This window comes from Canis lupus, chromosome 24 (assembly GCF_011100685.1).
Source record: "Canis lupus familiaris isolate Mischka breed German Shepherd chromosome 24, alternate assembly UU_Cfam_GSD_1.0, whole genome shotgun sequence".
In the NCBI taxonomy this organism is placed as follows: Eukaryota; Metazoa; Chordata; class Mammalia; order Carnivora; family Canidae; genus Canis; species Canis lupus.
The window spans coordinates 1,793,530-1,865,618 of record NC_049245.1 but is presented as its reverse complement, the minus strand read 5'-3'; the positions used below and the strand labels follow the sequence as shown (position 1 = coordinate 1,865,618).

Genomic DNA, 72,089 nt, shown 5'->3' with positions numbered 1-72,089 from the left:
GAATAAACACTAGGGTGATATGGTGGTCTATGCTTCTTTAGGTTTTGTTGAATGCAGAAATCTTTCAGTGTTGGTATGGGAATCCATTATTGTCTACTTTGAGTGGTTAGAGCCTACTAATAATGTGTCCACTGTGGTGACTGATTTCTATTTTCATGGAGAAAAGGTTTCGCAAACTTTTTAAAAAGTACTGTTCATTTCTCATTTTGTTTAAAAATGAGCAAAAGATATAGCAACAGCTACTAGTAGAGACACTGCAGTTGAAGTGCAATCTTTGGGTTGGCTTGGTCTTTCTGCCTCTTTTCCTACCTGCTCCTATGTCCTCCCTCAAGCACAGTTCTAGAATTTATCATCTAAACTAGGTCATTTTAGAGAATAAAAGAAGACACCCATAATAAATTTATTCTGATGAGAAAGGCTTACAAAGAGACAACTCCAGGCAAAACTGGGACAATGATCACTCTGGTTCTATATGGTAGGAATTGAAAGGAGAACAAAGTATAGTGAAGTCAGAACACACAGGTTCCAGCACCATTTCTAACACCCGCCAGCTGTGGGATCCTCCACAAGTGTCTTAACCTCGACCTGAGCCTCAGATTTCTCCATTAGTGAATTGGAAAGGGCAGCAAGTGCTACCTCACTGGAGACTGTGGTAGGATCATAGTTATGAAAGTCTTTGCCAACCATGAGGCTCAATGTAATGGTGGTTTTTATTATATGAACTAACTGATATAATTAGGTTGACTCAAACAATGTGCTTGCACTTAATTGCACACAATGGATGAGTTCTCAGAAAAAAAGCCCAGTATGAATAAGAGCTTTGTAAACTGCCTCTTATTCAGAAAGCTCACTGTTAAACAATATTCTCTGAGAAATTCTTCTGTAAACTTCAGAACTTTCTGAGGAATGAACAATCACCCACGCTTACATATTCTAGGTGGGGATGTGCTTTACTCAGAAGCACATCCGCAATGCTCTCAATGTCTATCTCTCCAGCTAGACCTGGAGAGCGAGGGTTTTCACAAATGCTAGGTTATCTGGCCAAGATGCAGCCTGGAGGGAAGACTCCAATGAAAACTTCTTGGGGGCCCAATATGACCATGAAGAAAAAAACACAACATACATCCTTGAAAAACAGGGCCCCATCATTAATTTATTTCACATTGTGCCTCCATGGTACCAGGCTCCAGTGAGCTAATGTATATAAGACACAGCTGTAGACAAGAAGCAACCTGCACATACTGGTTGCATGACCAGTGCTCAAATAGCCGCACTCAGTTGTTCATTGTCAGGTTTCTAGTACCTTCTATGCGTCCGTAGTCCTGGTAAATCTAGGCCTGCCCAGCCTCCTGGAGGGACAGTCAGAAAATGCTTCCTATTCACATTAGCACAGTGCCAAACTGGTTGCTCCTTCCCCATGTGTGTGCCGCCATCTGGGACAACTTAGCTATTGTCTGTTGGGGCCTTTGAAGCTTGATTATAGGAGAAGGGAAAACATCAGCTACAATAGAGTTGTCTGCCCTGTTTGGGGACACCAGTGCAATCTTTTCTCTCTCTCTCTCTCTTTTAAAATTCACATATTTTTGATCATCTGCACATAAGGCCAAATATTTGGTAGTAGAACGTCATCTTGAATCCTTTCTCTTGAATGGAATGAGCCCCACATGCGGCTGTTTTCCAGCCCCCATAAAACCAGTTTTGTGAACATGATCATGTTGATAAAAGATTTATTCCAATCCTCTCATTCTATTTTTACTCACTGAATGCCAAAAGGATCTGAAATTTCAAAGCATAAATCAAAGTATAAATGCTGATAACATAGTTTTCCCGCTTCCTTAGCTTCATGTCCCCACTCTGCCTCCTTTCTCCTTAGGAAACAGTCATGGTTGTAAATAACATTTGTTGTTTTCAGTGGTAAAACTTTCATGTTCTGTAATAGGAAATTAAGTCAAAAAAGTCCTTAAAATGATATCTTATATTGCATATTAGCATATTCCTGCATAAATGTTGTTGTATTAAAATAGGACCAAATCTGTGCTATACTGTGAAGTGAGGGTGGGCATGGCTAAATCACAAAGTCATATCTACTTTGGTAAAATAATAACAAATGTGTGCATGATTCCAATGATATATCCCAAGTAATTAACAGCCATCATTTTCATGAGATGGAGTTGGAGAACACCTTTATTTCCAAGTTCTTTGTCTCCTTCTATCTACTTAATTGGATTTTTGAATTATTTTACAATGAATTTGTGTTACATTTGTAATAAAACATGCTGATAAGTTTTAAAAAATTAATGAAAGCCTAACATTACACAAACTTAATTTATACCCAGAAATTGAGTGTCAGGGTAGGGCACAATGAGGGTAACCATGGCAATGTCACAAAACACCAAATAACCCATACACACTTAACGCCTTTTTAGGGCCAGAATTTTGTACATATATTCAAATATCTTTCATATTCAGGTATTGTTAAGTTATGAAATCAGTGTAGCCACTGTAGTGGAGGTTATCGAATGTCCCTCCTCTTCCTTTTCTCTTAGTAATATTTTCTTTCCATTAAGCAGAGTGTGTCCCTTCATCTGTAGGTCTAGGTGTCCAGACACTCTTGAGGAGGGGCATAGCCATCTGAGGGAATTCTGGTCAGGTATGTGAATGGTGGTGGTGAGAGCCATTTCTGAATATGCCCTTCTCCTTCCTCCATCTCTTGGTTCTATGTATGGTCTTGGGAGCTGAAGCAATCTCTTACACCCTGAGATATAATCCATGTCACAAGAACTAAGGCAGTTGGGACCTTGACGCTGCTGAGCCACCATATTAGCCCTGAGTTGCCTATGCATAAACACTGAAGCAAGAGAGAAACAATAGCAGCTGAACCAGTGTCCTAATTAATAATAGCATAGTATACTAGTATAATTTTATAATGCATAATAATACATAGTGGGTAGACCCCCTTCTGCTGCTCATTCTTCCTTCCTTCCTTCCTTCCTTCCTTCCTTCCTTCCTTCCTTCCTTCCTTCCTTCCTTCCTTCCTTCCTCCATCCCCTTGCAGGAAATAGCACACCTCACTTCCCAGTCTGAGCAGGTGCAGGGCACTGCTGGGCCTTGGCACACCTGTAGATTCTCAGTTTCCCTGAAACACAGATATAAGTTTCTAACCTAGAAGATACTTGAAGAAAGAGTCTCTTAAAGTCACTGTACAGAGACATTTCCTTTGTTTTAGCAATTTAATTTGATAAAATTTGGGAAATGAAATGTTAGTAACTGGGTATGACTCTAATAGGGTCAAAGTTGAATACCTGGTGGTCCATGAGGCTCACTCAACTTGCAAGTGCAAGTGAACAGCACAGATAAGAATACTACGAACACCATACAAAGGAAAAATCAGGGACAAGGAGACAGGACATTGAAGATATAGGAGAGTTCAGGGGAACAAGCAACCCAAGAGGGAAGAAAAGAAAAGGAATCTATCCCAGGGAGTATTATAGGCAAAGGTACAACAATAGGAAAGAGTGTCATACAGTGGAGACCATGACAGTGGGGACAATTGGCCTGGCTGAGCCAAGAGATCATGTGAAGGCAAAGGCTCTGGAAAGGTGAAGACAGGTATTGGGCTATCTTAGACAGAAGATTTTATTTCTTTGACACAAAATGCAGCTCTGTCAAACAGATTTGAGTTGTGATAGAATGTTAGACTATAAAATTCCAGGTATGTCTAAGATCCCCAAGACCATATACAGGATAAATTTCACCTACATGGCATCAAAATAGGTAGGTCATACACCTCCCCAACCAGGAAACAAAAGTCGTTAATAAACTGGTTTTCCACAACTTCTCCTTCACAAGACTGTGGCTGGAGTTTCAACTCTTATCTAAGTCCTCCCACATAAATGATGGAATCCAAGTAATTGGGCCAGTATTATCTATTACCATTGTCTCTGCCCTTGTGTTGTGCCAGGTTGCTAAAGGGGTGCCTCACCATTCCAAAAATGGGAGTCCCAGAACTGCTATCCAGAGTCTCCACAGCCGTGTGCTATTTGGCCTCACACCAACCCACTAAAGTGGCTCTCTTTTCCCCTATAACAGACTGTGTCCCTTTCTCTTTCCTTATTAGTCCATAGGAAAAGCCTCTTTCTTTTTAAATATTCTTTTTATTTGAGAAAGAGAGAGAGCACAAGCACTGGGGAGAGACAGAAGGAGAGGGAGAAGCAGGCTCCCAGCTGAGCAGAGAGCAGGGTGTGGAGCTCAATCCCAGGATCCCAGGATCATGACCTGAGCTAAAGGCAGACACTTAACTGACTGAACCACCCAGGTGCCCCAAGAGAAGCCTCTTTCTGATCTTTAAATTTCTCTACTAAAATCATAGGCCAAGTTATATCTTTTGGACAGTTTTGGTTTTACCAGGCAAGGGAACATTGTTAGTCCTTTCTTGATCTCTCTCCATCTGGTGGAGAAGACAGTTCTTTACCATCCTGCCATAGAGTTTCTACTGCCATTTTAACTCTCAGCTCATTTTCCCCTGGTTTTAGTGACCTTTGTGATTTATGTTATGTTGAGTTCCACTGTGTGGATAATTTATTACCCCTGCTTACTCAAAACCACGTTTTGATGTGTGTAATTTTTGCTTTGTTGTCTCCAGTGGTAATGTTTCAAATGGGTATCCTTGTTAATGCACAGACCACTGGGTCTCTCCCCCAGGGTTTCTGCAGGTCTGGGATGGAGCCCAAGAATGTGCATTTTTAACAAGTTCCTGAGTGGACTGCGGGATCCCATTTTGAAAACTGTTCTAGAGTACACTTGCCCTAATAAAGCCTTTATGCCTTTGTTGTGCTATAGGGACTTCTGTGGTACATTCAGGTATCTTGTGGTTCTTCTTTTGCTGTGTTGATTTTTGGATAGCATGTGGAGGGAAGCTGTTGTCACCAAAGTATGGAGAGGAGCGAGATATAGTTGGCATAAGAGGCTCAGGAAGGCCTGACAGGACAGCAATGCCCTTCTCCTCAGAGCACCCCTGTGAGCCCAGGCAGCTGAGTCATTAAATAAAAATCCTTAGGAAACATTGACATTGGATCCCCACTCAATGTTTGTTCTACAAACTTGGAATGCTTGCTCCATCCAGAAACCTCAAAATTACTTTGCCATTAACACCTGTGATGAGTGGCAGGGCTTGCGTCATTAAGATTACCAGAGGAAAACGGCGGCCTCATCTTGAAGTTAGGAAGTATTAAGAATTAATGAGGTATCAGTACTCATAGTTTGATAAACTGCAAAGTGCCTTTCCCATACCTCTACTCCCTTTGCTGCCTCTGTCCTCTGGCCCCTTGACATAAGACATTTTAGAAGACCAAATGGCAAGTGTAGGGCTTTAGATGTCACTAGGAGAATGGGAAAGAGTAAAGATTTTGCAATTTTGGCAGAGGGTCATGAAAACATTATGACTTAGTTCATATATTTTGAGGGATCAGACCGCACAGCACTTGCACTTGCTGGTTACACCAAGTGAGTCAGATTGGATAGAAAGGATAATTTGTTGGAATGGATACATGTCAGTGACCCCATGAAAGAAGCTGTTGGTGATCCCTGACAGTGGGGGTTACAGGCAACCTGAGGGCTGGTCTCAGGAAAACAGCTGTATTGTAACATTGAGAGCCTGCCTCTAGAATGCTGTGACCTGCCACTGGGAAGCTTTGTGGGTCTGGAAATAGTCACGATATTTGTACATTGCCCGTTAAAGAGCATGTGGCCATTCTCTTGTTCATTATGGATTGCATGTGAAACCCTTCAGAGGTCTTTGTTCCACTCTGTTATTGGGATGGGGTAGTTTTGATGAATCATGCAATCCATGTTCAGCAGTGTTTCCTTGTATTGTATTTTCTTCAAGTCTTTGGAAGATACATTTCCCATCGTGATTCACTGTAGCTCAAAGCTCTTTATAGGTGCTCCCCATGGGTATCTTTTCAAAGTTCTTTTAAAGAAGTTGGTAAGTGTTATAATAATATCCCTTTTGGATATGTATTATTATGATATGATATATGACATGAATATATTATTTATTACATGTGGATGTTATGAAGATGAATGCTAATAATTATTTAAAGATCTTTTCAAATATTATTTTTTTTCTTTTCAAATATTAATTCATTAATTCAAACCAATCTAATGAAGTCATTGCCATTTCTATCTCCATTTTACAGATGAGGGAACTGAGACACAGTCTGTAATTTGCCCCAGGTCACATGGTAAGTGGTAGCCAGGGCTTAAAGTCCACATCAGATCCCATTCCACATCAGATCCCATGCTCTTAACTACTACATGAAACTACTGATTATTTTGCTGATGAGATTTGATTGGCAGAAGCTGCTTGCAAGCTTGTTACTGAACTCACTGGAATCGAAAGCACATGTGTGTTTCTGGACAGAGGTGAAGGGAGGGAGCCCTACACTTCTTTCCATTGTTTTAGAATCAAATACAAATTCTTTATTGTGGCCTTCCTGGGTTACCTACCCAGCCTCCCTTCCCAGCCACATAGGACAGTCTGAAGCCTGCCAGGGGCATCAATACTCTTTACCTTTGCTAATAACATCTCCTCATCCTAGAATGGCTTTCAGTCCTTTGTTTGTGTACCTTTAACTAGGGCAAATTCCCTGCGGAGTTTCCCAGTTTGAGTGCCACACATGGTTGCTAATATGATGAGGTAATGAACACTCAGAACAATTGGGCATAGTCAACAGCTGCTGGAGCCTTATTATGGTTCTTTCCAGACCTACCTGTTTATTTAATGTGCTGTATAAAGATTACCTTTCTCTTTGCCTTTATTTGAGTTACTCTGTGCCCAAGGAGCTGATCTATATGGACTTTCAAACTATGGTCCCTTGAAAAAGATCAGAGAGCAGCAGTGAGAGGTAGAGGTATTCTTCCACTCCCTTCCAGACTTGGTGCCACAGTTCTGGCAGCAGCTGTGTCCTTTCCTTCTCTAAGCTGGCTTCACCTGGAAGCCCCTCCTCTGGCTCCAGGTCTTCAGTGGGAGTAGTAGCTTCCCACTGTGCTTGTCTCTGGCGTGGGGCGGCGGGGGCGGGGCGTGGTTTCCAGCCTTGCTGGATCACGCTGCTTACAACTCTGTCTGCTGCTCTTTCATCAAAATCTCTATGCTTGAACCATTAGGGTACATTCTCTCTCCTGTTGGGACTCTGAACCCTGCAACTCCTTCCTCCCAAACTATTTCTGGCCTTGTTTTCTAACTCCCAAAGGGTCACTACCCACATAGCTCAGGTCACACTTAAAGGAACACAAGGCATCCTTAAAACAATCAGAATTACAATGTAGACTTAAGCATTCACAAATTCTTAGAAAGGTATGGTGTTAGATTTCTTCTACTTCTCTTCCTATCACACTCTTTGAGGTAGGTAGGTCTTAAGTTCATGTTAGAGTATAATGCATATTCTTCCATTATCCAAAACACAACTCAGCAGTCATTAGGTTACTCCTCTTCCCTTAATGTCAGTGTGCTGCTTGTTGACGTGCTTGTCTTCTCAGTAAACCTATTAGCTCCACTGGGGAAGGATAATTATTTTTAGGATTTGTTAAAAAAAATATTTCTTGAATGTGTGCATGTATGCAATACAGTTGGTAAGAGTTGGGGTCCATCTTGCAGCTGCAAGACAAAGATAATGGGTCCCTACCCTGATCCTCTAAACTTCAAAATGGAGCAGCTCTCCTTCCTGTGGTCCCAGTGGTGTACTACAGCAGATTCAGAGGTCTGATTCTCCCTTTAGTTAGTTTCCCTCTGTGCCATGTTAGGAGGACAATGGAGCATTGAACACTTCACCTCAGCTGGGCAAGCTGCTGAGCAAAGAAGTCAGGGTTCCCGACATCCAGCCCAATGCTCTCTTGACTAAACCACATCGGCTGTTTTCCTCTGCCCTGCCTTGGACCACTCAGCTCTTCTCGACTCAGACACCACTGATCCCTATCCTGGGATACACTCCCACCTGCTCCCTGGAGCCAAGTTTTATTAGTCGTGTGGCTTTTCTTGGAATGCTCAGTCACTTTGGAGCTCTGGCTCCTCATCCCAAGGCAGAAGGATTTGCGTAGATGAATTCCCACCACGAGGGACCAGTGTGAATCTCCAAGCCCTCAATGCCAGCCAGGGACTGTGAGTTTTCTGCAACTGCTTTACTCTGTGCACAGATGACAGGAAGTAGAAATCCAAGTTTGTAGAATATAACCCTTCTTCATAGTAAACTATTTTAGAGCTAAAGTTATTCGCTGGTACATAAAAAAAGTAAACAGAAAATTCATAAACTGTGGAATTTGGAGGAGAATTTTTTAAGCTAGAAATCTGAAGGGGGGAAAAAGGTCACAAAAACAGGGTAAATCGTTATGGCAAACACTTTAGACCAAAATAGCCAGTATATTGCACCTGGGATATGGACTTCGCTGCTGGTGAGGAGGCTATAATAAACTAAATTGATCAAAACAGGGTTTGGAGATAGAAAAGTATTTAATTTTTTGTTATTCTTCTGTGAAAAAGGTATGATATAAGGTTAGACTTGTCTGAACAAATATTTGAAATTTTGCTGTCTGATGCTACTGTTTCTGGGCTTTACATTAGATGTCGGTTATGAAATGTGCTTTTCAGTATATATGTATATATACATATATAATATATATTTATACATACAAATATATATACACATAATAATATATATAATATATGTATATCTTTTCTGGTTGATCCATGATAGTAAAAATGATTAGTGGAGTTGAAATCTGCAGCAATGCACAGATCTCTTGCTACAGTGTTTAGGATAGCTGAAATATGCAATAATTGATTTTAACATGTGCTGTAATTGGTTCCATATGCATCGCTGTCAACTGTGATGCATCATAATTAAACTGACATGTTCAAAAACTGGCCACCGAAATGAGCGCTCACTGAATTTTCCAACTGTGCACAGCTGCTGCTTCTTTGCCCCTCGTTTCCCACTCAGGACCCAGATTACTGGGTTTCATTTCACTGCTAGTCTTCTCCATGGAGAGGAGGAGAATTTTAAATAACCTCCTTGAGTGAATTCAGGTTCTTTCCCCAACTTCATTTTTACATGGCCACATATTTTAATAGTGATAGATCGATATGTAATTTCCTAAGTCACCATAAATCAGATCTAAAATTGGTGAATGTGGTAAAGAATTTAGTATAAGACACAGCAACAGATCATAAAAGTTCCATATTTTAGCCCCTTCACCTCCATTCAAACCATGCTTGAATTCTTAAGAGGAAATTCACTTGGAGGAAGAAAGTGTGTGGCACACACCTACTTCTGGTCCTTTTTTTTTTTTTTAAAGATTTTATTTATTTATTCATGAGAGACACAGAGAGAAAGGCAGAGGGAGAAGCAGGCTCCATGCAGGGAGCCCCACGTGGGACTTGATCCCGGGTCTCCAGGATCAGGCCCTGAGCTGAACTCAGGCGCTAAACCATTGAGCCACCCAGGGATCCCCTACTTCTAGTCCGTATCACATAAATGAAATGTTCTTACTTGTGACCATCTGCCTTTCTTATTTCTTTGATCATCAGAATGCTTACATGCACTCAGGATGGCATTACCTTGATAGTCTGATTATCTTTCCTTTCTTCTTTTGTAAAAGCAACATGATATAATTGAAAGGGCATTGAATTAGGATCTGGATATTCTGTGGTCAAGTTCCAGCTCTGTTACCTTTGGTAGTGTTGGTAAGTCCTCTGAGTGTTAGCTTTCTGCCTGGAAAAATGGAAGTGATAATACTTTATTATCTCACGATTTGGAATGATGGATGATATACAAACATGACAAGATACAGTAGCTCTTCAGTTCTTGGAATCTGTATTCTGAATCAGCATGAACAATGTTTGTCTTTGGACTTTGTGTTACCATAAGTTGATGCATTAATTCAATGAAGAACTGCATCTCTCCCAACTCCACCCCGTCCCTGAAGTCACACCTCCTCTAATCCATTAATCACTCAGGTAGGTTCTGTGATGGCAAAATATTTAATAACAAAATTAGTTCACCACCCATACATAGTTGATCAGCGTGTCATTGGCCCACAACACTATTTCTGTGATGAGGAGCGTGGTAGCCCTCTCCCCATTATTTCCTTTGGGAGCACAATCCTACTACTTATTTTAATTATGTGACACTCGTAGGGACCCCTAGTTTTCTTACAGTGAATTAGGCCTGGTCAGTCATGATTTCTTCTCTGTCTGTCAATAGAACACAGTCTAAGCTGTGAACTCAGTAAGAGTTCTTCCATAAGTTTGGTTGCCAATAGTTATGAATCAAGCTTCTCCTATCTCCTAGGAAATGAGCCGTGAGGACATAAACCTGGTGAATATCCATCACAAGAAGGACACCATGCTGTCCACCTCATGAAGGAAGATGAGGTTAAGTTCCACACATGTGGAAGAACAGAATTGATAGGAAATGCTAACTAATGGCTTCTGTGAGTGTTAGGAGGGCAGAAATTATTACAGTTCCTATTGTCTTATTTCTTGGCAAAATCTCATAAGAGCCAAACTGTCTGAAGTCAAGGAAGAACTGGATTGAACAGGGATGGTGGTCCTTTAATTCCGTCTTCTCAAGTATTACCATCTGAAGGGGAAGAGCCTCTATTTTGCATCCAAGATCTGTGTGCAGGGTTGACTGCTACTTAAAAGACATCCTTGACTCCTTTGACTACCAGAATGTTTCTCATTACCTCACTCCCTCATTACTACAGTATTGGGGCCACAGACTTGTCTATTAGTTTGAAGCAACATTTGAATGATGTGTAGTATATCTGTGGTGGTTCTCAATCCCCCAGAGAACTTGTGAAAACTCAAATTGCTGGGTCTGACTCCTAGACAGTCTGATCCAATCCATCTGGTTGGAGTGGATAGTCTGCATTTTTACCAAGTTTCTAGGTTAGAATGAGGTTGCTGTAATGAATGTCAAATTAGACTGAACTTGAGTTGAGTGACTCAGGTCTTGGCACTGAGGCAATTCACCAACCCTCTGTGGGCCTCACTTTAACCATCTATAACACAGTGTGTTTAGATAATCTTTAACTTTCCTTTAAGATACTCTAAATCTACCAATAAGTCATCAAGTTCCATTTGGGAGGATTATGCTGTCACGAGGAAGCTTTTCTCCCTCCCCCCCCCTTAAGACAGCTATTATTTAAAAAGACAATATCATTTCTTCAGAAAGAGTATATTTGGTCAGAGAGCAGCAACAGAATGGGGTACATATTAGATGATATGAATTAAGAGGTCCCCACAAATTGATCTGGCATTATGCAACATTTTTATCTGAAGTTTTACTGTTTATAATAATTTCTTTATTTATCAGATACTAGTTCTAGAATTGAGGCAACCACAGCTCAGTACTTTCTCAACAAGGAAGAGTAGAGAGGGCTGGAGGAATAGTAGTGGGGCAGTAAGAGCTTAGGGGAAGGAAGAGAGAACCTCCCAATGCAAAACATGTTTTCCTACTTCTCCTACTGTTATATTTTGCACTTCCCTAGGAGATCCTCTGTGTGTGCAGGCAAGAGAAGGACTGATAAGCCACATCTAGAACTCAAGAAGAGTTATTATAGAAGAAATGAATTGTGTCAGCATTTAGGAGATCCCACTTAAATTTGAAAAGAGAGAGAGAAAACATATCTGAAGGAATCTTCTGAAGTGGAAAGGAGAGAAAAATTATTGAGTCTGACTTTTCTCTCTCACTCCAAGTGCTGGAACAAGCCACCTATGTCCTACCAGCAACATATAATGGCCATTTTGTAAGTGTAAATGGGAAACTGGCTATAACAAGTCTTCTTTTCCTCTCCCTTTACTTTGGAGGAAGAATAAGTGATGGATGTAAAGAAAAATATCTAATAGTAATTTAGAAAATAATTTCTTTTCACACAAGAGCCACTTAATGATGGCCTAAAGGCATTTAAGCGTAGTAATTGATGAATATCACAGTATAGAAACTAATTCATTCAATATATATGTGTGGGTGGCCTCGTACATCGCAGCAGTTGTGAGACCCCAGAAAGCCAAACCATAACAAGATCATCTCCATCTTTAAGGGGCTTCCAGTCTAGATGGGAAGATAACAAGTAAACATGCAGTTTTATGAGGTCCAATAGGAATGAGCACAGGGCACACGAGAGAAGTGCAGTCAGTCATGCAGAGTGGGAATGTCAGCAAATACCCCAGTGGAGAGTCATGGCCCCAAGCATGAGTGGAGTTTAAGTCAGACAAAAAATGCTACTCTTTTCAGACTCTGTAGCAGATACATATTCAAAGAGGTAAATTCATAAAACTTTAATAATTTTGTATGACTGATGGCTAGAATTGGCTGGAAGGGAAAACAGAGGCACCTTTTGAATTTATTTTAACACATTGGCTCAGACAGAACAGATTCTGATTCTCAAAAAGCTTTCCTTTTAGTTGGTGGGGAGGAATGGTGGATCATAGAATGAACTGTGTCTACCCACAGCTAAGAAACTGGGTAGGTTCTGGGTTCTTTGTGTCTCCTGTTGAAGATTCTTTCTTCTACATATCTCATGTTCTTTTTTGATGTTTTGCCTCATTTTCTAGGCATGGCTATGTCATTACCTCCACCCCTAACTCCTTCTTTTCTACCTTTACTTTGAAGTGAATACCATATAGTCTCCTTCTCTAGGTGAAAATGTATTTTCCAAATAGATAGCATAAGCATGAAAAAGTCTGTAGGGGAGTATGATTTTTAAAGGAAAAGGAGAAGGGAAAATCAGGAATTTGATACAGGTTACAGAACATTTTTTTTCTAGTTTTAGAGTACCTAGATCCTTTTCTTAAATGCTGGTTGATGGAATTATATTAGGCCAAACAAATTTAGGTTCTTGGGTTCTCTCCTCTTTGAAGGGGAAGAATTTTTGTGCAGTAGGAGAACCATTCCTGAATGATCTAGAAACCTTTTGGTATGATTTCTACCCTTATATTTATCTTTAAACTTAATCCATTCTGAGAAACAGAGTAACTACATGGAAAAATCTATACCTTAGAGGATAGATTTCCAACCAATCTTGGGAAACATAAAACCTACATCATGGTGATCATAGCCACCATTATTTCCAACATAATGATCACTGCTGAATATTGGATACTTCTTGGCACTGGGAAGGCAAATAATTTAAAATCATGGCTTCTGCCCTCAAGAGAGAAGTCATATTGTTGGAAGACTAACATCCACATGCAAAGGTTTAATAATAAAAAGTAGCTCTTGGTAAGTCACTATGGACCTATTAATTGCTTCTGAGTTTGAGGCACATCCATTTTATACTTTTTCAGGCTTCAGAATCCAGCAGGTATTGAATGTATCACTGTCTGGGTATGACTAACCAGAGAAATGAGGTTTCTGTTTTAACTCTCCTTAGCATTTTGCTTTCAGCTCTAGAACTTCCAAAGGAACAACCTGATTTGGGACAAATTTGATATATTGTTGGAAATTATCAAGTTACATATAATGTTCCATACATTATTTAGACTAGTATTTTGTAAAAAGTTCTCTGGAATTAAGCTGACTATAGCCTATAGCATACAATATGAACATCTATTTATCCTGTGGCCTGTGATTAAAGACAGGCCCAAAACAATAAACAGTCCTCTAAAATAATGTCAGAGCAACAGAGATTTGGGAAATGAACAAAACAGACATGCCCATTAACTGATGTTTCCATGGCCGGCTCTGAGGTAGGGAATAGCTTGGTAAGAATGAGGAGAGCTCCCCTGAGCCCCAGTCCAACAGGCTTTCAAGATATGTGATGGTTGTTTATATCAGTGCTTCTCATACTTCTATGTGCACATGAGTCTCCTGGAAATGTTTGAAATTCACATTCATATTCAGTGGGTCTAGGTGGGCCTGGGTTTCTGGGTGGCCAACAAGCTCCAGCCGTGCTGATGCCTCCATCCTCAGGCTACACACTCTGAGTAGCAAGAGTCTAGAATACAGTGAAAGAGATTAGAAGGGCAGTATGAAAACAAGAGTCTATCTGCTCAACAAACTGCACCAGTGATTGGATGTCCAGATGCCCAGTTAAGGTAGCTGGGAGAGAGAACCAGCTCCTGCTGGAAGGAGCAAAGCCAGGCTCATCTCCTGGAGCTGCCAAAGATGTTGAACCTGGCTGCACATCAGGCCCTTGGGACCTGCTAGGCTCTCCCTGCTTGTACATAATCAGGACTTGGGTAGGTTGGATGCTGTAGCAGAGACAGTGATGCTCTGTCATTTTATGGAGGAGCTCTGGTGCTTCTCAAACTTCAGTGGGCCTGGAAATCACCTGGGGAGCCTGTTAGCAGGTAGCTCCTGAGTCAGTGGTCTGAGTGGGATGTAATTCTTCATTCCCAGCTAGCTCTCAGTAGATGCTGAAGCTGCTGATGCCAGGCTCCATTCCAACAGAAAGAGGCAGGGAGTTTGAATGACCATCCTCAGGTACCTTCTGAGTCAGGCAGGAGGTATCTCTCAGGCCCAAGTGAGATGCCCAGATCTACAGGCTCCAGGGAGCTGGGTAGCTGTGTGAAATTTGAAATCTCAGTGCCAAGTGGGATGGGACAGGGCCCAGTTAAAGGCATCATCTCCTTGTAGCAACTGTAGTAGGCCAGACCAGGTTATATACTGGTGGGTTTTCTGGAGTTTGTGGATTTGGGTATTACTGATTTGTTAAAGGTAGAAGAATAGTGTTGAGTATTAAGAAAGTGTTAGAAACAGGGAAGTAAAGTCAATCCAAATCCCCTCTGCCTCTGACTCCTCAGCCCTCAACACCATCCTGCCTTTTGTTGGCGTGTTATGAGCCCTTAGGCTGATTTCCAAGGTTCCCCAAGTTCAAGTGTGAAAAAGCCAACTAATCTCCTGGAAAATCTCCTAATGCATATTTTTCTTAAAAAATATGGGTCAATTTTAAACTTCATACTCTAAACCATGCTCAATGGCATTATCATTGTGGATACACACTCTTATTTTCCAGAAGAGTCTCCCTTTCCCTGGCTGGGTGTTGATTCAGAATGGAAATTGTCAGGACAAGTCAAGTACTACTATACCATTAACTCAGTGCATTAAAAGTAGGAAGGCTGATTCTTCACTTTTCGTTTTGGCTGTCAGGTCTGATTTGAGCTTATTTCTCATTGAGTATTCCATATCAAAGACTGGGATAATAGAATTACAGAACATTAGGGTATGCAATCTGAAAGACACCCTGGAGATCATTTAGCACTGCTTGCTCACTTTACAAATGAGTGAATTGTATTTTTCACCCTAAAGAGCTTGAGCAGATACTCGGTTTTTGAGATGCATGTTTAGTTGCTGTTCCCATGTAGGGAGTTCTGTGTGTAGGTGAAAGAAGCCAAGAATAGATTTCTCCTTTTTAGTCATCCTTGATATTGGCTTTAGCTTCATCAAAGTCTGTCACATATACCCTCTGGACAGCATGCCTTTCGCAATAATATGCAAATGCCTTGGCTTCTGACATTAGTTGGAAAAGAAGTGTGATGTTTTCACTTAAAGGACATTTTATACAGTTTAATAGCAACTGCATCTCTGGCATTTATAACAGATGTTATCCTAGTGCAGGCAACTTCTTCTAAGTAATGTAGCTGGATTTTAGCTGCTGAAATTTTCTGTATCATTTGGGGATCATATTTCATCTCAGACTTTTGAACGTGACAGATTGTCCACCTGGATTTCATTTTGCCACATTTTATTGATGGCCTGACTCAGATCTTTCAAGTTTGTACTAACTGACCCTGAAGGGGTAGCTTGTTGTTTAAATTTTATGACACAGAGACGTAAACTGCCTGCAAATTATGCAACACAATGGCGATGAACAATGAGTGTTAGAACTTTTTATTAATATTGATTGCCTACAGTTAAGGAATTAGTAATAACTGTTACACTGTACCCATTCCTAGGACAAAAATCTCCAATTAACTTTACTACAAGCACATGTGTAACAAGTGAGAACCACATTTTTGTTTGCAAATCCAAGCTCCATGGAGTGATGCTGTGCTGTTCCCCTTATGCCTTCTGGTTGCTACTCTGGTTCCATAAATAATGGCTCATTTCCCCTTCCTTGTCCTGTTATTCTAACTTAATGCAACTATGCAAATCAGTGTAGATTTATCATTCAAGACCTGGATGACAAAAGTTGGAAGCTACAGACAGAAGACAAATGTAAATGTAGGAACATTCCTACAAGTTCCTAGGCAGCACTCCTCAAAGACTGTCAGATCATGAAAATCAAGGACAGTCCAAAAAGTGGTCAATGGTCTGCAGAAGGTAAAGGTGACATGACAGCTAAATGGAATGTGGTGTCTGGATGGAGTTCTGGGATAGAAAAGGGGCATGACAGAGAAAACTAAGGAAACCTGAATCAAGTATGGACTTTAGTCCATAAAGATGTGTTGACGTGTATTCACTAGTTGCGACAACGTGCCATACAAATGTATGATGTTGCCAATAGGGGAAACTGGTTTGAGGTATACATGTACTTTCTATACTATCTTCACCAGTTTTCTGTAAATATAAAACTATCCTGTAGTGGAGTGTCCTAAAAATAATAGTTAGATATCATGTCCATTCAGCCCCTGATGCTCTTTATTATTGAAATAGAATTATAAAAGTGGATGTCAAGAGAGTATATTGTTCTGTTGGTCTTCACCTCCATCATTGTGTTCAATCCTCAGAACAATTCTATGAGATATTTATTATTATCCTCAATTCACAGCTTTAAAAATGGAGAAACCGAGGTTCAGAGAAGGTAATCTCTTCTATATTTACTGAAGTTCTGTGGCTTAAAAGAGGCAGGGCTGCAATTTGTTCATTTCACTCTAAAGTGCCCATTTATTTTAATTCCCCATTTGGTCCCCAGAATCATGATTTCAAGAGATGGAACAGAGGTCAGGGAAAATGGTGAGGGATAGGAGGATAGGGAGGGCAGGCTGCAGGGAACTTAGTAGCTCTGAGCCAGGCTTCCAGAGCCATTAGAGTTTCCTGAGGAGGCTCATTCAGCCTCTATTTTTCCCAAGGGCTAGGGTCCAGATCAACTCTAGATGAGCTTTCCCATCCCCTCGAATTTCATGCAACAAATATTAAAAAAGAAATCTCCCCTGCAATGACTGTGGGTACAGTACGCCCCAGTGTGCAGAGGAGCAGTTAATTGCTCTATCAGCAGCTCTGATTTAACTGGAAGGGAGCACATATAACTTCAAGGGATCCAAGCAAAGCTCATATTGCTTCTTCTTCAAGAATCTCCATCTGGAGTTACACAGTTGGGTCATTGGTGAGGTTAAGAATGTTCAGATCCTTGGGCCCAGAGATTCTGACTCAGTAGATAAAAGGAGGGCTTAGAAATCTGTATTCAAAATTGCTTCTTGACGTTGTAACAGTTTTAAGTGTTCTGAATCTGAACCTCAGAAGATCCATTCTTGTTCTTGCCTGAAAGGAGTGTCAAACCCCACTCAACACTGTTGGCTCTTGAGTAATTCACTGTCTGGACTAGGAGTCTAGGAACTAACTATACCTGTGCTAAATAACCCATAGCCCCACCTACTTTGTAAATAAATTTTTATTGGACACAAGCATGATACTCCTTTACTTTAGTCTATGGTTGCTTTACTTGCCACTATGGGATAGTAGGGGAGTTGTGACAGTCTAAGGTAATTATGTAGCCCTTTACAGAGAAGGTTTATGACCTATGATGTAGAGGACAGAAAGGTATCTGGATTAAATAATTAGTCACAGTGAAAGGCAAAGGTAGTCCAGCTGCGATCAAGCCTCATTGTAACTAATATCCTGGGGTGTTTATTTAAAAATACCCAGCCTGAGGCCTACCCTTAAAAATCCTGATTTAGGTGAGGCTGAGGACCAGAAAGACACATTTCCAGTGATGCTTTAGGATGTGGCTCTAGGCATCAAGAGTATTGGCCTTTATGATGATGAGTGGAGCTGGGTCCCTGACAATCTTTAAAAGCTTGGATATGTCTTGCTGCATATTATAGTGGAGCCTAAATTTATAAATAAAGCTAAATATCACTAGTTATCAAAATGAGGGATTAAAACGTAAAGCATTAAATCTGTCACACTCAAGATATGAAAAGGAAACAGAAAATTTGGACAAGAAATAAGTGAACAGATATTTAGTAAATGTTTGATGAATAATGAAGGATTGCATTCTTTCTGACATGCCTTTTTAAAGATTTTATTTATTTATTTGAGATATATATAGAGAAACACAAGTTGGGGGAGGGGCAGAGGGAGATGGAAAAGCAGATGCCCCACTGAGCAGGGATCCCAATACAGGGCTCGATCTTAGGACGTTGAGATCATGACCTGAGCCAAAGGCAGATGCTTAATCAACGGAGCCACCCAGGTGCCCCTTGACATGCTTATAAGAGCTTTTTTGAGGCGTTCTAGACACAAAATAAACCATACTTACTTAAAGTGCATAATTTGATTTCCTTTATCATATGAAACCGTCATCACAATCAAGATAATGAACAAATTGATCACCCCCAAAAGTTTCTTTGTGCACCATTGTGCATCCCTCCCTTTACCTTTTCCTGCAACTGCTCCCCCCACACTGCCACCCCCCCACTCTGCAAGAGGCAACCACCCATTTGCTTTATACCTTTATAGACATGTAAGTTAATTAGAATTTTCTTGATTTTATATAAATAGAACTACATAGGGTATACTCTTTGTTTGTTTTCTTTCATTCATCATAATTATTCTGAGATCTATCCATGCTATCACATGTATCAATATTCCTTTTCCTTTTGATCACTGAGTAATATTCTATTGTACAGTTATACCACAATTTGTTTATGCATTCACCCGTTGAACATTTGGTTTGTTTGCAGTTTTAGGCTATTACAAACTAAGTGACTATGAACATTCATTACCAGTCTTTTTATGGATATATGGTTTCATTTTTCCTGGACCAAATGTAATGTGTATATTTAACTTTTTTTTTTATATTTAACTTTTGAAGAAACTACCATTTTCCAGAGTGATTGCATCATTTTATATCCTACCAGTGGTGTATGGGTCCATATTCTTGCCAACATTTGATATGATCAATCTGTAGAATCTGTAGCCATTTTAACATATGTGTAGTGCTTTATCACTGTGGCTTTAAATTGCATTTCCCTAGAGACTAATGATGTTGATAACTTTTCACGTGATTACCACTTATATATCTTCTTTGATGGTGTCTGTTTTGCACACCTGTTATTTTTTTTTTAGAGTTGTTGAATTTTGAGTGTTCTGTATTCTGTACAACTCCTTTATCAGACATATGTTTTGCAGATATGTTTCCCCAGTCTGTGGCTTGCCTTTTCATTCTTTTGTGAATGTGACAGTATAATCTGAAAGCAAAACTTTTAATTTTGATGAAGTACAATGACCAATTTACTCTTCATGGATTATGCTTTTGCTGCTATAGCTAAGAAATCTTTGCATAACTAAAGGCCACAAAGGTTTTATCCTATATTTTCTTTTTTTAAAAAAAGATTTATTTATTTATTTATTCATGATAGGGAGAGAGAGAGAGAGAGAGAGAGAGAGAGAGAGAGAGAGAGAAAGAGAGAGGCAGAGACACAGGCAGAGAGAGAAGCAGGCTCCATGCAGGGAGCCTGACGTGGGACTCGATCCTGGGACTACAGGACTGCGCCCTGGGCCAAAGGCAGGTGCTAAACCACTGAGCCACCCAGAGATCCCCTTAACCTGTATTTTCTAGAAGCTTTATAGTTTTAGGTTTTATATTAAGGTCTACAATCCATCTTGAATTTGTTTTTGTATGTGGTATGAAGTATGGATTTGAAGTTCAATTTTTTTTTTGTATATGGCTATCCAATTGCTCCATACCATTTGTTGATATTTGTTATGGGCTTAGTGCCTTATAAAGAGGCCCAGAGACCTCCCTCATCCCTTCCATCTTGTGAGGACATAAGATGGTCCTATGAACCATGAAGCAGGATCTGACCAAACACTGAATGTGCTGGTGCCCTGATCTTAGACTTCTCAGCTTCCTGAACTGTGAAAAATAAATTTCTGTTTAGAAGAAAAAAATACCAAAAAGCCCTATTTATTATCCAGTGAATTGCCTTTGTACCTTTGTAGAAAATCAATTGTCCAGATGTATGTGGGTCTACTTCTGGATTCTCTGTTCTGTTTCATTCATCTATTTGTCTGTCTTTGCACTAACTATACTATGTTGACTATTGTGGTTTTTAAATAATTCTTAAAATTGGCAAGTTTTAGCCCACTACCCATTTTCTTCCTTTTCAAAGTTATTTTGACTCATCTAGTCCTTTGCATTTCCAAATGGATTTTAGCATCAGTTTGCCAATTTCCATAGAAAATGCTGTTGGAAAAAAAAAAAATTAAAAAAAAAAAAGAAAAAAAAAAGAAAAAAAAAGAAAAAAAGAAAAAAAAAAAAGAAAATGCTGTTGGGATTTTGATATTTTTGTCAGTGAAGATAATGGCACTTTTGCAAAGGTTCAGTGACTCCTTCACTCAATTATCATTTTGCTAGCCACCTATCATTTCTCCTTCACTTTTGAAAGATAGTTTTGCTGGATATAGAATTCATGGTTGACAGGATTTCCCCACCCCCTGCAACTTTAAAAATTATCATTGCCCTCCCTCTGACCATCATGATTTCTGATGGGAAATCAGCTGATTATCTCTTTGAGGATTATGTTTAGGTGAAGAGTTATTTTTCTCTTGCTACTCTCAAGATTTTCTCTTTGTCCTTGGCTTTTGACAATTTGGTTAGAATGTGTCTTGGTGTGGATTTCTTTCATTTGTCACTCTTGTGTTTCATTGAGGTTTTTAATGTATACATTCAAGTCTTTTATCAAATTTTGGAAATTTTTGGCAATTAATTTCTTCAAATATTCTCCCTTCCCCCTTTTATGGAATCAAAGAGATTCCACCATGTACATGTTATACACTTGATAGGATAGTGTCTCAAAAATGTCTTAGACTTTGTTTATTCATTCTTTTTTCTTTTTTTTTTTAATTTATTTTTTATTGGTGTTCAATTTACTAACATACAGAATAACCCCCAGTGCCCGTCACCCATTCACTCCCACCCCCCGCCCTCCTCCCCTTCTACCACCCCTAGTTCGTTTCCCAGTTAGCAGTATTTACGTTCTGTCTCCCTTTCTGATATTTCCCACACATTTCTTCTCCCTTCCCTTATATTCCCTTTCACTATTATTTATATTCCCCAAATGAATGAGAACATATAATGCTTGTCCTTCTCCAACTGACTTACTTCACTCAGCATAATACCCTCCAGTTCCATCCACGTTGAAGCAAATGGTGGGTATTTGTCATTTCTAATAGCTTTCTCCCTTCAGACTGGATAATTTCAATTGATCTATCTTCAAGTTAATTGATTCTTTCTTCTGTTTGCTCAAATTTTTTAAATTGAAATCCTGTAGTGAGTTTTTTTTAAAGATTTTATTTATTTATTCATGAGAGACACACACACACACAGAGAGAGAGAGAGAGAGAGAGAGAGAGAGAGGCAGAGGGAGAAGCAGGCTCCATGCAGGGACCCTGACATGGGACTCGATCCCGGATCTCCAGGATCAGGCCCTGGGCTGAAGGTGGCGCTAAACCACTGAGCCACCCAGGCTGCCCCTGTAGTGAGTTTTTGTTTCTGTTATTATACCGTCAGCTCCAGAATTTCTGGTTCCTTTTAATAATTTTTGTCTTTTTATTGATATTTCCTATTTGTACATACATTGTTCTCCTGGTTTTCTGGAGTTTGCTGGATTTGTATTTTTTAAAAATTCACCAAGAGACTTTAATGTGTTTGAAATACTCCTGCTTTATGAAAACTTTTGTATTATCTTATGCATAAAAGATCTCCCAAGGACTTCTGGGAGCTGGAGATGAAGAAACTAACAGATGACTCTCCAAGATTTCCATATCAGTTTCAACAGAGCAGAGTCAGCTTGATTTGTCTATTTTTTAAATTTTTGCTCTTGAGTTCCATAAAAGCTTTATTAAAAAAAATAATTCCAGGATGGCTAAAATCAAAAAGGCAAGAAATAATGTGTTGGAAAGGATGCAGAGAAGAAGGAAACATCGTGTACTGTTGGTGGGAATATAAACTAGTCCAGCCACTGTGGAAGACAGTGTAGAGGTTCCCTCAAAATATTAAAAATAGAAGTATCATATGATCCAATAATTCCACTACTGGGTATTTACAGAAAAAAATAAAAAACATTAATTCAAAAAGATATATGCAGGGGTACCTGGGTATCTCAGTCAGTTAAGTGTCTGCTTTTGGCCTCAGGTCATGATCTCAAGGTCCTGGGATTGAGCCCCATGTTGGGATCCCTGCTCAGGGGAGGGTCTGCTTCTTATCTTTCCTCTGCTCCCTCCTGAATGCTTGTGCTCTCCTTCTCTCTCTAATAAATAAATAAGGATATTAGAAAACACACAAAAAGAAATATACAGCCTTGTGTTTACTGTAGCATTATTGACAATAGCCAAGATATGGAAACAAGCTAAGTATCCATCAATAGACAAATGGATAAGTAAGATGTGATGTATACATATATGTATATATATATGGAAGACATGATATATATATATATTTTACATATACACAAATGACAAAGGAAGATATGATATATATATGTATATATATGGAAGATATATATGTCTATATATACACATATATATTGATGTGATATATAGATGAATGGGTAAGATGTAATATGTATATACATATATATCATGTAAATAATACATACATATCACATAAATACAAATAAAATGGAATATTATGCAGCCATTAAAAAGATGTGATTATGCCATTTACAACATAAATGAATCTAGATGGTATTATGCTAACTGAAATAAATCAGAGAAAGACAAATAACCACATGATTTCACTCAGGAATCTAAAAAACAAAGAAAACAAATGAACAAACAAAAAGCAGAATCAAATCTGTAAATACAGAGAACAAACTGGTGGTAGCGAGTGGAGGGGGATGGAGGGATCAGAAAAATGGATGGAGAGTGGGGAATACAGGCTTCCAGTTATGGAATGAATAAGTCATGGAGATGAAAGGCACAGCATAAGGAATATAGTCAATGGTATTGTAATTAGCTTTATATGGTGACAGATAGTAGTTATATATGTGGTAAACATAGCATAGCTTATAGAGAAGTTGAATCACTATGTTGCACCACCAAAACTAAAGTAATATTGTGTCTCAAGTATATTCAAATAAAAAATTTTAATTAAAAATTCCATTTTAAAAAATAAGTTAACTTCACTACTTATGTGTAGTTGGCCTTTTTTTTTTTTTCCAGCAAGGGACTTTAACCAACAGGATCATATTTACCAGACAATCTCCAAACCTCAATCAGCCTTAGTGTGTCACCAGCGGAGTCCAGTGGAGAAAAAACTGGGCTAGTCTGGGTGTCCATCTTTCCTACTCAAGAATCTCACTCTCTCAACCCTCTCCATTACTTGATTATGGTAGGGCTCATTTTTAAAAAATGTTTTTACTTAAATCCCAATTAGTTAACATACCATATTATATTAGTTTCAGGTGTACAAGATAGTGATACCATTCCATACACCACCTGCTACTCATCACAAGTGCACTCCTTAATTCCTATCACTGATTTAACTCGACCCCTACCCATCTCCCCTCTGGTAACCTTCTGTTTGTTCTCTGTAGTTGAGTCTGTTTCTTAATATGTGTTTCTCTCTCTCTTCCCCCACTTTTGCTTGTTTGTTTTGGTCCTTAAATTTCACACATGAATGAAATTATATGGTATTTATCTTTCTCTGACTTATTTCACTTTGCATTATACTTTCTAGCTCCATCCATGTTGTTGCAAATAGCAAGATTTCATTCTTTTTTATGATGGAATATATATGTGTGTGTGTGTGTGTGTGTGTGTGTATGTGTGTGTGTGTGTATATATATATATATATAATATCTCCTTTACCATTCATCAATCAGTAGGCATTTGGGCTGTGTCCATAATTTGGCTATTGTAAATAATGCTGCTATAAACATTGGGGTACACGAATCCCTTTGAAATAGTGTTTTTATATTCTTTAGGTAAATAACCAGTAGTGCAATTGCTGGATTGTAGGGGTGTTCTATTTTTAACTTTTTGAGGAATCTCCATACTGTTTTCCACAGTTGCTTCACCAGTTTGCATTCCCACCAGTAGTGCATAGGTGTTCCTTTTTTTCTCTATATCCTCACCAACACCCATTGTTTCTTGTGTTGTTGAGTTTAGCCATTCTGAAAGGTGTGAGGTGGTATCTCATTGTAGTTTTGATTTGCATTTCCCTGATGGTAAGTGATGATAAACATCTTTTTATGTGTCTGTTGTCCATCTGGATGTCTTTTTTGGAGAAATGTCTGTTCATGTGTTCTCCATTTTTTAATTGGGTTCTTTGTTTTTTGGGTGTTGAGTTTTAGAGTTGTTTATATATTTGTGGTAGAGCTCTTCTACTCAAAGTCACATGTTCTATAAAACTGTTGGGCATTGTGCAGAGTGACATAATCATTTTTATGGCTACATTCATTGAGGGTTGCTTTTTTTAAAAAGATTTTATTTATTTATTCATGAGATAGATAGAGAGAGAGAGGCAAAGAGAGAAGTGGGCTCCATGGAGCCCAATGTGGGACTCCATCCCGGGACTCCAGGATCATGCCCTGGGTGAAGGTGGTGTTAAACCACTGGGCCACCTGGGCTGCCCATTGAGGGTTGCTTCTTAGCATAAAATTAAAAAGTATGGGCTCTGGCCACAAGCCCACTCAGCTCTGACACTTCTTCGTTATGTGGCTTTCAGAGTTACTTAACCTCTCATAAACCTACCTATAAAATTAGAACAGTAAGACCATATACTTCACTGAATAGTTATAATTAAGTTATAAAATGCACATAGAGACTGAGAACTATCCAGGGCATACTATAAGCATTTAATGAATGATAGTCCAATGTGAAAACTAAATAAAATACTAGTTACCTCCTGGAGGGGTTTGCCTTTAACATCAGACTTGATAAAAATGTCAGAAGATTTTAAGTGTGACTAAACCAATATTCATAAATAAACATGCTCATATATATACGCACATATAGTTGCTCCACATCCTCACCAGCATTTGATATTGTCTGTGTTCAAAAATTTCGCTATTCAGAGAAAGATTCATAAGATACCTTATTGTTATTTTAATTTTAATTTTCCTCATGACATATGCTTACTTACTCTTTGTTTATCTTCTTTGATAAGCTGTCTCTTAAGATGATAGGCCCATTTTCAATCAGATTGTTGGGTTTTAAGAGTTCTTTGCATATTATGGATAATAATAATTTATCAGATGTATCTTTTGCAGATATTTCCTCCCAGTCTCTCCTTTTTTTTTTCTCAATCTCTTGACATTTTCCTTTGCAGAATAAAGGTTTTTAATTTTAAATAAAGTCTAACTTATCAACTATTTCTTTCATAGATCATGGTTTTGATGTTGTATCTAAAGTTATCTAATGTCGGGATCCCTGGGTGGCGCAGCGGTTTAGCGCCTGCCTTTGGCCCAGGGCGCGATCCTGGAGACCCGGGATCGAATCCCACGTCGGGCTCCCGGTGCATGGAGCCTGCTTCTGCCTCTGCCTGTGTCTCTGCCTCTCTCTCTCTCTGTGACTATCATAAATAAATTTAAAAAAAATTAAAGTTATCTAATGTCATTGAGATTTTCTTCTAATGTGATCTTCTAGAAGTTTCATGGTTTTGTGTTTTATATTTGGGTCATACGATTAATTTTGAATTAACTTTTATGAAGGGTGTAAAATCTGTGTCTGATTTCTTTCTCTTTTTTTTTTAACTTGTGTGTTGTTCCAAGACCTTTTAATACCTTTTTATTACCTTTGCTCCCTTGTCAAAGATATTGGATTATATTTATGTAGGTCTATTTCTGGGCTTTCTATTCTGTTCCATTGATTTATTTGTTTATTCTTCCATGAATATCACACTGTTTTGGTTACTGTACCATTATTATAAAACTTGATATCAGATCATGTCAGTTCTCCAATTTTATTCTTCAATATTGTGAATTTTAGGTCCTTTGCTTCTGTATATAAACTTTAGAGTCACTTTGTTGCTATCCATAAAAAAGCTTTCTGGGATTTTTATTGGAATTTCATTGAATACCTAGGTCAAATTGGGAAAAACTGGCCTCTTGATATTTTCTTATCCATGAATAGGTTATTTATTTGTTCTTTGATTTCATTCATCAGAGTTTTGCAGTTTTTCTTATATAGATCTTGTACATAATTTGTTAGATTTATACTTAAGTGCTAATATAAGTGGTGCTGTTTTAAAATTCAAATTCCCTTTGTTCATTGTTAGTATTTAAGGACACATTTGACTATTTTTTTTTTACATTTGACTTTTTTATATTAACCTGCAGCCTTGCTGTTATTATTTACTACTTCCAGCCTGTTGCTTTTGTTGATTCTTAAAGATTTCCTACATAAATAATTATGCCATTTGTGAATACAGATAGTTTTATTTCTTCCTTCTCAATCTGTATACCTTTTGTTTCTTTATCTTATTATGTTATCTAGGACTTCCACTATGATATTGAAAAGCAGTAGTGAGAGGGAGCATCCTTGCTTTGTTCCTGGTCTGAATGGGAAATCTTCAAGTTAGTCATCATTAATATGATGTTAGCTATAGACTTTTGTAGATACTCTATTTTGTAGATACTCTTTACCAAGGTGAGGAAGTTCCCCTCTATTTTTATTTTGCTAAGAGTATTTATTATTAATGAGTGTTGTATTTTGTCAAATGCTTTTCTTACATCTATTAATATTATCATATGATTTTTCTTCTTTAGCCTATTGATGTAGGGGGTTACATATTATTTATTGATTTTTGAGTGTTGAGTAAGCCCTCCATAACTAGGATAATTCCACTTGGTTGTGGTATATAATCACTTTTATATATTGTTGGATTAAATATTTTAATGTTTTGCTGATGATTTTTACATCTATGTTTATGAGAGATGTTAGTCTGTAGTTTTCTTTTCTTGTAATATTTTCATCTAGTATTGGCATTAGAGTAATCCTGGCCTTATAAAGTCAGTCAAGAACTACACATTCTGCTTTTCTTCTCTGAAACAAATTACAGAGAATGGATATAATTTATTCCTTAAATGTTTGATAGAATTCACAGTGAATCCATCTTGTCCTGTTGCTTTCTGTTTGGAAGATTATTAATTATTGATTCAATTTCTTTAATATATTTATGACTACTCAGATAGTCTATTCTGTGAATTTTGGCAAATTATATCTTTCAGGGAATTGGACCATCTCAAGTAGATTATCAAATTTGTGGGCATAGAGTTGTTTGTAGTATTTCTTTATTATCCTTTTACTGTATGTAGAACTTATAATAACATCCTTTCATTCTTAATGTTAGTAATTTGTGTCCTCTCACTTTTTTTCTTAGTGGACCTGGCTGATGTTTATCAATTTTATTGATCTTCAAAAAAAAAAAAAAAGCAGCTTTGTATTTTGTTGATTAGCTTTATTGATTTCCTGTTCTCAGTTTCAAAATTAATTTCATTACTTTCTGCTCTATTTTTTCTCCCATTTATTTTAGATTTAATTTGCTCTTCTTTTTTTAATTTCCTAAGGTGGAAACCTAAATTACTGATTTTAGATCTTTTTTCTGATATAGTTATTCAATGCTATATATTTCCTTCTATGTACTGCTTCTACCTCATCAACAATTTTGATGTTCTGTTTCCATTTTTATTTATTTTTAAGTTACTCTTGATATTCCTTCTTTGACACATGTTTTTTATTGTGTGTTTAATCTCCATGTATTTTGGGATTTTTTCAGTTACTGGTTTTTAGTTTAATTGCATTGTGGTCTGATAGCAGACGTTTTATGATTTTTGTTTTTTTACATTTGTCATGGTATGTTTTATGATTCAGAATGTGATCTATCTTGGTGAATGTTCCTGGTGAACTTGAGAAGGATGTGTATTCTGCTGTTGTTGGATAAAGTCATCTACAGATGTTGAGTATTCTCCGTTAATTGATGGTGGTGTTAAGTTCAACTGTTCTTACTGATACTTTGCTGTACCTATTCATTTTTGATGGAAGGCTGTTGAATTCTTCAACTATGATAGTGCATTCCTCTCTTTCTCCTTGCAGTTCTATTAGTTTTTGCACTGTGTAGTTTAACACTCTGTTGCTAGGTGCATACACATTAAAGATTGCTATGACTTCTTGAGGAAATTGACACATTTATCATTACGTAGTGCCCTTCTTTGTCTCTGATAACTTTTCTTGCTTTGAAGTCTACTCTGTCTGAAATTAATATAGCTATTTCTGTTTTATTTTCATTAATGTTAACATGGTATATTTTTCTCTACTCATTTACTTTAAAAAAAGATTTATTTCTTTACTTGAGAGAAAGAGAGAGACAGAGAGAGACAGAGGGTGGGGGAGCAGAGGGAGAGGGAGAATCTTAAGCAGATTCCCCACTGATTGCAAAGCCCAACAAGGAGCTCAATCTCATGACCCAGAGATCATGACCCAGGATGAAATCCAAAGTCAGGCACTTAACCCACTGAGCCACTGAAGCACTCCTCTATCCATTTGCTTTTAAATATTTAAAGTAGGCTTCTTGTAGACAACCTATAGTTGGGTCTTGGTTTTTGATTCATGTTGATAATCTCTGTCTTTTAATTGGTGCACTTATTGATTATTGATATAATTGGATTAATATCTACCATATTCATTACTATTTCCTATTAGTAACCCTTTGCTTTGTTTCTATTTTTGTCCTCCACTCTTTTTCTGTATTTTGTGGTTTTAATTGGGCATTTTATATAATTCCATTTTATCCCTTTTCTTAGCTAAATAGGTATACTTAAAAAAATCTTTTTAGTAGTTGTCTTAGTGTTTGCAATATACATTTATAACAAATCCAAATCCACTTTGAAATAACAATATAACACGTCATAGGTGATGTGAGTACCCTATAATAAAGTAATATTTTATTTCACTTTTTCATTTCCTGATGGCCTTTCTTTCTTTATTTACCTTTCTGTCTGTATACCATTTATATTTCTGTCCCATATAATTTTCCTTTTTTCTAAAGAATTTATCCTAACATTTCTTTCAAGGCAGGTATACTGGCAACAAATTCCCTCAATTTTTGTTTGCCTGAGAAATGCTTTCTGCCTCCTTCACTTTTCCTGCCAAAATCACAGGTGATTTTTCTCTGATATTTACTGTCGGAACCTGGTTTAATTAACTCTTGGAGGTAAATCCTATCAAATATAGGGCCCCTTTATAACTGGATCCCCTGAAGCTTTTAACTCTCAGAGTTGTCTGCACTGAGCTTTCAACAATTCTTCAATTACAGTTCAGGTACTCCATCCCTGGTATTGATTCCCATGGTGGTTTCCACTTGGAAGTCTCTGCTCTGGTAGCTGCATTCACTTTTTCCAGAGCAAGAGATTCAGGAAAGAGAGAGAGAGAGAGAGAGAGAGAGAACACAAACCTTTATAACTTTATTTCAGGGATAGCATACCATCATTTATGTCATATGCCTTAGTCACACAGACCAACTCTGGGAAGAGATAGAAGGAGACTCCACAAGGGTAAGAATTCCAAGAGGCAGAGATCACTGAGGACCATCTCAGCTAAGATGACAGTGGCTAAGACAACACTATACAATTATTGGGCTGGGAAGGACCCTGAAGGTCAACTCAAGAAAGTTGATTTGTCCCTGGACCTCACAACTGCCACATTTTGCCAGCAGTTGAAAATGTGGGATAAGGATGAATGTTATGTTCTACTTCTTCATTTTACTGAGAAAGAAATAGGGACACTGAGAAAGAAAGTAAAGCGACTCATCCATCTACAGTCATTTGGAAGGGACAATTGAGGCTTTTATGGTCATTCTTACTCCACTGATCTTCCAATGAGATAAGATGATCTCATAATGCTTTCACATTATGATCACTATAATGATATCCATATTCCACAGAGAGTCCAAAGCAAGGCAAAGGAGTTGCCCTCATGAAACCAAGTTAGTGTTTCAACTTCTATTCTCCCTCTCTCATCCTTGCTGAGACTAGATAGCACATCTTAGTTATAAGAAATAAATAGCAATTTAAATTTTAAACATAATTTCTTCTCTTAGCTATGAAAAGGACACATCTAAGGAAAACTCAAAGCATGTCAGGAGGGACATAAAAACTTTTGCTTCCTAATAGACAAGTTTACGATACTTTAAATGTTTTCAGTCTGTAACAAGTTAAAAATAAATGTGTCCATCTGCTTTTTTTTTTAATCTGTCTTTTTTTTTTGCCGTATGATGTCCTCGCTTTAGGAAGAATTAAAAAAAACAGTGTGTTTTATGAAAATATAGATTAAAAATGTCCAGGGATGTAATTATTGGACCATTTTCCTTCAAATGCAATAGTATGAAGTTAACAAAAATAGTTGTAATTCCTGAAAAAATACTTTTTATATTAATGCCCTGCTTTTTATCTTTAAAGGCTTTTTTGGACAGTTCTGCCTAATTAAAAAATATATGAAACCTTGCTAGATGCTCTGGCAGAGCCATTTCTCTGAGGTGGTGATATTTCTGTCCAGCTACCACTAAAGCAGGTGGAAGGCATCTAGAGTCAGTGTGCTTTTCAGATTTTAGTGTAGCCTGAAATTAAGTTGGGGTAAAGAAAAATTGCAAAGAAGGCCAAGGACAAGTGTAAGTAGCTCTGACCACAGTGAAGTAAGGATAGAGTAGTCTTAATTTTCAAGACAATCATTGGGGTCAATCGTATGTCTTCTTGAGTTGTATTGGGAAGCCAAAACATTAGCAGAGAAATGTCTTAGGATTCAAAGAAAATCCTGAATAATTTGACAACAGAATATTCTCAGACAGCTTTTCTTTTTAAAATCAGGACTCCTGCCCTGTCACACACTCGCAACCTCACTCTCACTGATATTTACCCCAAGTGGGCCTGTGTTAATTTAGTTCTTAGGTTCCAGTTATTGGGTTCTCTGACTGAAGTCATAACTCATGGGGTTTTACTGATGTGTGAGGTGCTGCCTAACCTGGAGTAGGTTCACCATAAGCGTTTTTTTGAAACAGCCCAAGAAGAGACTAAAAGTCACAACATGGTATCACAAACAGAAGTCCCCTTTCAATGACCTATACCACAGCCTCATTTAACCTATTTGTCAGTGAGCAGCATAGGGTCAGTCTTTTAGGGTTTTTGAGTCACTATAACAAAATACTACAGACTGGATGGCACATGAACCACAGATTTATTTCTCATAGTTTCGGAGGCTAAGAAGTTCACTATCAAGGCAATGACATGTCAAATTCTGTTGAGAGCTCTTTTTCTGATTCATAGTAGGTGTCTTCTTGCTGTGTCCTCCACATGGCAGAAGGAAAGCCTCTTTCCTAAGGCACTAATCCCATTTATGAAGGCTCCACCCTCATGATTTAAGGCACTTCCCCAGGGCCCCACCTCTAAATACCATCACACCAGGCATTAGGATTTCAACATATGAATTTTGATGGGGCACATACATTCAAACCATAGCAGAGAGATTTTTGAAGAAATGATGGAACAGAGGGAACTGTGGGATGGGAGGTAAAATGTCTATTTTTTGTCTACTATACATCATTTCTGCATATATATGGTGCTTAAGTCAGGATTAGTGTCCAATTAGCCTGCAAATGCTGAAACTACATGACCTGTAAATCAGCATGCTTTTACAGGAATTGTATTTCAGTTTTACATCAGATATGCCTCAATTTGAAACTCCTAATTAACGAGTGAATACTCATTAGTTTTTAGTATGGTATTACATGAAGACAACGATTAATGTTTTCTTGTAAAAAAAACAGTAACAAAATACAGACCATGAGTCAAATTTTGGCCAGTTTGGCAATAACATTTTTGTGTAAATGGACTTTAAAGTTTAATAGATAAATTGGATAATATATTTTTTTGGTTGAATAGTTCCCTACAAAATCACACAAAAGGATTATACATATGTTGGTAGAAATAACCCAGAGAACCAAGTAACACACAAAAGCTTTCCTACAACAGAAGATGGTTATGCTATAAATAGTTTAAGATGAGCTTTCCTTTGAGTGACTATTTTATTATCTGGTATTAGGTAGTTTTTATTCAGTAACTTATGTTCTGTTCTCTATTACTGAATATTTATTGTATTTTCACTTAGAGTAAAATTGATTTTAAAAAGAAATAGTAAGAAGTTTTGTTGCTGTTAGTTTCCTTTTGTAAATAAATATTTACCCAAAGCATAAAATTTCTCTTTGAACTAGAGAGGTTTCAAATGAGAGAAATGCTCCAAGTCACAGCTCATGTCTGCATGTGACTGCCCACTCAAATGTCTTTATAACATATGTATAGTCATTTAAATAAATAAATGTATTGTCATTTAAATAAATAAATAAATAATAAATAAATAAAATGTATCAGTGTAATATCAAATACAAATAGATGCACATGTGATATATGCATACTTATTCTGTCCAAGTGTACTGGGACATCTCTTAAAACATTCTGAATTTACTAGGCTTGTCTGTTTTTAGATCAACTAAAGCCATAGGCATTTTTGGGGTTATAATTTGGTTATCTGACATTCATGATTTTTTCTGTGATGAATTAAATATGGTTATTTATGTGAAAAATCCTAACAAGATAATGGAGTATTATACACAAGACTTTTTGTAATTAAGACACTATTATTCAAATATCTATTAAAACTACTTAACTAAAATAATTACCAATCACTCTAAAGCAACATAATCCATGTTAAAAATTTTGTATTCCCATTAATTTAGCAAGCAATTTCTAGAAAATAATCCTATGAATGTTTGCAAAGTAATGCTGTTTATGGAAGCAAAAATTGGAAATGACATAAATGTCCAGAAATAGGGGATTAGTTAGATATTATGTTGTGAGAGACAATGTTCATACTACTATATTAAGCAAAAAACCAGATTACATATGCATCCTTTGACCAATTTGACTGTGTTATTTTCAGTTTCTAAAATATATATATTCAATGTTCATATAGTTCCTAAATGTAAAGAATCATACATGTCATGTCCATACATATATGGACATATATGGACAATACACCTATGTATTATGTACATGTATAGCATGAAAGTGATTAATTGTCATCATTGGGAAATAGCACTTTGTTATCTGAGAATTTATTGTGCTCATACTTTCTGAGGGAAAATGAATTTGTCTATATTTACTTATTTATTTTGCCTGAATGTTTTCACTGATTAAAATGTCCCTGCACCCTAAAGTCTACTCAGTCTCAGATGTTGGCAGTGGCGCAACCCACAAACCTTCATGACCTTTATATGCAGTCATTCTTTGTTTTGAGTATAAAACAAGAAATGTAAAGAAGCACTTGCCTGGGGCCTGAATTGTGTTAATCTCAAGATGGAAGGATCATGTTGTGGCATATGTTCGCTAACCTTGGTTTGTTGGTGGCATTTGGGACTTCTAAAGTGTGATCGCTCCTGCTCAAGTAAAAGGGTAGTAGGGTTTATATATAATATTTAATCCCATTAGCTACATGAGAAATTTTAAAAAATCTTTTCTCTATATTCCTTTATAACTTTTCCCATTCTTTTAAAAAAATCTATTTTTGTCTTTGCATCTATGTGTCTTATAGACAGCATACAGTTGAATCATTTTTTAAAATCTAGTCTGACATACTGACTTTTGATTAGATCCATTCACATTTAATTCTACAATTTATGTAGTTAGGTTTATATCTACCATTTTAGTTTTTCTTTTCTGTCTCATATCTTTTTTGTTCTTCTATTTCTTTTTTGCTGCTTTATTTTTGCTAAATGAATATTTTCTTTTTTTTGTGAATATTTTCTTATAGCTTTTTAGTTCCACTAAGTGATATTTTCACTATATTTTTGGAGATTTTTTTTTAAACTGGTCACTCTGTAGGGTTTGTTTTATACATCTTAATTTAGAATTAGCTTCAGATTTATACTTGCATTATTGTAGTTATATATAGAAACATACACTGTATACATTCAATTTCCTTTTTAGTGTTATTATGTGAATTATACCTATTAGTACTAAAACTCAACAATGCACTGTAATTGTTACTTTATTGTCTATGGTTATTTCCTTAGGCACAGTGCAGCTTTGCTACCCCTTATCTCTTTTGTGCTGTCACTGACAAATATGTTATACATATATTACGTTTCTATATGTGAAAAGTCCAATATTATATACATATTACCTCTTACAATTGCTTTTTAAATCACATGTAAAAAGAAATTAGAAAAATATGCATTTATTCTGTTTCATGTAATGACAAAATTACTTTTACTACTGTTCTTTTTTTTGTGTGTCAACTGAAATACGTGTCTAGTGTTACTTGCTTTCATTATAAAGAACTTGCTTCAGCATTTCTTGTATGCCTGTCTGATAACAAGATTCTCCCAGTTTTATTTTGTTAGGTTTTTTTTTAATCTGAAGATAAATCACCTTTATTGTTGAGTGATATAGAATATCATTTGCTTTGCTGGACTCCTTTTTTTTAAAGATTTTATTTATTTATTCATGAGAGACAGAGAGAGAGAGAGAGAGAGAGAGAGAGAGGCAGAGACACAGGCAGAGGGAGAAGCAGGCTCCATGCAGGGAGCCTGACGTGGGACTCAATCCTGGGTCTCCAGGTCCACACCCTGGGCTGAAGGTGGCGCTAAACTGCTGAGCCACCCAGGCCGCCGGGACTCCTTTTTTTAAAGCACTTCTTTGAGTATGCCATGACTTGGCCTTCTGTGTTCATTATTCTTGCTGAAAAGTCATCTGTTGATATAATTGGGGTTTCATCATAAGTAATTTTTTTTTTCTGGTTTCAAGATTTCTCCTTGCCTGTGTCTTTCAGCATTTCATTATGGTTTATCAGTTTGTGGATCTTTTGTGTTTGTCCTATTTGACATCCTAAATTGTTTTTTAATAAATTTAGGGAGTTTTCTGCAATTACTTCTATGAATATTTTTCTGCTCCTTTTTCTCTCTCTTCTCCTTCAGGTGCACCTATGTTGGTATATTTTCTGTTCATTTTCCTTCATTCTTTCCTCTCTGTTTTCCAGTTTGCACCATCTCTTTCAGTTTGTCTTCAAGTTTGCTAATATTTTCCTCCACCAGTTCAAATGTACCATTGAGATCCTTCCAGCGAATTTTAAAATTTAAAATTTCCCTTATTGTACTTTGAATTCCAGAATTTCCATTTGATTCTCTTTTAGAATTTTTCCTCTTTAATGATACTCTCTTTGATGTGACATTGTCATCATACACCTTCCTTTACTTCTTTCTTCATGCTTTTCTTTAGTTCTCTGATGTATTTATAATGGCTGCTTTAACATCTTTTTCTTTTAAGTCCCATATCTGACTACTTTCACAGGTAGTTTATGTTACCTGTTTTTTTCCGGTACATAAATCATCCTTTTCTGTTTCTTTGCATGCCTCAGTTTGTTGTTGTTGTTGGAAACTGGATATTTTAGATAACATATTGTGGTAACTCTGGATAGTAATCCTCTCCCAACCTCAGGCTTGTTATTGTTATTTATGTATTTATTTTAGTGGCTGGCTGAATTATTTTGGTAAAGTCTATTTATTCCACACGCTGTAAAGCCTGTTTCTTCTAAAAAGGATGTAGTTTGCGGGGGGTATATGGGGATGGGATGACAGTAATATTACTAGGCCTCTCCTTTCCACTTTCTCTGTTATACTGCACTAATGCTGGGTGATTTCTCTATTGTTTTCAATAATGCCTTGGGGAAATCACTCTACAAAGTAATCCAATCACATGTGGCTCCTTTGAAGGAATAGTTTCTGATGTCCATGCGTGATATTTGTTCTTACTCCAGGGAGACTCCTCTCAGTTGTCAATTCCTTGTTTTTTTCCAGCAAACTAACTAACCTAAAGTCTAGGCTGTATTTACATTAAATCCAAAATTATTCTCTCAGTTGCTTTCCACCACAGATTCCATTGTTCTGAGAGCCACCTTAGGTTTGAGCTTTTCTCCATGTTCTGTGCCCAATGATATAATTTCTTTGGGAAAAGATGGGGGGCTGTTTTATAGCCTGGCTTCCCTCCTTGTGCAAATTCTCTGAGCCAGTAATCTGAAGCTGATGGTAATGGGGAAACGGAAAGATTCCTTCCAATATATTATCTAAAGTGTCCAGTTTCCAACAACTCCAGTAGGTTAGCACTAGGTGGAGAGTGACAACAGTCTGAGGTCCTCTTGGTTTGTCCCTCCTATCATGAAGCCACCACTTAATGAGCCAGATAAAGGGTGATTATGGTTTCCCTATTTTCAGCATGCAGTGTTCATGATAGAGCTTTCTTTCTACAAGTAGGTGCTTTTCTCAAAAAGGGAGCACTTTCCTGGGCCTTAGCTTCAGCAATAAGAAGCTGGAAGCAGGATGAGAAATGAAGTCTTGCTTCTTTTGGGAAGAGAACCCTCTGACTGGGAGCTGGGGCGGAGAGAAAATCCTGTATTCTTGGCCTTACTGAATTGGGAAAAGAGAAAAGAAGGTGCAGCCTTGATTTATCTACCACACAGTCACTTTTCTTACTGAATTTTCATAGATTTTCTTCATTTGCTATTTTTCTTTTAGACCTTTTCCAGGAACTTTATATGGTTTTTTAAAAACCATTTTCATCAGTTTCTCTGGGGGAGCATGTCACAAGAGTTCCCTATGCTGTCATCCAGGACTTGTTTTCCCCTTGTCTTTCTTTTTTTAAAGATAGTTTTGCTGGATATAGGATTCTTGGGTGACAGATTCTGTCCCCCACCCCAGCACTTTGAGTATGTTGCCCACTTCTTTCTACTCTCCATATTTTCTTCTTCTTTTCTAATCCTCCATAATTTCTGATGAGAAGTCAGTTATTGATCTTTTGGGGCTTCCCTTGTATGTGAAGATCTGTTTTACCCTATTGTTTTTAAGATTTCATCTTTGTCTTTGTCCCAAAACATTTTGACTATGATATATCTGAATGTGGATCTTTTTGTGTTTATCCTGCTTGGAATTTGTTAAGCTTTTGGTTATACAGATTAATGGTCTTCTTCATATGTGGACATTTTCAACCATCATTTCCTTAGGTACTTTTTCTGTCTTTTTTTTTTTTAACCTCTTCTCTTCTTCTAATACTCTTATTACATGTATATTGGTATGCTGACAGGTTTCCCATAACCCTGAGGATTGATTCATTTTTCATCCCTTTTTTCTCTGTTATTCAGATTTAATAATCTTGAATGATCTATTTTCTAGTTTTACAGTTCCTTTCTCTTCCCCTAGCAGAGCAAGTTTTTTGAGCCCTTCTGAATTTTTTAATATCAGATACTATACTTTCCAATGCCAGAATTTCCATTTGTTTTTGTAAGTTTCTCTTTATTGATAATCTCTACTTAATAAGTCATTGTTATCAGAACTTCCCTTAATTCTCTAAACATGGTTTCCTTTCATTTTTTCAAGTTATTATAACAGCAGTTTTGGAGAATTTTATCTCTGCATAAAACAACTTGGACCCTCTCAAAAGCAGTCTCTATTGCCCACTTTTTTCCTCTATAAGGTTCACACTATCTTGTTTATTTGCATGCCTCTTTTTTTTTTTCTGAAAAGTGAACATTTAAAATAGTATATTGTAGCAACTCTAGATTTGATTAGTGGCCTCTTCTCCTTCCTAGAGGCTTGTTGATGTTGCTGGTTTTTATTAGTTTGTGTAGTGTTTGCTTGGACTAATTCCTAAAAATCTATTTCTTCCAAAGTGAGCTGCCAGTGATGTCACTGCTCAATCCCCCTCACCCTGTTTTTGTTTTTAAGGCTGGATTCCTAGAAGTCACCGCTGCCTCAGCATAGCTTAATGTTTATCCAGTCATTGGTTAGAGTTCATGCCCTTCCAACTGGTAAGAGTTTTGTATTTTGCTGATGGATCTGTGAATAGCTTGGGGAATTATTTGAAGCCCACTCCACATTTAACCAGAGACTAGTGGGAAATATCAGAAAGGGAGACAGAACATGAGAGACTCCTAACTCTGGGAAACGATCTAGGGGTGGTGGAAGGGGAGGTGAGCGGGGGGTGGGGGTGACTGGGTGACGCGCACTGAGGGGGGCACTTGATGGGATGAGCACTGGGTGTTATTCTATATGTTGGCAAATTGAACACCAATAAAAAATAAATTTATATATAAAAAAAATAACCAGAGACTAGTAGTTCTCAAGTGCCTAATCTGGTTGCGCCTGAATGGATGTAGCCTCATGCATATGCAGAGTCTTCAGAACCTAGGGGATTGAGGTGATCTTAGCAAGGACCATTAAAAAAAAAAAAATCTCTTTTCCTGTTCCCTCTGTTAACTTCAGGCTGGTCAGCTATTTTGTTTTTTGCAACTAGTTTTATTGAGCTATTAGCTTTCTGATCACTAAGATCTCCATTATTTTCAATAGTGCTTTAAGACATGAGTTTCTCCAGGTATTGCTCCCCACAAATGATCCCCATAACAGATTTGTGGAACTACCAGTGTTTCCATGTTGCTTCTTCTCATGCGCAGAACCTCTAGTACGTTACTGGATCAGAAATGGATATAGAGGTGGTGACCTACTTCTTCCGGAATGATACTTTCACCTTAGGAGTGGGATTTGGGAGGGGGAGGGCCAAGTATAGCCAGTAATATTCTCAGCCTGCCCCCTCTCAAGTGGAACTTAGGTCATACAAGCAGCAACTAAGGAGGGGCAGTGATGAAGTCCCCAGTATTCTTGGTCTACAAAGATTTGGATAAATTCTCCTCCAGGGGAGTAGGAGCTGGCTGGGGGAAGGGAACCCTTGTCTTCTTGGCTGCACCTTCCTAGAATAGAGGGAAGGAGACCTGGCAACTCCTATTGGGGTGAAATCATATCCCTATAACTGGAAGCTGGGCTAGGATAAAAGGAACCCCTATTCTCTTGGTCACACCCACAAGGAGTAGAGCTTTAGGAACATAAATGGGGTTGGGGGTGGCTGATGGAAACAAGTACTGATTCAGACAACATAGACACCCAGTCTTCTTTCCAAGGTTTAGTGTATTTTATTGAATAAGTTCTTCCAATTTGCTGTATGAACCTAGGTCAGTTTACAGAGACTTTAAATGATTATGATTTATAATTTTTACAAGTTAAATAGTTTCACTCTGGGGAGAATCTGTGGAAGTGCTCATATAATCATTCCAAAAGCTCTAATTACATCCTTAGTTTTTCATATAATAGTGTATCTCAGGCACTCATTTTTCAAAGGAGCATTTTTTCCTTTTAATGAAAAATGGTATCTAAAGATCATAGTTCAGTTGATAGGTTTGCTTATTTGTTTTGAGCATATCATTGTATCCAGTCCTTTTCAGTTTATACAACTAGGAAAATTTTTTAAAGATAAAATACATCGTGAGGTCATATTGTAAAGTTTAACTCAGGAAAAACCTTTATTTTTTAAAAAGATAAATAGATCATGAGGTCATTTTGGAAAGCCTTATTCTCAAAAAGACCAACACAACACCGTATTTTATCCCTCCAAACACATGCAACAGTATCATTATCACCAGTAATACAATAATAGAAAAAATCCCTTTAACTTGTTTTTTAGTTCTTTTTGTCCTTAGGTGATATCCAACTAGCGATGTACAGTCAAATAATGTGTTAAAGTGGCAATAGCTATTCTCAGAGTGCTTATGCCACTAATTACATAACCAAGTTTGATTTTTAGGGTTCATTTTATTTCTTTGTTTATTCAAATTATGTACAAATATTTACATGCTTTCAAAATCAGATCTATAATACAAAATGATTTCAAAGTAGTTTAATTTGTAACCCTGATCCTCCACCTTATTATCCCCCTCCTCCATAGGTCAACATTTAACTTTTTTCATTTTATTTTTCTAGTGCTTCTTAAAAAGGAAAATCTACATAAGCCTGTATTCCTATTATTTTCTTTCCTGAATATCATGAGAATAAAACACATTTTTTCTGTAATTTGCTTTTTTCCTTTTTAATAATGCACCTTAGAATACAGACTATATAATACATAGAAATATCCCTCATTTGTTATCATTTATTTGCTAGTATTGATTTTCCCCTCCATATTCCTGAATGATTTTGAAGACAGGCATACCTCGGAGATATCGTGAGTTCAGTTCCAGAACACTGCCATAAAGCGAATATTGCAGTAGAGTGAGTCAAATTTTTTGGTTTTCCGGTGCATATCGAAGTTCTGTTGGTATTATACTGGAGTCTATAAATGTGTAAAATGTACATACTTTTAACTAAAAATACTTTATTGCTTAAAAAATACTAACCATCATCTGAGCTTTCAGTGAGTCATAATTACTGATCACAGGTTACCATAACAAATATAATAATAATGAAAAATTTGAGACATTGTGAGAATCACCATAGTGTTATACAGAGACACAGCATGAGCAAATGCTCTTGGAAAAATGGTGCCCACAGACCTGCTTGATTCAGGGTTGCCACAAACCTTCAATTTGTAAAACAACAACAACAACAACAACAACAAAAATGCAGTATCTGTGAAGTTCAATAAAGTGAAGTGCAATAAAATGAGATATACCTCCATAAGTGACTTGCCGGTGTAGGGTCAGGGAGAATACAGTGCCGTGGGGACCTAAGCCATGGAGATGCAGACTGGTTTCTGGGATCCTGCTGCAGCCAAGCAGTTCACATTAATTTCTTTCACATGTTGGACACCTTATAGTACTCCAACCAACGAAGGGGCTAAAAAAGTTCAAATAGCATTGCATCAGAGAGATATAATAGAGCTAATATTGCCAAAAATTTTTCCCTCTTTAAAGGTAAATTTTTAGTAATTTAGGGTCTGTTTTTGTTTTTGGAATTTTTATCTTTGAGATTTTATTTTCCTTCACCAGTTAATTTAGTATTATTGAAATTCAGAATTCGGGATCAATTAATCTTTGTTATAATCATTAACCACCACTATGGCAAATTTTGACACTTTCATGAGCAAGTCATTTAATTTTTAAAGTCAGTTCAAGATTGAACACCTGAGTTCATCTATGTGTTGTCTGAGTTCAGAGTATGTCTGCAAATTGTGTTCTGCACCTGGAAAATCCCTCCAAATCCCTGCCAACCTTCAGTACAAGATTTCTTTGTCCTACTTTGTACTTTTCCTTGCTCTTCTGTTTCAGTGACAATGAAGTTACAGTTTCTACGTAACAGGGATCTCTCAAGCTTACAAAAATCACAAATTTCAAATAATTGAACTCATCCTCTATTAATCTAAATATACTTTAAAAATTAGAGAAAATTTATCTATATAAAAGGAAACACAATATTTCATAGCCGTGCATGAGAAGTTTCTCAGTCATGGAATTTTGTTGACTCATAATTCATCTAAAATACCACTATGAAACTTAACACACTGATTTTTCAAAGAAAAAATTTGTAAACATTAGATGGATATGACCAAGACGGTACCTTTAAAATAACAGAAGTGGGTTCCTCAATTTCTTTCCTAAGTGCTCTATACTTTTCAGAGTAACCTTTACCTCTTTGGTTAGGTTTATTCATTAGGTATCTTATGGTTTTTGGTGCAATTGTGAACGGGATCAATTCCTTGGTTTTTCTTTCTTTTGCCTCATTTTTAGTGTAAAGAAATGCAACTGACTTCTGTGCATTGATTTTATATCCTGAGACTTTGCTGAATTTCAGCATCAGTTCTAGCAATTTTAGGGTGGAATCTTTTGGGTTTTCTACATAGAATATCATGTCATCTGTGAAGAGTGAGAGTTTGACTTCTTTGATGATTCGAATGCCTTTTATTTCTTCTTGTATCTCATTGCTGAGGCTAGGACTTCTAGTAGTACACTGAACTCTAGGAAACAAACATGGTTGCTGGAGGGGAGGTAGGTGGGGGGACAGGGTAACCGCATGATGCCCATTAAGGAGCGCACTTGAAATAATGAGCTCTGGGTGTTACATGCAACAGATGAATCACTAAATTCTACCTTTGGAACTAATTTTAAAAACCCACCAAAAAATAACAGAAGTGGGAATTGATATAGTTGTTTGACTACATTTGTATGATATCATTAATTATTACAATGAGAGTCTGATAAAAAGTGTTCCAGCAAGAAAGCCAAACATGTTTCTGGCAGTCTTGCCTTGTTCTATACAACTAGGTATGTTGCATTCTTTTTTGAAATGATTTCCACTCAATTCTACTTACTCTGGAAATGGGTTCCTCACCACTCTACTCTGTTCTCTTTTTCCCCAATCTGTCCTCTCTCAAAGTCCCTGTGTATTTTGAAGTTCTTGAGCACCCTCCAAATGAGGATGCCCTCCAAATGAGGATGCCCATTACCTTTCACCTGGTACAGCAGGTGGCCTTGGGGGAGAGGCCTCTAGTGGCATTTGTAACATGGGCTCCTTGGCTCTGTAACTGATGTTGAAGCAGGAAAATTAAGGAACAAAGCTTAAGTCACTTTCCCAAAAAGTTCCCTTAGGTTTCTGAGCTATATCTGCTGTGTGAGGAAGTGTAAACATGCTTCAGAGGGCTGAAGCTTTCCATCAGAAGTTTCCTAGCTATGGATCAGTTCTCCACATCAGAGGTCGCACCTGCAGGCACTGGTCATTGATCCTGGGGCTTCATGGCTTCTTAAAGATTTTGCTTTCCTTCAGGAGATTAGATTTCATGTTCCTTTTTCTCATTCTATAGTCGTTTCCACATTAATTAGGGGAAAGAATTCTCTTTGCATTTTGTTTTAATTGATATTACTGTGAGGTCTTTTTCATATTCTTTTTCTTTTTTTGAGTTTCATTATTTTTTATTAAAGTATAATTAACATTCAGTATTATATTACTTCCAGGTGTATAAAATAGTGATTCAAGAATTCTATACAATACTCAGTGCTTGTCATGATAAATATACTCTTATGTCACCCATCCCACCACCTACCCTCCCTCTGCCAAACACCAGTTTATTCTCTGAATTTAAAAATCTATTTTCTTTGGTTTGTCTCTTTTTTCTTTTTTTGTTTTGTATCTTAAGATACAAATGAGTGAAAGATACACATGAGCGAAATAATATAGTAATTCTCCTTCTCTTATTCTCTTTATCCTATTTCACTTAGCATTGTACCCTCTAGGTCCATCCATGTTGCTGCAAATGGCACGATTTAATTGTTTTTTCATGGCTGAGTAATATTCCATTGTCTATATCTATATATTATTTATTATATATTTTTATTCATTTTTTTCTTTTGTAGTTTTATTTTTTTAACATTTAAAATCAATTTGCCAACATATAGTATAACACCGAGTGCTCATCTCATCAAGTATCCTCCTCAGTACCTGTCACCCACTTACCCCATCCCCCCACCCATCTCCCCTTCTGCAACTCTTTGTTTCCCAGAGTTAGGAGTCTCTCATGGTCTGCCTTCTTCTCTAATTTTTCCCCATTCAGTTTCCCTCTTTTCCCTTATAATTCTGAAAGGAATATAGTGAAAGCTATTAGTGAAAGCTACTTGTTATATTCCCCATATGAGTGAAACCTTATGGTGATTGTCTCCAATTGACTTATTTCACTCAGCATCATAATATCCTCTAGTTCCATCCACGTTGATGTAAATGGTAGGTATTCATCCTTTCTGATGGCTGAGTAATATTCCATTGTATATACATCACATCTCTTTATCCATTCATCCGTCAAAGGGCATCGTGGCTCCTTCCACAGTTTGGCTACTGTGAACATTGCTGCTATGAACGTTGGGGTGCAGGTGTCCCGTGTTTCACTACATCTGTATCTTTGGGATTAGTACCCAGTAGTGCAATTGCTGGGTCATAGGGTAACTCTATTTTTAACTTCTTGATGAATTATATTTATTCTATATTATTTATGTGTTATATATTATGTATATTTTTATATCACATCATCCTCATCCATTTATCTATTGATGGACACTTGGATTGCTTTCATATCTTGGCTATTATAATTAATGCTACAATTACATTGTAGGGGTACAAATATCTTTTTGAATTAGTGCTTTCATTTTCTTTGAGTTAATACCCAGTAGTGCAATTACTGGATCATAGGATAGTTTTATTTTTAACTTTCTGAGGAACTTCCATACTGTTTTCCATAGTGGTTTTTATTTTATTTGTATTGTCCCAATGATAATAGTATCTTTTTGTGTGACTGTTGGCCATTTGTATGTTTTCTTTGAAAAAATGTCTATTCAGGTCCTCTGCTTATTTTTTTTAATCATTGTGCGATCTTTTACTCTATCTGTCAACACTAGGCATCTCCTCCGCTGGCTGAAGACAGTCAAGTCTGAAATGTCCTTGGTCTTCAGTGTCTGCACAAAAGTGGGAAATGAGTCTTACTGGCCTCAGGAGGTCATATGCTTCCCTATTTCTCTAAATTTTTCCCTAACTTTGGCTTTGGTTTTCAACAAACCTTAGCTGGTAGCCAAGAAAAATACTTTTAAGAACACCCCTTCAAAACTGAAAGGGACAAGAATCATAGATTTTAAAATAATTATAATGAAGCAGGAAGTCTAATCTCATGCTCTTCTCTCCCCTTGTCATCTGTAAAGGGACCTTATAAGCAGAAGGTGGCTGTTCATTTCCCTAAATGCTGTACATACATCAAATCTATGTGTTGCCCTCCACCTTCACCAGAAACACATTCCTGGACATTGGACATCATGCATGTTTCATCAGAGGAAAAACCCTGGCTTTGACTTGAGGCCTCTCACTCAAACTTGAGAGGAAAATCTGTGTGTAAGTCTTGGTTCCCCAAAGGAGAGAAAATGAGAAGGCACTTCCTATCCATTAAAGTATCCAAAACATTGCCAAGGGAAAGTTAAGCCAGTCCAGATGCTAAGCACGTTAAGTCTAAAGAAGCTCAGAAACCCTACAGACTGCCAAAAAAATGTTAGGGTCGTACTTCATCTAGGTCGTTTCCAGTTGGTTCTAGGAGCAAGCAACTAATTTACTTGTAGAGATCAAGCACTAAGCTCAAGCTCAAGGAGGTGGCCCTTTCTCCTTATTCTGGTTCACATGAGGAACATTCTGGAAAAGACATGGATGGGAGTCAAAGAGGACAAGAACGCCTCTTCCAGAAAGGAGAGCATCACAGCCAGTGGAAGCAGCCCACTGTCTTGAGACACAGCGATCCTTCAGAGTTCCACATGTTGCCCTTGAAGACAGGGTTGTGAGGAGAAAAAGCCAACAAAGCAATAAATCAATACAAATAAGCATTTGGTATTTTAGTAAAATAAAGATTTTCAATACAAACACCTAGATAATACATAGTCCCTTCTTACCCTATCAGCATAATAAATGAGTAGGATATTGAAATCTTGGCCAGCATCATTGACAAGGACCACAATACATAGCTTTTGTTTTTTATGCTTAGCTATGAAACTGTCCTGCAAGTCCTACAATTGTGCTGCAAGAGAAAAAAAAACAACAACCCTGAAACATGCTGTAGGCATGTTGGAAACATATGTGAGTATGCAAGCAGGCAGTGAGATGCTAACACTTTTTTTGAATTGTGAGAACACTGATATCCGTTTCCTCCAAGAGAATTTCATATTATAAAATATAATATATATAATATAAAAGAGTGCTAAGTTAAATTTAAAAAACAAAATTTCACAAAATGCCTATAGTAAGAAATGCTAGGTAATTCATAGTTCCTCTTATTTGCTAATAAGATTCATGGCCTTACCAAGGAATAGCTTTTTTTCAATGATGTTATTTTGCTGCATCTATAGGGGACTGTCAGTTAAAACCTTAATTTTCGGTTTTTATTTTTTTAATTTTATTCATTCATTCATTCATTCATTCATTCATTCATGAGAGACCGAGAGAGAGGCAGAAACACAGACATAGGGAGACGCAGGCTCCATGCAGAGAGCCCGACGTGGGACTCGATCCGGGGGACTCCAGGATCACACCCCGAGGGGAAGGCGGCGCTAAACCACTGACTCACCGGAGCTGCCTCAGTTTTTATTTTGATAAGACGAATGTTCAGATTGTTTTCTCCTTTCTAAAAAGTCAAATCTTGCAACTTCTCGGAAGGAGAAAGTTTCTTTCCTTTTCTTTCTACAGTAGATAGTGTCTGAGCAGTAGAGGCATGAAGTGTACCACAGGGACAATCACAAGAAGATGTGCTGGAATCCCTATGGCCATAAAAGGTATCTGCTTTCCTTCTAGCATGCTGCCTTCTGATTCCTCTTAATTAATGCTTTTCATCAGAAGAGATGACGACCTAGGATTTCTGCCTTAATTGAATTGGTGCTCATAGTGGACTGTATCATGTTCAAAGACTGAAAGATTAGATATTTATTTGTGCCTGGTTTTAAAGTGGAGCTTTTTTTGTTCAGTATTCACTACAGTTGAGTGGATTTTGGGGGGAAAATCTGTATTATATTTGTGTAAAATTACAAAATATCAGTGGTCTAGATCTGATGTTATACTCATATGTTTTCCCTAATTTTCTTTTTATTACCCTTTGCATAATTGCAAGGCAATACAGCCTTCCAATTACAGGGACCACTGGCAAACATAAACAGCAATCCAGCACCAGCGGGCACACATTTCCTGCAGTGCATGCCACTGCACCATTCCTCAAAAATGCACCCACAACTTATTCACAATTATAGATGCCGCAGGAACAGGGAAACAGATGCTGGGGGAAGAAACAGTGGTGGCTGGACCTACTGGCCAATCTGTGAAAGCCAGTCCATGTGGCAAAAACGAGAAAACAAAACGTATTCATGGTTGAATCTATTGGCCACATTGCTAAGGTCAAAAATCTAACCATGTAGGGCCAGATTCAATAAAAGTCTGTCTGGCTTTTATGCCAAGCCATGCAAGCCTGGAAAAATCAATTTTCTGGAACTCGTAAAGTCTTCCATAGTCAAGGCAAAGTCAGCATTCCTCCCCATTCTTATTCAGAGCAGGGTTGGGAGGCACTCTGGAGGCCTGGGTCTTGGCTGCTTTTGAGCAGGTTCTAGCAGAAACATGCAGGAAAGAAAAAGAGTGAAGCATGAGCATGTGGCCCATTGGCAGACTCTCCATTTCCATGCCCAATATTGTCAGGTATCACTCATTCATTCATTTTTTTTCATTTATTCATCATTTTGGAAGCTCCAACCCTGTGCCCAGTGCAGTGCTACAGGTTGGGAAAATCGAGATGGAAACACATGGTGCCTCGTCTGAATAAGACCGCAATTAAACAATTACAGTACAAAGAGATTCCATAAAGGATGTATAGTATCTCACAGAAGCAAGGAAAGGGGCAAAGGGGCATCTAATTAAGTCTGGAAAAGTTAGAGGGTCTGTCTAGGAATGTTCTTCCCAGGAGGCAACAAGTGAGATCAACCTTGAGGTTTGGATATAGAACAATGACAACGGGAAGGACCAGTACATTTGACTGAAAGCATCAGGGGCATTAGGGTGGAGATGTGTGTGGGTGCGCATGTACACATGCATATGTGTGAGAGAGAAAAGGAGATAGACACAGAGAAAGAGAGAGATGAGAGAGACGGGCAGAGAGATGGTGAGGGGGAGTTCTCAATCCTGTGTAGTAAATAGAGATGAGACAGATGGACTGGGACTGAAAAGCCAAAGCCACCAACAGTTTTAAGCAGGAGAGATGCATGCTATCCTTAATTTCAGAAAGAACCTGGAAGTGTGTGGAAAATGGACTGGAACAAAGATGAAGCCAGATGCAGCAGCTGGCTTAGGGTGCCACCGAAGTGATCACAGTGAGAAGTGAGTTGGGGTAGATGAACTGAAAACTCTTATGGCTATAGACCCATGGGGCTCAGGGCCTGAGTGGTAGGGTGGAGTGATGGAGGCATATAGGACAAAATCCCACTCTGGCTGATCAAAGGACAGGACCAGGCATCTGGCTGGGAATATGGAGGGAAGAGCAACTGTGGAGGGCAAGCGAATAAAGTGGGATGTGTGTTTGGGTTTGGAGGGTTGGCGGGCATCTTGGAACATAATTCTGGGCTGAAGTGTGGAGTGGGTCATTAATCTGTGGGTGACGGTTGTAATCTGGAGTGTAAATGAGGCAAACATACCAGAGAGAAAAAGTTGAGTGAAAACAAACGAGCCTTGGGGACAAAGCCTTGGATAGTACTGGGATCAAGGTAAGGTGAAAAAGGTGGGAGAAACTCAGAAAACCATTAGATGGTGGCACAGAGAGAGGAAAGCCAACAGAGGACAAAGTCCCAAATGCAAGGGAAGAGAAATTTCTAAGGCACATGGAGCCAGTTTTATAGACTGCAGATTTGTCAAGCAAGACAAAGAGTCCTCCAAGGGTATGAGTTTGAGGCTCAGTAATAAACAGCCCTGCGACACATAGATCTTATGGAGCTTATGTTTAGTGTGATAAGCATAAAAGAGAGATTATCTGAAAAAGGTGCCAGGAGATATCAAGCTGGACAAGCTCAGTGAGTGTGGCTTCTTGAATCTTCCAGTTACTCAAGGGGAATAACCTCTAGTGGGTTGTGTCCTACTAGTCAAGGAAAGTCTTAAGTGAGGGATTATTAACCTTGTATATCTCCAAATTTATTGCTATGTAACTCTAGCATAATTACCTCTTGGAATGCAAAAATTGCCTCTTCATGTTCCCTGAGTAAGGCTCCAGGTATCATTTCTCACTGTGCCATCTGCCACCTGGCTACATGGTCCATTGGTGGAATAAAATGTCACGTAAGACCATGCAAAGATGATTGAGATTCGTTATCCTCTTGGAGATCTCTTTCCTTTTTTTCCCTTGTCATTTTGCTACATTGGATCTGAAGGGGGGGGGAAAACACACCTAGAGTAAACTGATGACATGATCTATACGTGCTCTGGGATTTTAATGGGATGTGATTTAGCCCTACTAGTGTTGATGCTGCCAGTGCTTTGTCCACACCCCTTTGACACACACTCCTTCTGTACCATTGGTGGCTTCTTACCTCAAACACTGGAACCCTGCCTGAGAGGTTTTTCTGCCCCAGAGCCTCTTAGTCCATGCTTGGGGCAGGCCAGAAAGGCTGGAAAGTTCAATCTATCTGCCAGGAGCAGATCTCAACAGTAACTCATGGGAATTGATGGATTTGCCAATGTGATTGATGGATTTTCCAATACTGAGGCACGTTTGACACAATCTTCCCGAGGTCTTCAGCAGGATTAATGTAGAAACAGGTTTGATCTACACCCTTTATTTGCTACCTTCCCTTCCCTATTTCACTTCTATTCTCCCTTATGAGTGATTTCAGAAACCACTCCCAATTAAGTACTGGCATTCAAATCCTTGTCCCAGGGTCTACTAGTGGGAGAATCCAACCTAATTGCAAACCAAATTCAAACTCAAAAAACCCAAATGTATTTGAGCTGTTAAAATTCAGGACCTGAGAGAGGAACTAGGACCATTCCAGATATGGTAGGAATGAAATTTTCAGGCCGCAAATCCAGGTATGAAAAAAAAAAGAAACTTTATTTTTCTAGGTTTAACTATTGTCTAGGGCCTCATTTCATCAAGTAGCAAGGACTTAATCTCAACCAATTGTGGGTAATCTCCATTGATTGAGTCATCTCCTCTCCCATCTCTGCTTCTCTCTCTGAGGTTATGTTTAAATTCAAGGAAGCTTATATAGTATTGACTTCCAGGAGTGGGAGGTGAGGCCAATGGCTAGTACCTGTCCCCTGCAGTTGCTGAGCAACAGCGCCTGTTTGTGTCTTCACTCATCAGCATCCCTTCCAGCATCATCCAGTAGTATGCTTATGGCCCCACAGCGACTTCAATCTGCCTGCCATGTGGGTTTTCACTCTGCTCTATCTTCCTGCCTTTAAGGCTTCTTGCAGTTCATCTCTATCAGTTGCTTCCACATGTCATCAGCCATATGGAGATGTGACTGGCCTTTACTAGGACCACTGGGGTACTTGGAGGCTCTCTGAGGGTTCTCACTAGCTCATCTATCTAAATACCATTGGAAGCCTTTTGAAAATTCTGCTAATTTCATATCTTGCCAAAGGAGTCAGAAGAACTCTGGATCTTGCCACCTACTCAGGCCTCCACTTGGGAAGCAAAGTCCAGGCAAGGCAACTCTCTGTTCTTCTTTCTTGACTTCTTTTCCCTGCCACCAGCAAGTTCTCCACTGGTTTGTGGACAGGAAAAGTGAATGTCCTGTTCAGCCCTGGAGCATCCTTAAACCAGTAACAGATGGGAGTTTGGGATAAACTCCCCAGTTTCCTTGAAGCCTCCTGGTGGGACAATAGAATTGTGTTCTACTGCTTCTGAGGTATGTCCTGTCCTGGGGAGATTGAAGTCCAGCTGCTTATGGCAGCAGCACTCTAACATCCTCTTTTTCTTTTTAAGATTTATTTATTTGAGAGAGAGAGAAAGAGAGAGAGAGACAGTGCACACATGCTTAAGGTGGGGGGAAGGGCAGAGAAAGAGAGTCTTCAAGCAGACTCCCCCCTGAGTACAGAGCCAGACACAGGACTCAATCTCATGATCCATGAGATCATGACCTAAGCCAAAACCAAGAGTTGGATGCTTAACTGACTGAACCTCCCAGGTACCCCAAGATTAACACCCTCCTTATTGGCATGTTCCATCATCCTTCCTAATTCCCCAACTTCAGATAACTGGGATCATTTCTAAAATCAACTATCTGGCCCCAAGTCCTTGTTTCAGGGTTGTTTTGAAGATTGCCCAATTTGAGACATAGTTTCTCCCACTTTTGGTCCTTGCAAACACATGCCACCAGCTCCCCATGCATTCTCCTCCATTTGCTGTTTACAATGTGAATTCAGGGTCCCCAGGATCACACCCTGGGCCAAAGGTGATGCTAAACCACTGAGCCACCCGGGCTGCCCCACTTGAAAGAATTTGATTGGCATTGTGAGATATGCTCCCTAATGGCTGCAAGGTAAAATGGCTTTGAAGGGGGAGGATGCAGTAAGAGTCTCAGTCAGTTAGTAACCCGGGGGTGGGGGGGTGGGAAAGCAGAGGAAGAACAGGTAGGTGTGTGTGTGTGTGTGTGTGTGTGTGTGTGTGTGTTAGAGGCATTTCATAGTGAAAATACATGACCATTTCAGACATAAAGCTAAGTCAAAACACACAAAAAGCCAAAGTGTGAGGTGCTCCACTGGTTGGTCTAATTCAGTGAGTGAGCCAGCCACAAAGACCAAGAGTAATTACAGAAACAGTGAAGGGCCATCATCTTCCTGTCTCTTACAATCAAAGTTTAAAAGGCAGGCAGGGAGCTGGTCAGAAGAGCACGCTTGGAGTGCCAGTCTAGAGCATCAGTCTCCTCTGATCCATGAATGGAAATCATCCATTCTACAGGCTACCCTCCTTCCATGGTTCTTGCCTAGTTTACCTTGAAGGTAACAAGAACACTTTGTCCTTTTTCATCTGGGAGGTTGGTGCAGGGAGAGGAGCCCAGGGCAGACCCCACCACAGTCAATAGAAAGGCTCCCTGCTGATGGAAAGCACTGATGCCCTTGCCACCCAAGTGGGCTTACTTCAATTCGTCACAGGAGGTGCAAGGCCAGTAACTCACCATGAAGTCAGCAGAGCAGAGAAAATATTTGCCTAAAGATTAGTAGGGGAAGCCCCTCTGAATTTCCAACATGCTGGGCCTGACAAACTCCAGGCTTTCAAATACCAACCAGAGAGGGGGAAACACAGCTCAGGGGTGTGTGTGTGTGTGTGTGTGTGTGTGTGTGGTGATGGCACACATTCTACACACAAAGCCAGCTGTCCCAGAAGAGGCCCTTCTTCAATTCTCACATAAGTACCTGAAAGTGCCACACAAGCAGTGCCACTAGGCACTGAAAATCTTGGTTTTATTAGCATGGAGGACTCTTGCTGGTGCAATGGAAAATCAGGGATGTTTAGCATGATGCCCCACAAAGAGGAGCTCTGCAGATTGAGCCATTGGTTGAACTCCCATTATGTTGGCTATATGGTCCCAGGGCCTTGCAACATTTCTAATTGAGAACTTGCAGAAGGGAACAATGATCTTTCACTCCTGGGGCACCTGAAGATATAGTTCCAAGTTACCCTGAAAAGTACGAATTGTCTTTTAAGAGTGCTATTTTTGAGATTGCAAATTCAGGTAAATTTTTGCCTATGTTTATTATTTTATTTTATTTTATTTTATTTTTTTATTTTAATTTTTCGCCCAATGCATTGCTTGAATTCTAGACCCTGAAATCAAGGCCTGAGTTGAGATCAATAGATGCTTAACTGACTGAGCCACCCAGGTGTCCCACGTATGTTTATTTTAGTATAATAAGATATTCAAATTTTTTGTCATGAAATAGTTCCATTGTGTTGTTCTGTGTCTTCATGTCCTTGGCACCTGACCTTGTATCTCTTTTATTCCCACAGTGTGAGAAACAAAGTAAGGGACAACACAGAGGACCCAGGACAGGAACTGGGACATTTTGCCTGGATCTGCACCTGAGTGACCTTGTAAATTTGAGTAAGTCATTGTGGCTCTATTGTCTTCCTTTTCTTCATCAACTAAGAGGTAGGGTGGGGTTGGATGGGACAGTTTTTCTTTGGTGCTTACATTCTAAGACTCTATGATTTTATATATTCTACTTATATTTTACAAACATATTCTCATGTTTAAGTAAACTGAACATATACCTACTAGAGGAGATGAACTGAAAAAACTATTTAAAGAGTAAGAGATTTCGAAGTGGATGACATCATTAAACAAACCGCACCCCAGGGCCTGGCCCTAAAGATATTGACCATCAGGAGAACCCTGAGGGGGAACAGTAAGTAAGGAAAACAATTCACATATTTGCTGAAAGACTGATGTGTGGGTTATTCTCGGTGGGTCTGGCTTAGGTATGGATGTTTTAGTAGTTTGGAGAAGTTGAGTAAGAAGGTGGGTAAATGTGGGGATCCCTGGGTGGCTCAGCAGTTTAGCGCCTGCCTTTGGCCCAGGGCATGATCCTGGAGTCCTGGGATCGAGTCCTGCATCAGGCTCCCTGCATGGAGCCTGCTTCTTCCTCTGCCTGTGTCTCTGCCTCTCTTTCTCTCTCTGTGTCTCTCATGAATAAATGAATAAAATCTTTAAGAGAGGAAAAAAAAAGTGGGTAAATGTAACTTTTTTTGTAATTTAAATTTTGATGTAATTTCAATATATACAAAATTTACAAAACTATAATATGTATTTCCAAATATTTGACAATAAGTTGAGACATGATTTTGTGACACCTGTTCTTCCAGTTACTTCAGGGTCATTTCTTAAAAACCAGGAATTTTCTTTTACTATCCATAGTGCTACTATTGGAATAATTCACATTCAGATTTTTCTAGTTATTCCAATAATTATTTTCTTGGTCCAGGATCCAATCATGGATCATTCATGACGTCTGGTTATTATGTCTTTTAGTTCCATTTAATCTGGAACAAAACCCTAACCATTTTCTATACTCCTGATTTGGATATATATGAAGAGTACTAGCCAGTTACTGAGCAGAATGTTCCTTATTTTAGGTTTGTCTGATGTTTCCTCAGGACTAGATTCAGGTATGAATTTTTGACAAAAATACCACACGAGGTAACATGCCCCAGTTGCATCCTACCAGGAGACACATGAAACTGGTTTGTTCCATTTAGGGTGACAATTACTCTATCATTTGGTTAAAATAATTAGAATTTTTAAAATCTGATCCTTGCATTAAATATGCTATATGGTTAAGACTTGTTGCTTCCTCTTGTCTCTGACGTCACCAGAAGAACACAGCTTTACTGCAACAGTGCCACCTGCTGAAAAAAGAATGCTTTTCTTAGAATTCGAGTCCCCATGGCTTGTATTTTGATGCCTTCCAAATGTTACTTAACTGAAAGTTAAATCTAAACTTTCCAGAGATGGAGTTGGTTAGATAGTGAAGCTTGGGGTAAGGACTTTAGGGAGCACATAAAGTGGAAAGTAAAGCTGCAGAAGAGCAGGGCTGCACAGGTTTCAGTGCTGAGAACACCTGAGGCTGGAACTCCTAGTTCAGAAACGGAAAGCCCCCAAGCTGTGGTCAGGTTCCACCTTACCAGGTAACACCTGGAAGCCCACTGAGCAGATGGGGATGGGCAGTGCCCCTGGGCACCCAGCACCCACTGGCCCTGCCAGAACCCCCTGGCCCATCATGTCACGCTTAGCATCCTTTCATCTCTATAGCGCAGTTACTTAGGAACCTTAACTTGTTCCAATATTTGCCTCATTGTTTGTCTGGAAATAATAACAACTTTTGTCTCGCTCTATAATTCTATAGAAAGCCTGGCATTCCCCTCCCACCATGAAAAAGGTTCAGGAATGATCTCTATCATCTTCCAATCATGCTGCTCACTGACTAAACTGTTTTGTTCAAAGAGTTTTTTTTTTTTTATCTCCTCTCTACTAGTCAGAAAGCTGGACCTGAAAATCATAGAAGATAAATGGAGTAGTCCAAGTCAAATGTGTTCTGTTTAATTGCCTGTGTCTGCATTATTTCTTGAAGTATTGAAGGACCTGAGATCTATGGCTGACATTCAAATTTGGTCCAAGTTTTTTCTTATTATTGATATTTTTTGACTATCAAAAGCTCACAACTGGTCTAAAAGTGGAGAAGAAGGGGGAAAAGGAGAGGTGATTTTGGTTTTATAGTTAGATTTGGAAGAGTGAACAGTGCAATTTGAGTGCTAAAGCTAAGAATATCAAGTGTGATCATCTTAGTCTTTATTGATTATATCTAGTGTCTAGGCAATTGGAGGGGCCAGTGGACTGCTTAAATTGCAACTGGGACTCTGGGACTCTGTATTTAACTGAACAAACACAGACGGGAACTCATCACAGGAGAATGAACAAAATGAAAAGAAACTGAATGCCATGCCACACAGGATAGGATTGGGAACTTAGGAAGCCTTGAACTTGGGAAAGAGTTAAAATAAAGGGGACAGACAGCTGCATGTGATTATGTCTGATATGGAGAAAGTTCTGAACTTAACTTTCTTTGTCTCAAGCAGTAGAATTAATACTAGCAAATTAAAGTTTCATAAAGATAGATTCTACCTTATTATGAGGAATAAAACAAATTTCTAGCAGTTCAAAGTGTCCCAGTATGGTTTGGGATGCTCTGGAGAGTGGAGTTGCAGGAAAGGTATGTGTGGCCAGATTATGTGACCTTAATGACCTTGAGGAGAACTTGCAATCTAAAGATGCATTTAGCATATGATCCATGGCTTGGCCTAATCCACAGTCAACTTCCTAATCTTTACATTTAAAAACAATGAGTAAAAAAACATATTGATTAGATTCTTTCATCCAAACCAAGCCTAGAGCCATGCAATTGACATTTAATTCATGTGTCCTACAAATTATGTAGCACATGGGGAAAACATATCTGTAAACAAAATGAAAATCCTTTAAGGGAAGCACTGAATAAATGCAATATCTCTGCTATATGCTTAGATTTGATTATTATGCACTGAGTAAATGCAATACTTTTGCTAAATGCTTAAACTTAATTATTGTACAATTGGGTTTAATTATTCCTAGAAAAATTCTCTACCCTTATAAATTATTTAGAGTTCATAAAGTCAGGCTTTCTGAATTAGCACTGTATAGCACATGGAAAAATCCACAAGGAGAAAAAAAAATTATTTGTTTCTTGAACATTTTTGGGTGCTATTAGGTTGTATAATGTGAAATTATTTGATCATTTTTATTTTATTTTTTTATTTGATCATTTTTAATTAAAAATTTTATTGTAAAAACATACATTTCTCACAATCTGCTACTTTGAGAAATAATACAGAAAGATTTTATGTATCCTTTAACCACATCTTTACCCTTTAGTGGTATCAATGGTAATATCTTACAAAACTATAATACATTTTTGGTGTACAAAATGATAATTTTTATACAGTTAATTTAATACGTTATAAATGGATGCCCAAAATCACAAATTTGAGTGGATTAGGTTATGTGGCTATATCCTAAATTCATAAAGCATTCAAGTAACTTTGATGACATTGAAACATGGACCATTAGTAGTAATCCATGTGCATGTAGGTTGTGAAAGATCTAGCAGTAGGACAACAGGGCTGGTGACTAGATTTTTTTTCAAGTTTTTATTTAAATTCCAGTTTGTTAACATATAGCATAGTATTGGTTTCAGAAGTAGAATCTAGTGATTCATCACTTACATACTTGAAGACATGCTGTAGAGAGATCAGGACAATGCACATTAGGAATAGGTGTGATGCAAAAAAAAAAAAAAAAAGGAATAGATGTGATGCTTTTGGGTGATGAGAAGACACAGAGTGGTGGGCACAGAGGCCAGAAAGAGCAAGGGGAAAGAGAAGCAACTTGGGGAAGTGCCAGATTAGAGTGGACTGTATAGTTTTTAGGTTGAGAGAAAGATGCTCAGAGAAGGAAATCATAGATGCAAGAGAGGCTAGAGGGTATGGAACAGGGGACGGTCAATAGAAGATTCATGTCAGAAAGGAGAAGACACCCCCTCCTCCAAGTCTTGCAAAAAAAGAGAGAGGGTACTTGGATATTTAAATGTAACTAAGTGGAAATGTGTTGTGAAATTCATTTGGTCCCTTGTCTTTTCTTACATTATATCTCATGCAGAATGCTGAAGTACACAAAACTAGGAACAGGGATCGTCCTGTGGGGATGAGCGGAAGACCCATCTTTAGCCTCTCCTGCCTCAAAGTGACCCAAGCTTCCCCTTCAAAAGCCTGGAGAATGCATTAGAAAACTAATGGCATCCCTGATGGAATGAAATGGGTAAAATATTCAAACCCTCATCATCCTTATTTTATCAGGCTACAAAACTCAATCCTCACATCATTCTGTCATTTGGCAAATAAACTGCAATTTTGCAAAGGGTTTCATTGATTTCAGAGACTGAAAGCTACAGGGTGAACTGTAACAAGGATAAACAGGTCATTTGAACATAATGGCAATAGTGATTGGTCCTGTGAGTCCAGAATGGGAACAATCTGGACCCTGGTATATATCCAAGAGGGTTCCATTGGTTGGGAGCACATCTTGAGCTGAAAATGGGAGGGTCTTCCCCAGTGCAAGTTACTTTTGCCTGGATTAATAAAGACCTCATAGTCAAGTAAACATAACTGCCCCACTGTATCAGCTGGCTACCATGTCTGGAGTGGTATTTCTGCTGTGAACCCCATATTTGAGGGGAATGAAGACCAAGTAAAAGAATGTGTGGATGAGGGGGAACAGAACAGAAATGGCCACAGAATTGATTTGCTATAAATATTTGTTCAAGAAAAGAATGGGGAGAAGCTGAATGACAAGAGGAAAAAGGTCGAGAGAGAGGGAAGGAATGAGGAAAGCGTGTAAAGTGATGACATGTGGTTATGATTTAGAGAATTTTTTTTCAGAAATGGAAATGAATAAGTTTAAAGGGAGACAAGAAAATTTGTGAAAGGGGATGAGAATCTGGAAGTTAAGAGAAGCAGATACAGCTTGTGATGGCACCACCACTGTAAATGTCATTGGGGTGCAACCCATAATTTGTGGTTGTCAAGGTTTAAAGCTTTAACTCCTGCCATTACCCCAGATGCTTAAGTAGGAATTCCAGTACTCTGAACTCCAGTTCTGTATCCCCACCCCAAATTCCCTTGGGTGTAACACACATGTGAGAGTTCCAACATAAATATTTATAGGGCAAAGGACCTCAGAAAATGCAATCCATGTTTTCCAAATGGTATTCCAGAAAACCAACAAACCCACTTGCCTCCCCATTCCCCCCACTTCTCCCTCTTGTCTCCTGCCCTTCCCTGTCTCCTCCTCTGTGTCTCTCCCTTTTCCTCACCTTATTTCTTTCCTTCTTTCAACATAAGCTTACTGACTACCACTATCTTCCATACACCTCACCTACAATGCTGAACAAAAACAGATATATGGCCCCTGCCTTGATGGAGCACATGAGCAAGTGGGAAAGGCAACTGTGACTTTCATAAATGGTAAATTGGACTTCCTTCATTACTGTAGAAGTTGAACTTTTAGTTTCATATCTGTGGTGGGTATGATGCTCATGGACATTTTAACCCAGGTATGAAAACCATGTGTGTGTGTGTGTGTGTGTGTGTGTGTGTGTGTGTATATATATATATATATATATATATATATATATATATATATATATATATATACTTTAATTCCTTACTTCCTGTTGCTCAATGAAGAATTTGATCTTTCAAGTTTTATTCTGACTGTTTATTTTCAGTTTTAAAAATAAGCCCAATCCAGGAATATCTCCTTCCAATTCAGTGATGGAAACATGATCCATTCTTTTTTTTTTTTATTGGAGTTCAATTTGCCAACATATAGCATAACACCCAGTGCTCATCCCATCAAGTGCCCCCCTCACTGCCCATCACTCAGTCACCCCAACCCCCCCACCTCCCTTTCCGCTACCCCTTGTTCGTTTCCCAGAGTTAGGAGTCTCTCATGGTCTGTCACCCTCTCTGATATTTCCCACTCATTTTCTCTCCTTTCCCCTTTATCCTCTTTCACTATTTTTTATATTCCCCAAATGAATGAGACCATATAATATTTGTCCTTCTCCGATTGACTTACTTCACTCAGCATAATACCCTCCAATTCCATCCACGTTGAAGCAAATGGTGGGTATTCGTCCTCTCTGATGGCTGAGTCATATTCCATTGTATACATAGACCACATCTTCTTTATCCATTCCTCTTTTGATGGACGCTGAGGCTCCTTCCACAGTTTGTCTATTGTGGACGTTGCTGCTATAAACATTGGGGTGCAGGTGTCCTGCTGTTTCACTACATCTGTATCTTTGGGGTAAGTCCCCAGCAGTGCAATTGCTGGGTCATAGGGTAGCTCTTTTTTAAGTCTTTGAGGAACCTCCACACAGTTTTCCAGAGTGGCTGCACCAGTTCACATTCCCACCAACAGTGCAAGAGGTTCCCCTTTCTCCACATCCTCTCCAACATTTGTTGTTTCCTGCCTTGTTAATGTTCACCATTCTCACTGGTGTGAGGTGGTATCTCATTGTGGTTTTGATGTATATTTCCCTGATGGCCAGTGATGCAGAGCATTGTCTCATGTGCGTGTTGGCCATGTCTATGTCTTCCTCTGTGAGATTTCTGTTCATGTCTTTTGCCCATTTCATGATTGGATTGTTTGTTTCTTGGCTGTTGAGTTTAATAAGTTCTTTATAGATCTTGGATACTAGCTCTTTATCTGATAGGTCATTTGCAAATGTCTTCTCCCATTCTGTAGGTTGTCTTTTAGTTTTGTTGACTGTTTCTTTTGCTGTGCAGAAACTTTTTATCTTGATGAAGTCCCAATAGTTCATTTTTGCTTTTGTTTCTCTTGCCTTCATGGATGTATCTTGCAAGAAGTTGCTGTGGCCAAGTTCAAAAACAGTCTTGCCTGTGTTCTCCTCTAGGATTTTGATGGAATCTTGTCTCACATTTAGACCTTTCATCCATTTTGAGTTTATCTTTGTGTATGGTGAAAGAGAGTGGTCTAGTTTCATTCTTCTGCATGTGGATGTCCAATTTTCCCAGCACCATTTATTGAAGAGAGTGTCTTTTTTCCAGTGGATAGTCTTTCCTGCTTTGTCGAAGATGAGTTGACCATAGAGTTGAGGGTCCATTTCTGGATTCTCGATTCTGTTCCATTGATCTATGTGTCTGTTTTTGTGCCAGTACCACACTGTCTTGATGACCACAGCTTTGTAGTACAACCTGAAATCTGACATTGTGATGCCCCCAGCTATGGTTTTCTTTTTTAATATTCCCCTGGCTATTCGGGGTCTTTTCTGATTCCACACAAATCTTAAGATGATTTGTTCCAACTCTCTGAACAAAATCCTTGGTATTTTGATAAGGATTGCATTGAATGTGTAAATTGCCCTGGGTAGCATGGACATTTTCACAATATTAAGTCTTCCAATCCATGAGCATGGGCTATTTTTCCATATCTTTCTGTCTTCCTCAATTTCTTTCAGAAGTGTTCTGTAGTTTTTAGGGTATAGATCCTTTACCTCTTTGGTTAGGTTTATTCCTAGGTATCTTATGCTTTTGGGTGCAATTGTTAATGGGATTGACTCTTTAAATTCTCTTTCTTCAGTCTCATTGTTAGTGTATAGAAATGCCACTGATTTATGGGCACTGATTTTGTATCCTGCCACGCTGCCAGATTGCTGTATGAGTTCTAGCAATCTTGGGGTGAAGTCTTTTGGGTTTTCTATGTACAGTAAACATGATCCATTCTTGTTCAAAATTCTCTCTACTCAAGGTTTCTCTCCCTTCTTGATATTGGTACCTAAGATTCTGGGAGGCTAGATGTATTATAGCCTCAGGACCATGGCTGGTGTAGGAAGGCACATGGGGTCTGGCACTGTCCTGGGGCTATGACAGGATACAACTCACCTCATCAGCTTCCTCATTGGGGTGCTCTGATTCCCACAGCCATGTACATCTTCATGTACTTTAGATCAGTGTTAGTGATTCTTCTAATCCCCTGAAACACTAGAACTCATTTATAAACTTTATTATCCTTTGGTTCACTAATTTTAGCATCTATCTTCATTAATTCCTTTTCTTTCCATTTGGCTATTTATCTCTTCTAGCTTCTTAAAGTACATTTTGATGTCATTTACCTTTCTTCTCTATTTTTCACTAATAAAAAACATTTAAGGTTATACATTTTATTCTGGGTACAATATTTACCAGGTGGCATGGATTGAGATTTATTGTTTTCTGAGTATTATCCTAAGGGAAGGGGATTATAATTGAATTTTTTATTTCTCTTTTAACATTTGCTTTAATTTGGATTTTTAATTTTCCAATATCCAAAGGGTTAGATTTTGTTGTCATTAATGATTGCATCAATGTCTGTGTTAATTGTATTTATAAACAAGTGCTTATAAATTGCTACTTTCAGGAATCTATAAGGATGCTACCTAGGAATTTCATAATTTTAAATTTTCATTAATGTTTCTTGTACATGAAAAAAGTTTGTCCTAGGTTTGATATTACAAATATATATCTAATATATTGATATATTTTGTAAATGTTTCCTCCCAAGCACATCCCAACTCTGACAACCTTATACTATATACATTTTACAACTCCAGGGCTCCAGTGTCAGAGCAGGGAGTGTCCTTTGTGCCCCATTTATCAGCTTCTCTATACTCCCAAATCAAGTAGGTCAGTGGCTGCCATTGGCAAGAGCTAAGTTGAGTATGTCCTTCCACCCCCCACTGTCTAAGCGAGCCCAGCCCACGTGGGGTCCACTGTATCATGGAAGGTATAGGTCCAACAAGGTTAATATTTTCTTTTCACTTATCCTTTGTCTCAAACTCCAACCAAAAAGTAAAAGTATTAGGAGAACATTTTTGACATTTCAGCTTCCTCTCAGTTTGCATTTGTATGATTATCTGCTATCCACATTTTGTTTTTTACAGTTCCATGCTGTTTTGTGTAAAGCATTGCCTTTATAGACAGAGAAGTCACGTAGAGCAGTTTAAATCAAACCAAAAAACTTTTGTATTAGTAGAAGTATTTACATCATTTTGGTCTGTTATCTAAATTAATAATTTGTCCTCTATCACTTAGTTTTCAATCTCTTTGTAACGTTCTTTGATGAATCCTTTGTTTTCTTTCTCTCTGTTTTTTTTTTTTCTCTTGGTACAGAGAATACAGCCTCATCTTTCCACCATCAAATCTCCCAAGTTTTATGCATGTGTGCTCATGAACTCTACCCTCTGCTTGATCACTGCATTATAAGGAAATGTACCTTCTGCTAGTATCTTCAGTATGAGAACATGGAGGCCCTAGATGTACTGCATTTCTCTGTCCTCCCTGGATATAGTCACTGTCTGCACTTCTGCACCTTCCTCTCTTTCTTCCTGACCTGTGCCAGTTGGGGTTTCTTCTCTAACACTTCAGTGAAACAAATCTTACAATGCACACCAGTGATCTGCATCTTGCCCAAGCCAAGGGACATGTTCCCATCCTCATCTTAGTGACTTATTCACTGCCTTTGACCGGGAAACTGCTGTATTCTTCAAAATTCTTCTTCTGAAAGTCCCAGTGGTGCTACTTCTGTCTAGTTTTTTATTCACACCCTCATTATCTTACCTCTTAGTATTTTTGCAGTTAACTCCTCCTCTGATCACATCATTAAATTTGTGGTGTATACTTAGGGTGTTGCTGTTGGTTCTCTACTCTTTTATGTTCTATCCCTATGTGATATTACCTGGTACCATGGCTTTAAAAACCATCATCTATACACTAATGACTCCCATGGCAATATTTATATCTCCAGTCTCCTCAAACCTCAAACTCATCTTCAACAAACCCATTTGGATGTCTAAGATGTATCTTAGATCCAACATGTCTCAAACTTGGTTCTGGATTCTGTGCTTCCAAATATTTCTTGGATTTTTTTTTTCCATCTCATTAAATGGTGACACCTTCATCACATAAGAGTCTTCCTGCACTCCTCTCATTTCCAAAAGGCCTATATCTAACTCATCCATACATCCTGTTTGCTTAACATCCAGATACATCATAAAGCTGACCACTTCTCTTCATCTCCACTGCCATAAACCAAGCTCAGTCCAACATAATTTCTCATTGTGCTACTGCTAAAGAGTCCTACCTAATTAATTGTCCTTAGTCAATACTGTCTGAGTTCTTACTGTGTGCCAGATGTTTTATAGGTATTAGGGATAAATAAGTGGACAAAACACATAAAGATCTCTGCCCTAATGAAGCTTACATTCTAATGAATGGAGACAGACAATAAAAGTGTGTTTGTGTGTATGTGTGTGTGTGTGTGTGTGTTTGTGTTAGGTGGAGGTGATAAGTATTATGGAGAAGAAAACAAAGGAAAAGAGGTGAGGAGGAGGTGGCTTGAGGGAGTTTAAATAAAGTAGTCAGAAAGCCATCATTTTGAGGATGATATTTTTATGAAAACATAAAGTAGACAAGGGAGTGGGATGTATGGAACCCAGATACAGGATATATGAACACCATACAGAGTGATTGTGGTTGGCATGCTGGAAGAACAAGCAGAAGGTTCAAGTGGGTGAGGTAGAGTAAAATGAGTAGAGGGGTGGGTGTGTAAGAAGGACAATACAGTCAGTGACATGGGGCCCTAACAGCCATTATAAAGACATGGGTGTATTGTAGAATGAATGAAGAGGCAAACCCCAGGAGGATTTGTTTTGTTTTGGTTAGCTTTCTTAAAATTAAAATGACTTCTAAATTTTAGAATAGTTTTAGATCTACTCAGGTATAGTAAAGATAGTGCAGAGAGCTCCATATAACATTCACCTGGTTTTCCCTATTGTTGACATCTTACATTGGCCATGATATAATTGTCACAACTAAGGAACTAATGCTAGCATATTATTTTTTTTAATATATTGTTTTGATTTTTTTTTAATTTTTATTTATTTGTGATAGTCACAGAGAGAGAGAGAGAATGAGGCAGAGACACAGGCAGAGGGAGAAGCAGGCTCCATGCACCAGGAGCCCGATGTGGGATTCGATCCCGGGTCTCCAGGATCGCGCCCTGGGCCAAAGGCAGGCGCCAAACCGCTGCGCCACCCAGGGATCCCAATGCTAGCATATTAATGCTAACTAAACTCCACTCTTAATTTGAATTTCACTAATGTCATTTTTCTGGTATTCCATTTAAGAGACCTCATCACATTTAGCTGTCATGTGTCCTTAACCTCCTTTGAACTACAACAGTTTCTCAGACTTTTCTTGTTTTGTATGATCTTGGCAGTTCTGAGGCATACTAGTCAGAATTTTGTATAATATCCTTCAATTTGGGTTTGCCTGGTGTTTTCTCATGATGAGACTGGGGTCATTTCTCATGGCTAGATGGGGTTTTGAAGGGAGAACATTGACCACAAAATATATAAAATTAGAATATAACAAAGAATAGCAAAAACACCATTGAGAAATTAGATAAATAAGATATATTTCTTAAAAATATCTTTCATTAAAGAGTAAATCTAAAGAAACATTATAAAATATCTGAAACAAAAGCACCCTATATAAAAACAAGTGGTAATGTACCACCAAGCTGTGCTTAAAGAAAAATTAACAGTAAGTGAACTAGGATTTTAAATCCAAAAGATGAAAAAAAGGAAGCAACACAGAAATCTAAATCAAATAGGGCATAAAAGCAGAAATTAATTAAATAGAAAATAAACAAAAAGTACAGTAAATTAAAAAAGAGCAAATACTATTTTGAAAGAGCAGTAAAATAGACAACAGAGAGAGGGAGGAAGAGAAAAGAGAGTATATATTTATACTAATATAAATAATATTAGTAATGAATAATGGAATACAAACATATGTAAAAAAATAAGCATCAATAGGGGTGACTTTATACTAATAAATTAAAAATCCATGAAATGAACAATTTTCTAAGAAAGTATACATTTCAAGATTGGTCTTAGAGGGAGACAACAAAGACTCATGATCAGTAAATAATAATAATAATAATAACAATTATAATTGAAATGGTGGCCCATGCTATCTCATCCCAAAAGTATTAGGCCATGATGATTTTTCTAGCAACTTTTTAGCAGAAATCAAGACAAATTTATTTCATGTTATATCTTAACTGTTTGTGAAAGAAAATATTAAAGCACAAATTATTTTATAAGGATTGAAGCACAGTCTTATGAAAATTGGAAAAGAGACACACAAGGATGTACACCTTTGTTTAAAAACATAAAGAAAACAAAACTTACTTCCTTTCTGGTTTCACTTCAGGGAAATACTGACTCATCTTTGTGGTTAGTACAAATTCATCTTTAAAAAAAAAGATTTATTTATTTATTTGAGAGAGTGAGGGCATGAGCAGGGGGAGGGGCAGAAGGAGAGAATCTCAAGCAGACTCCATGCCCAGCACAGAGCCCAATATGGGTGTTGATTTCATGACCCTAAGATCATGACCTCAGCCAAAATCAAGAATTGGTTGCTCAACTGATTGAACCACCCAGGCACCCATACAAATTCATCTTTGTGGTTTAAGGGGGCTTTGATTTTAAGTGCACAATATGCTAATATAATACTCCCCATTCACTTCTTCTATACAGGGTGGGCAGTTAAAACCATTTTAAAAATGGTCATTAGGGAGAGATTTCCTTCTAAATGTTGAGAGAGATGTGTTTCAGGGGAAAATAACATTTACTAATTCTTGCATGGCAAATTCCGGGTTGATCCTTTAGATAATATTTTGTGGTGAGAAGCAAGATAAGACAGACTATCTTTATAATTTGGTTCATTCTACCTTGGCTGTGAAGTTGTCCTAACTTACCACCACAGATTTGATACAACTTCTTTATCATAAAATAAACTCCTACTTGTACTTGCCTCTATTTGCTAACCAATTCCATTCCATGGATCTGATCCCATTCTCATCTCAGAACTCACTCTTGTCAGTTAAGAATGCTTTCAGCCAACTACAGAGGCACTAAGAGGCAAGAAGAAGGTGATTGCTGGTCCCCTTTCTTTAGTTCATTTCTATTTCTTTTGGCTTGAATCTTTTGGTCTTTTCAACATGGTGACAGGATACCCATTGTGTCCTCATTCAAATCAAGAAGAGGGAAGAAAGAGGGCAAGGGCAGCATCAGGAGGGTCTGACCCATAATATGAATCAAAACGGGGTCTTCTGACTCTCTCTAATTTCAAGTGACACTCAGGTAACTATCTGTAATTTATGGTAGCTCTCTACATTTCATAGCATGAGAGAAAGGTTTAGGGATGGCTTTTCCAGTTTCAAATTAACATGCTTCTTTGTTACTATTAGTAATTCCTTCACTTTTCTCTTCATTGCTTTCTTTCCCTCCTTCCCTTCTCTCCTTCCTTCCTTTGTTCCTTCCTTCCTCCTTCCTTCTGAGCTGAAGGCCGATGCCCAACCAACTTAACCACTCAGGTAACCCAATGTTTGGGAGTTTAAAATGAGCAACCATTTTGAAAAACTAATTAGCAATTTTTAATAGGACAAATATATACTTGCCTGAAAAAGAAAGAAAAATTAACAGTAAGTGAACTAGGATTTTAAATCCAAAAGATGAAAATATTTGGCTATTAGGTATACACCAAGCTATTTGGCTCTTAGGTATACACCAAGAGAAATGAAAAAAAAATACGTTCATAAAAAATGTTGCACAAAACTATCTCTTATATTCATACAGTTGATACTGTACAACAATAAAAATGAACAGTTTATATACATAACAAAGTGGATGGATCTAAAAAATATGTTGAGTAAAAGAAGCAATATACACACAGCTACATATTGTATAATTCTATTTATATGAAATTGAATAGCAATTAAAACCATTTTCTTATGATAGAGGTCAGAATATAATTACCTTAGAAATTGCTAAGGGACACAAGGAAACATTATGGGAGGTCGCCATGTTCCTTAACCTGGATAGAGGTTACATGAATAGGGATCCCTGGGTGGCTCAGTGGTTTAGTGCCTGCCTTTGGCCCAGGGTGTAATCCTAGAGTCCCAGTATCGAGTCCCGCATCAGGCTCCCTGCACGGAGCCTGCTTCTCCCTCTGCCTGTGTCTCTGCCTCTCTTTCTGTGTCTCTCATGAATAAATAAATAAAATCTTTAAAAAGAAAGAGGTTACATGAATATATATGATCAATAAAAACTTATTATACATCTTACTTTATGTAAAATATACCTTAATTTAATTTTTTAACAAAGCCTAGGTCTCTGTCCTTTCTATATTCTATCTCCCTGATCTGACAAGAACTAAGAGAAGCTTCCCATTATTGGTTTAAAGTTCTGTTTCTTTCCCTTTCTCCTTGTAATTCCTGCAGCTTTTACTTATATATTTTGAAGTCAGGTTATTTGGTGCATAGAAATTTCTGTTTTCTTTTCACTGTGAAAGACTGCCACCGTCAGGTTACAAAGAAGGCCTCTCTCTCCAAATGAAATCATTTTTCCCTGGGTTTGTCTGATATTTATTTCTTGGCTTTTACATTCTCTTTACTTCTGATTTACATGTTGTATCTTCTCTTTCTTTCTTTTTAAATTGTGTCATTAAGTATATTTACATTGTCATGCAATCATCAGCATCATCCACCTCTAGAACTTTTTCATCTTGCAAAACTAAAACACTGTAACGATTAAATGATAACTCTCCATTCCCTCCTCCTTAGCAACCATCATGCTACTTTCTGTCTCTATGAATTTGACTACCCTAGTCACTTCATGTTAGTGGAATCATGCAGTATTTTTCCTTTTGTGACTGTCTTATTTCACTTAGCATAATGTCTTCAACATTCATCCCTGTTGTAGCATGCATCAGGATATCCGTCCTTTGTAAGGCTAAATCATATTCCATTGTACATATATACCACATTTTGTTTATTCATTCATCCATAGATAGACACTTGGGTTGCTTCTACCTTTTAGTTATTTTGAATAATGCTGCTATGAGCATATGTGTACAAATATCTCCTGTGGCTTACTTCTTTCCATTTTTTTTGTGTTTATATGTAGAAATGGAAGTGCTAGAACACATGTAATTCTATTTTTAATTTTTTGAGGAACTGCAATACTATTTTCCATAGTGTCTTACCATCTTATATTCCTACCAACAATGCACAAGGATTCCAATTTCTTCATCTTTTCATGAATACTTGTTCTTTTCTGTTCATCTGGTAATAGTCATCATAATAGGTTTGAGATGGTATCTTATTGTTTTAAATTTTGCATTTCCCTAATAATTAGTGATACTAAGTATCTTTTTCTGTGCTTTATTGGACATTTGTACATTTTCTTTGGAGAAGTGTCTATTCAAGTCCTTTGCCCACTTTTTAACTGGGTCATTTCTTTTCCATTGTTGAGTTACAGCAGTTCTTTATGTATTCGGAATATTAACCCTTTATCATAAATATGATTTACATATATATTTCCCATTCCATGGGTTGCCATTTCACTCTATTCTTTGTGTCCTTTGATGCACAGATTGATTTTGATATTCATCCAACTTCTTTATTTTTTCTTTTGTTTCCTGTGCTTTTGGTACCATATCTAAGAAACCAGTGACAAATCAAATGTTATGAAATTTTTCTCCTGTGTTTTCTCCTAAGAGTTTTTTGGCTTTAATTTGCACATTTGGGTCTTCAATCTTTTTTCTATTCTTTTGCTTGCAATTTTTTCTAATCATCTACGGGCATGTACTTCATACCACTGATCTGTGCACTGAAAAATGTCATTTGTTTCTGTATTCAACTTGAGAATAATTGTTTGTTTCAGTAGATTTATTTTTTATTTATTTATTTATTATTTTTTTTTAAATATTTTTTTCTTTATTTATTTATGATAGTCACACACAGAGAGAGAGAGAGAGAGAGAGAGAGGCAGAGGGAGAAGCAGGCTCCATGCACCGGGAGCCCGACGTGGGATTCGATCCCGGGTCTCCAGGATCGCGCCCTGGGCCAAAGGCAGGCGCCAAACCGCTGCGCCACCCAGGGATCCCAGATTTATTTTTTAAATTTACTATCATAAAACACATGCTAAGTTTTATGTTACTTTGCTATATTTTTATTTTTCTGTTTCTTTGATCATTCTGCTTCCTTTTTCAACTCTTATATAGTATAGATACAAAATAATTCACGAAAAATGAACAATGATAGACATTATGATTCTGTTTCACATATTTGAGGAAGGATTTCTGTTGCCTTTATATGTTAAAAATATAATGGAATCTTTACTAGATTTCTTTGGCTGATTTTTTTCTCCTCAAAGTTTAATATATCATTATAATATCTTCTGGCATAAACTCTTTCCAGATATTAATGAATCCAACCTGGAAGCTTTTTCTTTTGCAGATAATCTTTTCTGTTTGTACAATTGTTTTATTCTCTCTGTATCTCTTAAGCTCCAGTTGAAGTTTTTCAACCCATGTCTTGTTTTTTTTTTCATCAATAAATTCCTTCAGTAGTTACAATAATTATTTATTGAGCTGACATTCTAATAGGACATGAGGATAAAACTAAACAGAATGAAGACAGTCCCTACCTTCATGGAGTTTACAGTCTAGTGGGAAAGACAGATATTCATCAAATTAGCACACAGATAAATGTAATATGATCATTTACAGCTTTAACAGGAAGATGGAATCAGAGAACAATGAATGGGAATCAACTCATTAAAGTAGGGCATAGGGGGTGGATGCTCAGGGATTTAGGCTATAGTGATTCTGTATGTAAAGACCCTTAAGCACAAGGGAGGTTGAAGTCTACAGAAAATTAAAAACTTTTCTGAAACAAGAGCATCTGGAAACTCAGGCAGGAAAGTCAGGCAGCTCAGGGTCCTGTCGCTCATATTAATGATTTGAATCTTAGTTATAAGAGCAATGAAAAACTCCTGAAGAGTTCTGTGTTGGCAAATGATCAGATCTATCTTTTAAGAAGACCACTCTGACAACATTGTGGAAACGTGATTGGAAAGGGTATGAATGGATGTGGGTTTAATGGAGGTAGCATAGAGAAATGGCTGTGTTAGGTGGAGAAAATGGATTGATTTTTAAACATACATAGGAAATAAAATTCAGAGAAGTCAGTGTTGTGATGGCAGAAGAGAGCAGGGTTTTCAAAGGTGGTGCCGTTCAGGGAAATAAGGGCACTGATAACTAAGAGGATAACTAACTAAATAACTAAGAGGATAGGTTTGGGGGATAGGAGATCATAAGTTTAGTTTTAGACACGTGGAGTTTCATCCACTTATTTATTAACTCATTCAACCAAAATGTGCTGATTGCCTGCTGTGTATCAGGCATTGTTGCCAGTCCTAGAGATTTAGCAATACATAAATTGATGAGCAAGTTCTCAGTATCTTCACACCATCCAAGAGTACCTATCAGGTGGTCACTTGGACATACATGGTCTGAAACTCAGGATGTAGATCTGAGGTCTCTGTTGGAACTATATGTTTATGCATCATTTGCATGTAGGTGATAATTGAAGCTGGGATAAAAATGAGATGATCTGAGTCTTAGATTCTAAGATGACAACACTGAGTAAGAGGAGGAAAAGGAGCCCTTGGGATTATACCTCTTAAATGGCTGGGATAGAAAGAATATGTGAGGAGCCAGAGAAAGAGCTGGTAGAGAAAAAGGAGGAAAACAGGAAAAGCTGATTCAGACTAAAGAGAAACAGGACAAAGAAGTCAATAGTATTGAGTTTGGCCAACAATTTGATCTGATGTGGCCTGAACAATATCCCTTGTGACATGGAGGTTACCCCTGACCACCAAGGGCTATTTCATTGGAATCATGGGTTCAGAGGAAATGTGGAATTGGTGGAAGGTGAGTAGGAGGTGAGGAAATTGATAGATCAAGAATGGAGGCCTCTTTCAAAGGAGTAGGGGGTGACATGGACTCTGGAATCAGGAGCCCAAGTGTAAATCCAACCCTACCATTTATTATTGACACCATTATCTCATGAGTAATAATAGGACAATGTAGGACCTGCCACATAGAGTGTGGGTGAAGATTACATAAGACAAATCGTAGTAAGTACTTAAAACAATGCCTGGCTTACAAAGGCTTAATAAATGTTAATGCTTAGTGTAGCTATATGTGGGGTCAGAGGAGACTTCTGTCTTTCCTTTCTTCCATTCCCCTTCCCCTTCCCTTTCTCTTCCTCCTCCTCATCCTTTTCCTCCTTCTTCTTGCCCCCTTCTTTCTCTCTCTCCTTCCTGCACTTCTTTTTTAATGAGGCACTTGAGTATTCCATATGTCACATTTTTAATTATTCTAGGAAATCTAACCCATAGATTATGTGGGAAGTACTGATGATTTCACACACATGCATACACACACACACACACACACACTCATATGGACATTTTTCCAGCAAAGAGGCTGTATGCCAAGTAAAAAAGATACAAGAAAACAGTCAAATGGAGCTTGGAAATTGATGATAAAACATGCATACTTAAAAATAACTTTGTTACTATAATGGTTACTTCTGAAGCAATTTTTTTCTGAAAAATATTGGTCTTCTATATAGAAAAATGAAAAATATGAGCTGCTTCTCACGGTGAATTAAGAGCTGTGTGCCGAGTCTCTTCTTCCAACTGATTTGAAAATTTTTACATAATAAAAATAGTATATAAATTTGTATGTATGTACTTCCACCATTACATTATCTTTATTAATTTAGCAAAGGCTTCTTAACCTGGTACTTTGCAGAGGGCTAGTGATACTAAGGAGACTAGGTTGCAGTAGAGCTCAATGCTTCAGCTCTACAGCAGCTGTGGAGCATGTTGCCGGTCCCTAGAAAAGTGGGGGGAAAGGCAGGCCTGGAAGGTCTGGAAGGATGAGTTCTTAAGCTGGGAAGAAACAGTGAGCTCCCTGGGCACTTGGAACAACATGTACAAAGACTCAGATGCACAAAGGGAAATGTGAATTTGGGGAACCCTGAAAGGATTCATGCAACCAGAAAGTACCACTCCTGGGGGAGAAGAGGTTATAACATCAAACCTCAATCTTAAAAACCATTTCTCTCCAAGCATTTTGGGATACTTTGAGACCATTTTTTTCTCCTACTCCTTGACAGTTTAATTTTCTAGGACATTTTTCACCCTAGTGCATATTTAGGTATAATACCTAAATAATAAATACGTTTATTTAATAATCATACATTGGCTGCAGGCCAAAGCGGGGCTCATAAACACTTCTATTTTAAAAAAAGGAAAACCTTTTTTGGTTCTTGAAAGTACTAAACCTGTCTTATGCAAGACCAATTTTAAACTTACCCCAGCTATTCTGCTGCTAAAGCTGAGGTCAAAACTCTTTAATGTAAGCAATTGTGATAAAGTTTTAG

At 37.9% G+C, this 72,089-nt stretch overlaps 1 long non-coding RNA gene across 1 annotated transcript; it reads left to right on the top strand.

Moving 5' to 3' along the window:
* Positions 1 to 30,081: 30,081 nt before the first annotated feature.
* Positions 30,082 to 57,091, top strand: LOC102151210. Its single transcript, XR_005377345.1, has 6 exons — positions 30,082 to 30,150; positions 37,987 to 38,069; positions 46,282 to 46,367; positions 47,854 to 47,949; positions 52,577 to 52,670; positions 56,817 to 57,091. It is a non-coding gene; the product is annotated as an uncharacterized LOC102151210 (long non-coding RNA).
* Positions 57,092 to 72,089: the final 14,998 nt, after the last annotated feature.